Below are 72089 nucleotides of genomic sequence, written 5' to 3' on the forward strand. Positions count from 1 at the left end.
CACAGGCCTCACTCCAGGATGTCAGTGTCTCTGTTGTACTGGGAAACGCAGAACTCCAGGAGCCTCTCACCAGGGCTGAGGGGAAGGATCCCCTCACCTAGCTTGCTGGCAATGCTCTTCCTGATGCAGCCCAGTTGGACTTTTTTGCTGGCTCATCACCAGCTTGCACCACAACACTCAGATCCTTCTGTACAAAGCTGCTTTCCAGCCAGCCAGTCCCCAGCCTGTAATGGTGCATTGCATTATTTCCGTTTACAAACTGAATGATACACAACACCAAGTTCCATAGGCCTACATAGCACTGGCAGGTTCCTCTCCCTTCTCCACAAGCCCATTAAGAAAACAATGAGGCAGTCTGAGGCTCTATGCTAAAGTCCAACCATTTGCACACTACACAGACAAGAAGTGAGGAAGAAGGGCGCCTTCAGCTTGGTGGATCACCCTTCGTTGGATTTTAAGTAGCCATCTGCTCTAACAAGGAATCTTTTGCCACATCAAGGTAGTCACAGCACCCCAGCCAGTACCAAGTGCGCAAACAGAAAGTGTTCCTGGCTTTCCTGTGGTTTCTGTTGCTGTCACAGCTGCAAGCACAGCTATTACTGCTACGCCAAGAGCTGCAGCAGCTGCTATTGTTGCTGTTCACATAGCTATTTCAGCAGAGTTCCAAGATCCATTCCTGTATTCTGAAGTGTCAGCTGCCCACATACTCAACCCCATGAAAACCTGGCCCACACAAGTGCAGATGATGTCAAGTTCTTCCATCACAGGATCAATCTGCACAAACAAAAACCTCACAGCAGAGAAACAAAGATAGACAGTGCCAAGAATATCTTTCTCTTTGACCTTTTTTTACTGCTCACAGGAAACGGATCTATACCAATCCAAGCCTTACTTTGACAGATGCAACCCACAATTTTTCCAGGCTATTCCAGTTTGCCATAGACTACAGCAGACAGTAAATGGGGTGCTGTCCTGGACTCTGGGTGCAGCAGGACACCCAGGAGAAGGCTGCAGACTAGGTTTCTTAAAATATGAGGAACTCAAGAGAGGCACCACTCCTCAGTGTGAAATATATTATAAAGGAGATATGCCAGGATTTAGCTGTCACATGCTCTGGTTTTCCACATACAAGAAGAAAAGGTAAAAAAAGGATTCTCCTATCCTACTCCACAATTAGGAGAGCAGGAGGGAGGTCAGGCTCTGGCTACATCCATTGAAGTCAACCAAGTAAGCCTGGGGTACTGACCTACAGCCAGCCTTGCTGCTTAATCATTAGCATGCTCTTTTATATAATTATGGCCTATACCATTTAAAGTTTCTCGGACTAATACCTGCACACAGCATGGGGAACAGCACAGCCACTCCAAGCAGGCAGCATGTAAATAGGATTTAAAGGGCAGAAGACGACTTAATCACCTGGATGAAAGCTGTACTGTGCCCTTTGCTCTAGAGGCCAGACCTCCTTACGCACCCTAGCCTACTTTATTTACCAGTAAAAAAAACATAGCCTCTGGGACCAATTAGTATCTCCTTTACTCACTAATTTTCTCTACCTCAATGTAGAAACTGAGAAATTCAGATAGGATAGCTTTTCTAACCTATTCCTCTAAGAAAACACAAAACCCCTAACCTGCACAAGTAAAGCAAGCAGGTACAGTAATGTTCCACACTTGACTGCCTCCTGCCGCAAAGTTAGACAACAATAGGGACAAAGAAATTAAGTACACACAGACTGAAATTAAAAGGAAGGAAATACCATTCCCCAGCAGCATTTATTTGTACTGTACGAGTGTGAAGGCATGGAGATGTAACAAGACATGAAGGCAGTACACTGAACGATGAGCTTTCTTCAAGTATTTGCACAGTATCACATTTTGTAAATCCATAACCATGGCTGTGAGCTCCTGTTTGTGAACCCACTATTTTATCTGTGCATATCAGGTATTAATAGAATTCCAGAACATGAAACAACCCAATATATATGAGATTTGTCACAAAGAAAACATCACAGCTGGTACAACAGATCACAAGTTTACAATAGCCTTGTTCTCTCAGTGGGACAAGAAACTTTTTTAAAATATGAAAGAAGCAGAGCAGACACTAACATGAAATACTCTGCATTTGTCATGCAAGGGGAGATTCATGATTACATCAGCCTCCACAGAGACTAGCTGGAAGCTGCCCGAGAGTGATGACTAAACAGAAGCTGATCTGTTGTTTGCAGATTGGCACAGACTCGTATTGCCAGGACTAGGAATGCAGAAAGCAGGAACAAATGGTAGTAACCCCGTCACTTCTACATATGCATTACAACACCATCAACAGGCAACATTTCCTGGAAAGAGCAGGAAACTAACAGAACAATTGTTTGAGGGTGGGGGTAGTCAATGCTGTTACATCACCCTAGCCATTCAAAAAGCAACACTAAGGATGGTTCTGCAACTAACAGAATTCTTCTCTTAACTTGCCATCATAATCCACTTCAGAGATCGTTCCATTTCCCATACAAGCTGAACTCCCTAAGCCCCTGAAAAAGATTCTGTGCCCCATCGCGCCAAGCACTGCAGTATTCACATACTAAAAGGATGGACAAGATTCCTTGAAGGCTCTACAGTACAATTTAGTGTCATTTTAAGCCTCAAACCAACTTCTCTAACCAGTATAGGCAAAACAACCCTTAATCATAAGATGTACAACTACTTTATATCACAAAACAATGAAAGAGTACACTGGCAATCAGAGGTGCATTGGATACTCTGCTGCCTCTTGCTATTTGAAACATTAACCATAGGACTCCAACTGCAGGGCGGAACTATAAGCTACATGCTTGCTCTTCACCATTCAATATAGCCCCTTTAACGAGATGCTGACACACTTTGGAAAGACTGAATCTGTGAAGGAACTACATTTACTCTGAAGAGCTCTCAGAATTTCAGGTTCTTGACCAAAAAATTCTCATTGAAAACAGAAAATAATTTCTGACACAAAATAGCTACTGACTTCTTGAAAGTACAAGCAAAAGGGCTAAGAACAGCCAAGCAGAAACTATGCAAACTCCTCTTATCTTGACCTGCTTTTCCTGTTGCTCACTGTTTTCACTCACCATGTCCATTCACTTCATATCCACAGCATCAGCTGAACAACAGTTTTCCACTACGGAAGCATGCAGAAACAGTCATTGTGGAGGTAGGACATCAGTAGGATACAAACACATAACTGGTGGAAAATTCCCAGTCCTGAGCCTTCATTCCATGTTTGACTTGCTCTGCTGCTCCATTATCATACAGGCAGTGTGCCTGGGGCTATCGTTAAAATAGCAAATGTGGTTCAACAGCAACTGCTTTTTCCTCATGAACTGTTCTGGGCTGCCAAAGACCAGTTCTGAGAATCGAAGCTGCATTCTGATGGGTCCCTGCTCACACTACAGTCTCTGAAGTATACGCTAGCATAACATAGAGCAACCTCGACAAGCCTGGTTTGGCACTTAAAGACATCTTTCATCATATTGTACTCAGATGGGTTCAGAAATTTGTTACTGTGTTTGTAACAAAAACACTACAGTCTCAGTTTTTACCAAGTCTCTTCCTAAGCCAGGCCACTGCCCCCAACCTCCAATAATTTTCAGAGCCACTTTATTACAGACTGTTCATCAAGTTTCAAATTGTGACTTACTAAAATGTAAGATAATTTTCAGATATGACAGTAACAAGAATTTCCAGGTTTGCTTTCTTGTATCGATTTTCAGTATACATTTTTCTTCTTTCTGTTGATCCGTTTCCACCTACATCTATTTTCACTTTTAATACTAGGTATTGATAGAATAGCAGTCATACTAAAGTAGTTCTTGTTTCCCTAGTTGATTGATTATTTGGAATTAATTTACCACAGAACTATTTTCATGTAAATGCACTGGTATATAAAATACTCTTAAGAAGTGTTTAAGAACTCCAGCTGCAGTAATGCAGCACTGGGAAAGTTGAGCTTTGTGAAACCTCTGCTAGCCAGTATTTTTGGGGGTTTTTTTTTCAAAATTTCTTTATACACAAATGCCAAATAGAATATCCCTATAATATTTGACAATGTCAAGTTAACTGATATCAAAAATGCTGTGTCCTTTTCCGTGTTGTTTTTTGCCCTGCTAACATCTTCTCTGGGTTCAAAGAAAAGTATTCTATTTGATTGAGCCCAATAAGCTCAACAAGCTTATCTTGATGAGAAAAATTCATTAAAACAATCATTATAATGCCTGTATGATTATATAGCACTGACAGCGCTTAAATCTTTAGGTATCAAGTGCTTTCCTCTTCTTTTTCCACTAAGAAAAGCTGGGTTAGGCAACTTAAGTTTCCCATTCTGAAAAAGAAAATACTTGTTCTCTTCTACTGTGAGACCCAAATTTGTTGACCTTTCAGAATGGAGTGATGGTTAGCTTTAAGAAGGGTCTGCAATTTATCACTTTCACCACCTCAAAAAAGAACCATTATATGAGTTTGGATCTGTCACAGGATATCAGCTTCGTGGCAACAGATGAGAAAGTAGTCCCCGCTGCCTCAGTCCTCTCAACTTGGATTTCTTCCAAGTCACTTCCAGCATCCAAGAATCGGGAGTCAGGTACAAGAGGTAGCAAGGACTCACCATTGAACTTCCACATTGTCTCTTCACTGGTTTGCAGGCAGGACATGACCAACTGTTGGAGAAAAATTGTTGTAATACTGCTACTCATCTTTTGTTGTCATACTTTCAAATTGCTTTGCTTCTGGGTGACCTACAATGAAATATTTAAAACGTCTGCAAGAGATCAGCAAGGGTAGATACACTGAAAAAAAGACTTCTCCAGAAGTAAGAGTAGGTCCTCTTGAGAAGAAACAACGTTCTCAAACTAAGAGAAACTGGGTATTACTGCTGTAGTACGCCCATCACTGTCTAGAAGAGCGGAGAAGCAAAGAACATGTATGTTTTCCTTTCTCATACAAGGGGATCTCCAGCAAAGAAAATTTCCTGTAGTTTTCATTAACACCATTAACAAGGATCAGTGCAGCCAACAAGCGGAAACGGGGACAGAAGCTCTTTTTCACACTCACTCTGCAGCTGCATCAGGTCATGCTGCTTTGCCCAAGTGAGCAAAGCAGTGGAAATAGATGGAAACAATTATTTCTGCATTTGTCTTTAAACATCCTGGTATTGAATACAATACCGTCCAGTGGAATATGAATGAGTACACAGCTCCTCCCTACAGTCATAAACATTATTTTAGGGCTGTAGAACATGTCAATCAATTGAAGTTTTACTAAACTTAGCCAAAACCTTAAGTCTTGGAAAAAACCCAAGGATCAAAAGAGATCAGCTGGAAATGTTTTCATCTTGGAAGTAGAGCAATTTATCATTTTGAATGGATTACAGTACAACTTTCTCCAAGCCAAAATATTTTCTGTTATCTTGGACAGAATATCACCTTTGTCACAGTGGTGGCTGTTTCATAGATTCTCACTTTTCAACCCATCTGAAGACAACAAACATTCCAGATCTTCCACAACTTCTCCATCTCATACTGCTCAATACAGTAGCCAATGACAGCTCCAAAAATGCAAGAGAGAAAAGTAAACACTTTTATTATTTGATAGAAAAGCCTAAATTCAACAGACTGCTGCATCAGAGAGGCACAGGTTTGTCCTGAAGGGAAGAAAAAGCCTGGTGTTGAGCAGAATCCCCTGAAGAGTAGCATAAGCAACAGCGTCTAGCACAGTTAGAGAACACCAATCAGTTTTGGGGCTGTCTGTTGAACCTGTGCAGCAGCTAGTGCCAGGGATCTGTCTTCACCTGCAACTCCTTGACTCTACTTCCAAAATGAAAATTTATTTCAAGCTGATCTCTTTTGATTCTGCAGGTAACTGCTGTAGGAGTTATCCTCACTGCAAGATATATTACCAGACTTGTCAGGAAAAAAAATTCCTAAGCTTTAATACAAACTAAGATTAACAGAGTCAGTTAACTGTAAGATAATTCATCAATTAGGATATTCTATTCAAATCTTAAATAGGTTAGTATTGTGTCTGAAAGCCTGTTCAAAGTTAGTTGTAGACTCTTAAGCGAGGCAAAAAATGGTATTTCACAGAAGGAAAAACAGCCTAAGAAGTAATCATAGAAAAGTCTTGAATTAGGCAACTACCACTGCTGAGAAGACATGCTAGCCACTCCACCAAGAAACTGTTAACTCCACACCTCACAACCAGCACCTTCATCTTTTCCTACTTGCCGCCTTCTTTCTACTTCTCCTTTTCCTTCCACAAAAAGCAGAAAACTAAGAGAGGTGGCTGGCTCCAACTCCTATTCCCATACTCCATCATTCGTACCACCTAATAGCTTTCAGCTTGTGGAGATTCCTGACCTCCATTTGTCCTCAAGCAGTACTCCCACTCCTCTTACCTTCTTCAAACAGTGTTTTTTTTCTGAGAGCATCCAGCATTTTCAGGGAACTCCATTTGAGCTCCAACCACCTTCCATGACCTTTTGAAAAAGCTTTTTTCACCTGGCTTGGAAACTAGAGGTTTATCTAGAGGTTTAATTACTAGGTTCTTCAAGAGCAGTAGTCAGAGATAGAAGTTGAACCCTAGAACAATAAAAGTGGCAGGGATACCGTTTGATGTGGTAGCACACAAAAATGCCTGTCCACGATGTGTGAACATTGAAGAACAGCATGCAGCCAAGGCAACACTCCTGCTACCCGACTGCTTCAAGAGACCAGCCAACACAGTTCATCTGGACACTGGATGTCCTCGTCTCAGAGCCACATGTGAGATCACTGCAAACCAGATGAAGTCATCACTCCCACTATTTACAGCTTGTTACACCCCTCTAAGTACTACACATCTGAATTTATTAGTGTCCTTGTCTGAACCAGTCTGCCTGGTCTTTCATAAATTCTGAACTGTAGTCTAAGTAGCATAAGACACTGTCCATAAATAATTCTTAACAGAGATACTGCTGCATTGAAGTGTTTGGACTGTGGTTTGTTAGATTTTATTTCAGGAAGTGATAAAGTTTCATAGGTAGCTCAAGTATTCATAGCAACAAGACCAAGGAAGTACTTAGAAGTTGTTTTAGGAAGGTATTTGTAGTAAGTTAGGCCTTCTTTGTTACAGTAAATGGGTGATTTTTTCAAGATTTACTCTAAGGAAGCATGTTCAACCTTGACTTACATGCTGTAGCAGGTGTCTGGCTGGTTCTATCCATCCCAGAATAGAGGTACTTTCTAAAGACAGATGTAGATGTTTTCTTGCCCTCTTCTGAGAAGAATGAATAGCTTACTTATTTTCAGCAACAGGAAAAGGGTTTTCTTTAAAACACACAAACCAGGCCATCTATCTAGATTCCAGCAGATACGAGACTCCTGAAAATCAAGCTACACAGTAGCAATACCAGGTTACTTAAGTAAGATCCTGCTTAAATACAGAAAATAAAGCTATCTATGCTTTCCTATATGTTTAATGCAAAGAACACTCTAGGTATCTTCAATAAAGATGTTTTTTCCTGGAACCATTGTATTTCCTCTGCTGAAGTTGTGTGTTAATCAGCCTAAACAATCCAATAATGTTTTTACTTGTGTCTTGAAAACCAACTTCCGTGACTTCATGAAGCTGTAACTGCTTTTGAAAGGCAATACAGTGATACATTGCTAAGCACCAGTTTAAAGTTCCATAAATAAAATCCAACGAAACTGCAGCTTGGACAGAAAGGTTTCCAGACAGCATTTTTCATGCTGTAGCTTAAGTAAAAAAAGTAACTTCTAAGAATTTATAGAAATAAAAATATTTTGCTTGCTTATAGCAACCAGAACCTTTTTAATCATACAAAATTGTAAGTTTCCATACCCTCACTTAAGTTTTCAGTAGTAATAGTTTTAGTTTTGTAAGAGACTTAAAAGTTAGTATCAGCATGGCTTTGTTAGTTTTGTAATTGACAAACATCTCATAGAATGCCCCTACCACAGCACACACCAAAGAAAAACTCTTTAGTTGCTGGCAGAAAGATATATTCTACACACTGCTTCCACTTCAAAGTAGTCAAACGTAACATTCTATTGGGTAAACAGCTAGTATTAATTTCCAGACCAGAACTCCATTCGTCAACTTCAACAAAGCGGGGAAGGATTTGCTCTGGAGAGAACACATACCCTGTGGTGTAGGTAATCCCTCATTCATCTGCTTATCAAGTCTAGTTGAAGTTGAGTTGTTCAGTTTTTCCCCCTCCATCTCTGCCAAAAATGACATTTGGATCAAAAGACCTGGAACTTTTTATGAGGAGATTCCAGTTTTGAACAGAGTCTTGCCAATTTCACTCATATCAATACTGTATCACTTACAGGACTAACTTTCATCTGTTTGCATTTGACAGTACTGTTTTAAGATCAAACTGACCTGTTTTTCAACTTTGGCAAGGCTCACTTAAATTAGACTAATTTGAGAATGTGAACTCAATGGCATTGCTACATATACACACATAAAATCACAAATTTTAGATTCACACCAGAAGTCTGTGCAGTCAAGAAACTTATCTTCACTGGCATGACGAGATCACCTTTGTCCATCATGCATGCAATCATGTCAGAAGAGCAGAACAATGGTGGCTTAGGAGAAAGTATCTACACCACAGTTTAAGCAGAAAGGGAAAAAATGCACAAGGGCCAGTCTGTATCAAAGCCATCTATTATTTCAGAGAAAATAAAAACGGGATTGAAGACAGCAGACTTCTCTTTACACGTCAGAGTGATTAGTTACTACTACTCCTTTTGTGAACTGGAACATACCCACACCATTCAATACATCCATATTCATCTACCCTTCAGAAAAAGGAAGGCCAAGGAATATTCTATTTTGTCATAGACATCACCTTTACTTTTTTTCCAAGCATGACAACTTAAGTAAAAAAAAAAAAAAAGTCAGAGCACAAAACATTTTGAAGTTTCAGCTACCACCATTTTTGTTCTTTTGTGATAGTAGTTTATACATATTTTGCTGAAAACCCTCCTCCCAAAACTTAAGTGGGCTTCAAAATACTTTACAAGAGAAAGAGCAAGTCAGGAGTAAGTTCAGTTCTGTCTAGTATCCCCAAAGTTACATCTGGCAAGTTTCATAACTTCAATTTAATCACTCCAAATCAGTACCAGTTCTAGTTAATGCCAATTCCTTTGTTTACTCAAGCCCTGCAATACAGGGGGAAAAAATATGCTCATCAATACTTTATAATGCTGTCTTGGGACACAAATGTGTTAACGCAGCTTAAGAGTTTCCCATGCATCTGGTTTACTGGCTACCAGATAGATGAGGGCTAAAGTTGAGTTGACATTCTGGGGATATTCTGAGAGGCCAAAATAACTGCAGAGGCAAGATATACGCATGCACCAGCTGTTTTAGCTGGGAGTCAAACACCTCAATGTTAAACAGCAGTCTAAGGAAGCATTCTCTTCCCACTGAGGGGATACTCTAAATACCGCTGCTTGCCGGAAAAGGCTTTAAAAAAAATGCTGCAGCTATGAATGTACCAAAAAAGCTGGTTTTAGGTAGGGGGAATAGAATGAGCAATTCAACAGTACACATGAAAAGCCTGCATCTTTCACTGACTTATTCACTTCACAATCACTGACAAGACTGATGTACATATTTCTGCACCTGCAATTGTAAAAGCAGATAAAATATTTAATATGTAATTTACAATGTATTTTACCAGCTTGGCATACAGGATGAACAGAATATATCAAAGTAGTTGACAGTTACAGGCTTGTGAAGGCCCTGCAAAAATATTACTCCAGATATCTGCTAATTTAAAAAAAAAAAATCAATTTGCATTTTAGAAGTGATACAATTCAATCTACCACAAAATACAAAGAGCTGCAAAAAACGTATACCATTCCAACAACAATGTATATAAGTTATTAAATAATGATCTGATTTAAAAGAATATAAATGAAGCCTTTAAGTAGGTCTTTTCTACATGCATATTATTCCTCATTAAAGAAAAATATGTAAAAAGGCCATTGGTAATTGCTTTGTTAACCACTGTAGAAAATGCCAATTCTCTGGTCACAGACGCCACTAGTTTAGCACTTAAGGTCTCTGCAGTGTTACATGTGATTATTTTTAAATACTGTTAATTCTATTACTCCATTGGTAAAGAATGTGTGACTTGGAATATGGCAGTCTTCATATTGAGAGGGCAGTGATGCACAGTTTTATAGTTATCCAGAAGAACAGCACCCTCCACTGCTCTGTACTTGTGGCTCATCATCAATAATCTGTACACCTCGCCTTGCTATTCCTGACTGACTGGAACCATTGCCTCTTGCTCTTTCATCCACTTGAGCAGTTTCTATCATTCCTGTAAAGGAAGAAATGTATTAGATGACATTCCACTGCATATTTACACAAGACTTCTGAGATCTTTATCTATATATTTGAGTTAACATGCACAGAGACAAAATTCAGCAAGACTGGTTCTCCTGTTTACTATGCAGAAGTACTCTGGTGTCACATGGCATAGCTGTAAGAACATACTTAAATTTTCTTCCTACAGCACCAAACACCCAGCAGTTCCTGTTGACTAAGGGAGACCTTAGATGCTCAGATGTTCTGGAGTTAGTGACTTCAAAAGCTAGATTTACCCACCCATGTCAAAAATATTATGTTAAAGAAAACAAGCAGGAAACTCCACACCCATACCACACACACACAAACACCCAACCTACTCTTCAGACAAGCAGATGACATTTTGCTTAAATTCTTGTATTGTAAGAACACAACAAAGAGAACAACTTCCCCACATGACAACATTTTTATCCTACATCCCATGGTCTTTACCATTTGTTTAGAACACCGTGTAAAATTCACATAATTACTTTTCAAGTTTACGATTTGTAGTTGACATGATTTGGTAAGATTTTTGAAAAAGGTTGAAACAGGGGGCTTGAAGCACGCAGTAGTGAAACCAGGCACATGAAGTTTGATTTGAGGTTACTATTTACATGTGCCAAGTGAAACAGTCAATGCTCTGATAAACGAACAAGACAACATTGTTGGAGTACAGCATGAATTTGCAGTATTGTAAGCATCCATATATCAAGCTTCCATAGCTGTTACAGTACACAAGTGGCTTGAAGTAGACTCAGATGAAGTCAGCATTTAGTAATAGTTTAAATGAAGGCTTTTCTATATGGTTTTAAGCATTGTGAAGCCTTGAGCATTTTGCAAATGAGCTCTTTACCAACAAACTAGGTAATACCTACTTTTACAAAGGTCAAGAAACAGTTCTTCAATTCCTTTGTTCTGTTTAGCTGAAGTGTGATAATGTTTTGCTCCAACCGATTCAGCATACCTGTAGGAATGCATATACAGAACTTCATTTTACTAAAAAAGATGACTGCAGGTTTTATTCCCAGTTGAGAGTTAAATCAGCATGTGTAGACTAAAAAGGGAATTATGTAGTTAAAACTGCCACGACTGATTAAAAACACTAGCTGAAACAAAATTTCATGTCCAGAAATGCATTTAAACTGCAAATGTCGACTTTGATCACATACAACTCTCAAGTTACTAGTCAGTAATGACATTCTGGGACTCAGATACTAACAGAACACTTAACACAGCACCCAGCTAGGCACTGCTGGTTTATGCCTGCCAGCTGTTAACAGCATCACAAGTTTATTACTCCAGCACAATTCTGCCATAGCTGTTTCTATTAATAATTGGTGTGACTTACGTTTCTGCTTCTTGCACTGAAACATGTCTCTCTTTCTCCAAGTCTATTTTGTTACCTGTTGGAAACAAGTTAATCTTTCAAGTCTTTTCACTCCAAAATTACCCAAAATCATGTAATCATTGTACCACTTTATTTTCTCACAAGCTGTCCCAGTGAAGACCAACTCCTACATATGTCTCAATCTGGAGCACAATGATACAATTTAAAAAACCCCTTTCACTCAAGCATTTACAGGCAATGAACTACTACTGTAGAGCGATCAGGACAGCCAAGTACCTCCATACAAGCCACCGACTCGCCCTCTGCTTTTCTTTTGTGATTTATTAGCAGCTTATCTGTGCTGCAGAGGTAGTTTTTATAGAATATCCACACATCTATCCTCCTGAAAGTGTTTTAATCATTAGATCCAATTTTAAATCTAAACCCGTTATTTCTGTTGCATTCTGTTTGCATTGAAATATTCAAGCTTTAAGACTTGCTCTACCCCCCAAGCACTTGATTACGAAAACAGGCAGGAATCTAGTCTATGCCACTAAGAACAGTAAAAAAAATGAGTACTTGCAAGAAGGACCATACATATTTGAGGTTTATGTTTCTCTTTGTTAAAACTACAGCCTGCAGGTGTCTGTACTACGCATTTCTGACATGGTGTATCACTAAACAGCTTGTTTTCCAAAACTCTTATTTTCTTTAATGTGATCTACTGAAACCTCTAGCTCCAACTGAATTTTAAATATCAAACTAACATGTACACATGTTACATGCACAAGCTGCCAAAGCAGTGTTTGGAAGATCCTGTTAATCAAAGGAAGCATTTCTGATTCAGTCATGTGAATCACATGCTAAAATAAAGACTTACCTACTATACATAAACAGATTTCATTTCCCAACATTTTTCTTAATTCCTTAACCCAGTTTTTTACCTGCAAAAAGAACAGAGGTAAGTTTATTTTCACTTGATATACTACGAGCATAGGCACTGAGGAACTGACCCTTTATTTACTCTAAACTTGAAACAAACATGTTTAGAGCAAAATAAATGGATAAAGTATTATTTAGATAGCTAAACATGGCTCTTGTTTTGCAGGTTTTAGCTCACAGTTGAAATTAAGAGCAAGTTACTTCAATAAATTGTTCAATTACTCCAGAAATATAACTCACCACACTTGTGTTAGCCCCACTCCAAAGAACAAGTTCACTGCATTGGCCACTTTAGGTCAGGCATGAGATCTTTTATCAACAGGCACTTACTGACAGATCACAAATGGTACTTTAAAGGTAGAGGGACCTAAACTGAGTTGTTCAGGTTAGATTGTAACAGGTGTTTGTTTCCTGAGAGAACAGATGGGACAAGAGCATCGAGTCAGCTGATGGCGAGGTATCTTATCAATTATGTTGTCATGCTTTGAAGTTATATGATCACTGCATTGGCTTAGGGACTACTAGTTTAAGGGAATTTAAGTTGTGAAGAGAGGCAATCACTTCAGGAACCTAAAAATAGTTAGGATACATGATACAGATGTAGTTATGGAATAGCATCTGCAAATTAACCTTAACTCTTTTTCTCTGAGAATTTGGTTTGGTATTACAGAATTTGACTATGTAGGTCTCAGCATGAAAAGGCCAAGTTAAAGTAGTACTCACAAGTCATCACAATTCTGCAGGGGCAAGGGGGCAAGAGTTTAACTGCTAGCACAAGTGTTCTACTTGCCCTACATCAGATGATTTAAATTACTTAAGCTGTTGTGGAACTATACCCTTATACTATTTCTATCACTGCTAAACCAATCCCTGCCCATATAGCTACAATTTCTTACTCCTCTACACAGAAGTCCTACTGGTTTTGCCACAAGCTTATCTGAGACCAACTCACTTTTAGCATAGTGTCACCAGTCCTCAGCTGGAAAGTCCTAAAAAGTGACAGCACTGATTTGCCACAGAGTTGGAAAAAGCTCACCTGATCAGACTGATCAACTAATACTGCTAGAAAATAATTAAGCCTTCAAATGTCAAGCTTTGATGAGGATTTGAAGTCCAAAAATCTATTACTACCAAGAATTAATGTTTCCACTATCATGTATTGCAATTTCAGAGTTATCAGATCTGTAAAAGGTCACATCAGTTCATATTTTTTAGTAATTTGGTTTCTATAGTAGAAATCAGTATTGCATACTATCACACCAGTACTGGCTTATGTTTACAGCATGTCACAGATAAATCACACATCTAAATCCCTGGTGTTTTTTGAATAATCCTGCTAGAACTTTAGAAGATTGAAAGAGTCAGCCTTCAAAAGAAGGCTAATAAGACATATACTTCCATTATATGGTCAAAATTTGCAGATGTAATGTACATTGCTATTGCTGAAAACAGAAGATTCCCATTTACACATTTGTATAACAGATTATCTTCGAACGAGTTTACATCTCACAGAGGTAAAAATATGTCCAGTACCTTTTGAAAGGAGTCTTCATCTGTTATATCATATACTAGAATAGCGCCATTAGAATCCCTGTAGTATATTGGCCCCAATGCGTGAAATCTTTCTTGACCAGCTGTATCCTACATTTAAAATACACTTGTTAGCCTTTAAGACAAAGCAAACAATACTTCAAGAAACTACAAATACTTTGAAATTCTACTTTATAAAGAAATGTGTAACATTTGAGTTCTAGTAAGCCTAAGTAGCTTTTCAGGAAAATATTCCATTTAGCTAAGGAAGGGAAAATAGGAAAATAAACATACCCATATTGCAAGGTTTACTCTTTTCCCACCGATATTTAGCTTCTTTGTAAGAAAAGATGCCTGGAAAGCAAAACAGATTAGAGTTAAGTTCTAGACACAAATGTCTCATTTGACTTCAGATTAATTAAACTAATAAAAACATCTGAATCAAAATACTCTAAACCAGAAGTCTGAGTCAATAGTAAGCCAGTTAGTAATTTCCCTACGCTCTGCCAGGAGCCTCTTCTAAATAAATTTGGCTTAAGCCAATCATTACTACATCTTTTTGCTGTTGCTTTGAATGATTTGGGAAGGATAAGAGTTGTGCGGAAAGAGTTTGAATTCACAGCACTGAAAAGTCTAAGTCAAACTCAAAGCATTTCACAAGAGTACATGAAATTTGGGTAGGAACCTGCCTAACAGGATTTTTAATCTGCAGGAATTTGGCAAAGTAGTTCAGTATTAGTCAGTTAATGAAACTCAAAGTATTTTGTTCATCACCAAGTCTCAGAACACTAGTCTTCTACAAGCTTCCTTATCTGTATCTTTTCCCTTTTTTTACTAAGTGAGTCCACAACTCTCCCCATCTGTTCTATGGAGCTTTTGTGTGCCAGTGGTGTGGTTTGTTGGAGCGGGGCGGGAAACTGTCGGGGTTTTTTTCCCAGACACTGCTCCTCAAAACCTTAGTGATATGCTTCTCAACTAACACACAAAAGAAAAGCAAATGTCAGGACAATAAAAGCCTCAGAATACGCATATAAGCTGCTCTAAGCATTCTACTACATTATCTTCTGACATTTTACAGGACCAGAGCATACTGCAAGATTAGTCTGATTTCAGTAACTCAGAGTATGCCTGTTCTTCACCAAGCCTGCATGATGTGTATTTTCAAACACCACCTCAATTACCAAGTGTATAATTCAGTGGCTAAAAAGGGCTACAATTTAATAAAAGTTTAATAGGCTAGAACAGTGTGCGAAGGAGTTTATCTTTAGGCACCTACTCCCCCCATTCCAAAGACTAGCAGTAACAGGTTAACATCAGACAATTCAGTTGTCAAGGTTTAACTTTTGTCTTTTGCCTTTAATTATACTGTTTTCCTTTCAGCTTCACCACAATTTGCATTTGGATACAAACAAGTACTTGGGGGTATTTTATGATACATTCATCCCTGATTATTTTAGACTGGACTGCAGCAGGTCAGCACAAGCTGTCTGTATGAGCACTGGCCAGACACTGAACTAAGCAAAACTAAAAAAAAAGATGGGCCAGATCAGCTGCTTGAATCAGCTTGCTGCTTAACTACACAAGCAACCAGAACACACACAGAAGACCATGGTAGTTCAATTTACATCAGCCTAAACTGCTGTGAAAGTGCCTCTCTGGATATTGATGTGACCATATTACAGTCCTACAACACTCAGCTGCTAGAGCAGCTCCTGCTCTTCAGCTACTTCCCTATCACCAACTCTGTCTGACATCTGTATGACCTAAGGTGAGATGAATCAAGAAAATTTACTTCTGATTTTTTTTTGAAGTAAATTGGGGAAACCTTTTTTTTTGGGGGGGGGAGGTACAAAGTCTTATAAACAGAACAGGGAGATGACAGACCAGAGGGAACAAAAACACTCAAACTTTCCAAAAGCAGATAGCAAAGAACTAATCATTATCACCATTGTATTCAACATCATTAAAGCATTAATGCTACCCCTTTAGTCTACAGTTAGAGGTCGTAAGTCGACTTCAGAAGAAGTTCCACACAGCATGTTAAAAATATTTAACACTAGCCAACTTGTAACAAACAGCTTAACAGCAGAGTAGCGGATCTTAAATATCAGGAAAGCTTTAGTTCTTAAATCAAAAACTGTGGATAACTGGCTAGCTGAAAAGGGTCACATAGACATAGTCCAGCTGGCTGGACAAAAATGCACATTGCTCTCAGCTTATCTGAAGTAAAGCAAAATACACTGTCTTTGGCTGTCCTTGTTATACAGTAACAGGAAGATTTCGGTGGGAAAAGAATGTTGCAGGTGGGAACAGAAAACTACAGAAGAGAAACTAGCAGCGGGCTTGGTATTTAGGCAACTAACCAATAATGAGCTTAACTTTTGTAATATGTATGAGCTAATTATAACAAGGCATAAAAGGTGACTGTAAGGGACAATAAACGAAGTCTGCTGATCACTCATATTGAGGGACTGTGTCTTCTTTCCGTCGCAACTAATGGCGCCCGAACAGGGACCCTAGAGAGGGCTGAACCTGCGAGCCACAGTTCGAAGGAGTTTCGGGTACCGGTCCTGAAAGCAGCGCAGGAGGCGGAAGGGCACAGTCCCCGCGCCCGGGAGCACCTACAGAGGGTCCCGCCGGCCACGCGTCGCCGAAGTCTCGCAAAGGCTGCAACAGCGCGGACGAAGGTATGGAGAGACAAGCGACGTATGATTCGCTCATATGCTTTTTAGAAAAGCGGAGCGTTCGGGACATAGATTGTAAAAAGGAATTCCTCGGGTTATTAGCGTATGGGATAGCATCCGGGACCCCCGCGGCAGCGGCGAGCGGCGGCGCAGCCCGGCAGGCCCCGTCCCGGCCGCGGTTTCTCTCCGAGGCTGCACCCCCCCCTCCACCCACCCCCCTCCGATCGGCGCCATGGCGATGCAAGCGGCCAAGCGAGCTGACATCTGGCTGCCCCCAGAGGTCGATCGGATCCTTTATATTCGGAACCTGCCGTATGAAATCACAGCGGAGGAAATGTATGATATTTTTGGGAAATACGGACCTATTCGACAAATCAGAGTTGGAAACACTCCTGAAACAAGAGGAACAGCTTAAGCTCCTCAATGAAAAACACGGACTTGAATACAAACCCACAAAAAAAAAAAAAAAAAAAGTGCTTCCGATGTCCCCTACAAGAAATGGGTTTCTGCTTTGAACTAGCAAACATCTCTGTGTTTAACGAGAAGCCTTTTTGCCTTGATGGAGATAATTTATTCTGTATTCTGTATTTATGCTGTATTCTGAATGTGGAAATTGGTTGGGACTAGGAGGCTGGCTTAAAGGCATTTTGCAAACGGGATTATTATTTTTGATCATTATTGTAATAATAGTTTTTTGATCAAAACCAGCCAAAATTATTTGTGAGCATTAGGCATATCTGAAGAGAATGCCTTTATTTGAATCAGCAGTTAAGGTGTAGTTTAGTCTGATGCTGTGGTTTTATCTGCTTCTGGTGAATTTTTGAAGTGATGAAATCAGAGATACAAGGTATACTAAGAGTTATGAGGTAATAAGGTAATAATCTAAGTAAGGGTGCTGTCTTTTATATCTGCAAGTGCAATATGCTTTTATGTAGCAGAGAGAAACTTTGACAACAATGTTGCTTGAGCGAGATGTGCATGTGACAACTTGGGAAAAGGGATATCACAACTGGAGAGCAACAGTGTTTCTATGTCTGGCAGAGTGAAATCTTTCAAGACCTGAGTTTAGACAGTCTAAAATAAATTGTTAGTATTCAGAACACCCATCTTAAGCCTCTTTTGCTTACATAGTGTTATGGAAGTCAACTGCTATTGTAGAGAATTAATGATTTTTCGATACATATTAACAAATACTACTATTTTACCTTGAGGCAGTTGAGTGAGAAATACTCACGTGTAGCATTTGAGGGAATGTCAGCATAAATCACACTTACAGTAAGACTGCATTTTCAATTACTGTACTCGTTAAGATTCGATGATAACATAAGGCTAAGGCCTTTTATCACAGATTGGTTCTGAACTAAAAGGTGTGTGCACATGTAGATATGCACATTTGTGTTATTTTCCTTAATTGGCTACAAAATAATATAATTAGGTTGGGGACTAGATCTTGGGAATTTGTCTATTATACTTCTGTTTGTTAAGGAACGTGCATAACATACAGCACCCATGTAGGCTTGGCTTGTGGCATAGTTGTTAAATTTAGCATAGACATTCAGACAGATAAGCAACGTACTCTTCTTGTGTGTATCACCTACAAGCCATTATGGCTTAGTGTGTAAATCTGTATGTAACTATTGAAAAATCCACTTATGAATGTATATAGCTTAGAACTAATTTTTTCCCTCTGTTAATTCTTTGATATCAATGAGGTATTCTTCAGAAAATGTATGGACTGGTTGGTTGCATAAGGGCAGTTGTTATTTGGACAGAAAATTGTTAATGGCCAGGGATTTTCCACTAAAATATTTGCAAATATTCCTAGTCAAACATCAGTTTGGTTTCTTTTTGGGTTTTGAGCTTGCATTAGTCCATGTTCAGAACTTTAAAATTACCTTTGAATTTTTTTAAACTTTTTATATCACTGGAACAGAAAGAGCATCTAAATTAAAGCTTCAAGCTAACTTTATTTTCAAATATTTCAGGAATTATACTTCTGAACTGAGATTTTATAAGTTGGCTGTGTATTTTCCTGTGTTAAAACGCTGTTATTGAAAATGGTCAACCAAGCCTATGTCACCCAAAATAAAAACGGGGGAATTGTGGATAACTGGCTAGCTGAAAAGGGTCACATAGACATAGTCCAGCTGGCTGGACAAAAATGCACATCGCTCTCAGCTTATCTGAAGTAAAGCAAAATACACTGTCTTTGGCTGTCCTTGTTACACAGTAACAGGAAGATTTCGGTGGGAAAAGAATGTTGCAGGTGGGAACAGAAAACTACAGAAGAGAAACTAGCAGCGGGCTTGGTATTTAGGCAACTAACCAATAATGAGCTTAACTTTTGTAATATGTATGAGCTAATTATAACAAGGCATAAAAGGTGACTGTAAGGGACAATAAACGAAGTCTGCTGATCACTCATATTGAGGGACTGTGTCTTCCCTCCGTCGCGACAAAAAACTCCCCACAGAAAGTCATTTATGGCTTTCAGCTAGCTGTCCCTAAGAATTATGTGATCAGTTTCTAGTCTTCATACCATCATTTGCTCTACTGCACCAGAGTTTAGAAACCAAAAGCTTACATGTAACTTTAGAAGTTTCAATTCACCAACACTTGGGCCATAATAAGAGAAGGTATGGTTAGGCACGATGAATCAAGCTTACCTGATAATATTTCATAGATCTGCTGTACTACAGTACTTGATATTCTGTTTTAAGTCTCAAAGGAAAAGCTCTTCTGAGCACTGCTTTTGTCACAACACTGACAATCTGCTCAGTTGATATAAATTTCATAGAACTGTTTGAGAAGAAAAATTCCAGACCAAAAGGCAGAGAAATCCTTCACAGAAACAGGAGGTATATTTAAAAAACACAGAACTCAATATCCACAAAGTGGCATTACCATGGCTGTAGACGTTAGCCTACTAACACAGATACCTTTACTATCTGACTGAGCAAATATTAAAGTAGGCTTATCCATAAGGTAAGTTTTGCTTAAGCATATACCAGGTCTTCAGGTCACTACAGCTTTTGACAGCAATACTGTCTTCTAGTACTAAGAGTATTTTCTTTCCTATATACCCAGGTATTAAAAGACCCATACATTCAAGTAGGACTTTTTAGCATCTCCTGGAAAAAAAAAAAAAAAATCTCACAGGAGACTGTGGCAAGGGTATTTAGCATTGGGCTAATGTACTTGCTCTCTGTATTAGAACTTGATGAATTTGTACTAATTAAATTTTAGTCTACCTGAAGTCTTAGGTCCCTATCCAAAAAAGACAATATCCTGTATCTGATATTCTGATTACAAGCAAGTTTGCCTAAAAAGCTTGCCCAATAACAAGGCTGGAACCTGATATTTGAAGTAGTCATGGGTAGCAATGAGCAGAAGGTTTTGTGAACATGCTGCAAGAAAGTCAATAATATATTACAGATTAAATTCTTTGCTCCTCATTGTGTTCATATACTGGAAGAATACTGCTAGCAGGCTCTGTTCTTGAATTAATAGGTATGAGCAAGTTTGAAATAGTTACCATCAGTAAAGTGCACGTTACAGCCACAGTGGCGAACATGCCAAAGACAAACCACACAGTATCTACCTTCTAACACATATACACCCTTCAAGTTCCATTTGTCTCATGGAAGAGCAAGGTCACTATTCACTCATTCTGAGGTTAGAGAGCAAAAAAAATAATCAGGTGTACAGCAAGACTATGCAGTTCCTAGAAATTCTGGGGGGAACCCACCATGGAAGGAAGAGCCTTAACTACCGTTTTGAGATAGTTTAGGAGCCTAGTTCAGGAAAAAAAAAGTCAGCTGCCAAGAATGTCACAGCCTTTGAAATCAGTATAGTCTAGACAGCACTAGATAATTACATATAGAAGAGGATTCAACATTTTTTCTAATCTCCCAAGAATATATCAAACTGAGTACTACAGACTTAAGTCTGAGTTGTGACTCTACTTAATCAGTAACTTCTTTCCAAATTATTTTCATTACTATAAGAATTTGGGTTTTGCTAGAATTCAAAAAAACCACAAGTACATAGGACCACAGTTACTTCAAAGATAAGTAATCTTAAGCAGCTCTTTGAAGTAAGCTACTAATTTTGGTATTTTGATTCCAGTGTCTTCTGACTGGTCTGAAGAATACTTACACACTTAGAAAAGGATAATACAATTAAAAGAGCTAAAATTCCATTCTCCATGTGCCTGTAGAAGAAAAAAATAAGTATTTTCTAAGAGCTCAGTTTCACATGTTCATCAGGTCCTGATAGGAGCTGATAAAGGGGACCGAGTAGAACACAAGGAAGACATAGCTGGAAAAGATTCTCTTGAAAGTCACTTAATAAAAAGCATGTGTATGTCACCTGCCCCTTCACTGCCTCGTCTTCAACAGAGGAAAGGCAGGCATACGAACACTGCATATAGCACGGAACCTCCCTGCAGAGTCTTCCCCACCTTGCTCCCCAGCTATGGTAGAGAGCCAAGACAGCTTTTCCAGGTTATGCAAGTCCAGCAAAGCAATCAGGATCTGTATAGTATGATGAGCACGACATCAGCAGCTCTCTTACATCGGATATTTTGCAGTCCTCCACACATCTGAGAGATTAGTACACAAAAGTTGTATTTTTTTTTTATATTTTGACAGTAGGTTTACTATTGGAGTATACCAGCACAGTTCACTTTGCTACCAATCTATCACTTAATTATTTTATCAAGAGAAAAGCACTGATCTCAATATTTCAATCATTGGAAATAAACTCTGTCCCATCAGGTTTGACAACAGGTTCTGCACTGAAATCATTGCCTGCAAACCCCCCCACCTTTCCTGCTTTTTCACATTATTCTAAATAGGTGTTTTCTTAAGTGAATCAGTAGCTACCTTAATTTTAATTTGCAGGTCATCAATATCTTAACTACATGACTTGACACTAACATCACTACAGCAACATATCCCAGCAGTCTCCTAACCTCAAATGAAGTTCCAGCTCAGCATTTCCCTCTAAGCTGCCTGTCATGGTTTAACCCCAGCTGGCAACTATGCATCACCGAGCTGCTTGCTCCCTCCCCCTTCCCCTGCTGGGCTGGGGAGGAAGGGGAAAAAGGTAAAATTCATGGGTTGAGAGAAGAACAATTTAATAATAGAAATAAAATATAACAACAGCAGCTGTAATGAAAAGGAGAGAGAGGAATAAAATCCAAAAGGAAAAAAAACAAACAAGTGATCCACAACAAAATCGCTCACCACCTGGTGACCGATGTCCAACCAGTCCCTAAGGAGTAATCAGCAGGCCCCAGCCAACCCCGCCTCAGCTCACATACGCAGCATAACGTTTTATGGTATGGAATATCCCTCTGGCTAGTACAGGTCAGCCTGTCCTGGCTGTGTCCCCTCCTAATCTCTTGTGCCCCTCCAGACCTCTAGCTGGCAGGGCCTGACAAACTGAGAAGTCCTTGACTTAGTGTAAACATTACTTAGCAACAACTAAAAACACCAGTGTTATCAATATCATTCTCATACTAAATCCAAAACACAGCATTGTACCAGCTACTAAGAAGAAAATTAACACTGTCACAGCCAAAACTAGGGCACTAGCATTCAGGGAAGTGGGGCATGAAGAGAAGGGAAGCAGCTCCCTTTTACTAAAAGCCTTCTGTTGCTAGGACGAAAGAAATTACTCTGTCTGGGTGTACACAGGTTAACTTCACAATAGAATACTACAGTGTTAGAATTCAGATAGGAAAGCACAGATAGACATTACAAAAAAGACTCACACTGACCAATTTAAAAGCTTCTTGCACTTTCCCCCATTGCTAGGCTCACGCTGCAGGAAGCGCGAGTCAACATTACTAGTTTCCAGAAGGCTACAATCTCACCTTTTTTGTTGCAATCATATTGGAGTAAAGCGCTACGCAGTATTTTTATCCCCCCAAAATCAGAAATTACTGTGGATAGAGAGCCTCTTGTCTCAGTATCTCGTCATCTTTTCATATGATTCATCACTGTGGCCCTCTGCTGAATCAGGAGCTAAGTATTTCTCTAATTTTGGCTTAATTGGCACAAAAGTAATTTGGTGCAGTACTTTGAATTGGTGCCATGAAACAAGGCCACCTTATCATATTAAGCCTTTAATCTTAAAAAAAAGTATGTTTTACAAAAATGTCACTTCATTGCTTAATCAGATATCCTAGTTTCTCATTTTATTTAAGGGATATTTTAATTTGCTAGTGGAAGAGCTTACTGTAACTTCCATCTAGAATTGTAAGATGTAGGAAAACAAGAATAAAGATAACACTTTAGAAGTGCACATGATGTCCAGTAAGATTCAACAGCAACTGACATTGCATTTTACAATCGATAAGACATGTGGCTAAGGAGGCTCAGAACACAAAAGCAAATGAGTTAAGAAAGACAGTGCAGTCAGTTAAAAGATACTGGTAGGAACCAGAAACCTAATCACAGTGGAGAAACAAAATCTCAGTATCAAGTGTGAGCAAGAGCTTCCACTCTTCTACAAGCACATACACCCTGCCTCCAGGCAGACAAAACCGAAAGCTCTCAAGCCACAGGATCTAGAGACATTTCCCTATCAACATTTACATGTCCGCCTTATGACAGTTGTGACCTAAATCTGTATTCCAACTCACTTTTTGCTTCTATTTTTGTCTTCCACTACAGATTTAAAGAACATGACTAACAAAAAGAAAAACCAAACATGAGCCTGCATCACATGACAAACTTAGAGCTCTACTCTTTCTACATGGGATGTGAGAATTCAGCTATACACGATCATTCTGATGCACTATAAATGACCGTGTGCTCAATGCTACGCTTCAGCTGCAGCTCTGACACCTACAAACTACTGATCATTTCTGTAGCATAGCTATTATCCATTACCTCTATAGCAATCAGAGCTACAATCAGCTTGCCATAAATACATCACCCCACGTAAACCTACCAATAGATTCATCCAACAGCAGAGTATGAACATAGGGTAATGTAAACATGTTATTTTTAGGTCTTTATAGCAAAAATAGAGTAACAGTAACCGTTTATGAAACATTCACTGTATTGTTTCCAGTGCATCACCAATGTTTCTTTGATTTTAAGAAAAAGATCCATTATTAAATACTTCTGAAATACACAACCCACAAGATTTTTTTCCCCTAAATTTGGAGGAATAGCGCACAACTACCCTAAGGCTCTTTTTCTAGCATCACCTACTATTTATTCTGTACTTCACGGAACCTCAAAAGTAGCTAAAAACCCACTACTGGCCCACATGGTGGCAGGGTTTGTTTGTTAATTTAAAAAAAAACACAAATGTTAAAAACGCTACAGTGCTAAACCCACACTTTCATATACATGCTCACAACTACTAAGAAAGATGCAGTTCAAGTGGTGTAACTGCAAATAAAAAAGGTTAAGTAGAGACATCCCAAAAGACTTAGCATACAACCTACATCAGTAAGTTTAAAACATGTATTCTGAGATCAGGTACAGTACAAGCGTTTTATTTTGTACCACAGCATACACACCATTCAGCGCTAGTAGGCAACAAAAAACCATGACTTTCAATTCAAGCAGATACCCTGTCACATTTCTCAATCAGAACACCACTTTTTGTTCTTTATATGTAAGCAGACAGTACTACTGAAAAGAACCAGGCGAGAATTCAGGGAGGTACGTGACAAAACAAGTATGCCTTAAGAATGTTTTCTGTTAAGTCTTAATCTCATAAACCATTTTGTGAAATCTGTTTTCTTTAAACAATAGTAGTTTGGCAGTTCAAGTGTTAGGATCCGAGAACACGAGGAAGACTATAATTAACAGAAATGCAGCACGTATGAAACACTTAGTCATCAGCCCATTACCCGCGATTACAATGACAACATTACTTTCAAATCATACTGTATAGGATTCAAACGAAGACATTCATATACGCAACTAGAGAAAACGCGCAGTTAGCGTTCAGAATACACGCGAGGCCTTTAAGCACTGGAAGCTTAAGCCTGAGGCACGAAAAGAACCATAAATCAGCTTCCAGCTAACCCGGCAGGGGAACAGCCACCATTTAAAGAGCGGCAGCGGTCGCTCCGGCCACCGTTGAGCGGTGAGCAAGGCAGCAAGCGCCAGAGCCCTGCCGCGGGCTGACGGAGCCACACAGCCAGCCCCAGGGCGGCAGGGCAGGCCGGCCAGCGCCACAGGGCGACGCAGGGGCGGGCTGGCACCGGCCAGCAACCCCAGAAGGTGCGCAGGGAGAGACACGCAGCTGGGCCCCCCGCCCCCCGAGCCCCGGCAGCGGCGGGCAGGGGCTCCCCGCCCGCCCCCGGCCCGGCCCGCACCTGCAGGGTGGTGATGTGCTTGTCGTTGAACTTGTTCTCGCAGTAGCGCAGCACCAGGGAGGTTTTCCCCACGCAGCCCTCCCCGAGCAGCACCACCTTGAAGGAGAAACTGCGGCCCCCGGCCGCCGCGCCTGCCCCCGCCGCCATCCGCGCCCCGCCGAGACCAGCCGGGCCGCTGCCGCCTCACATCAACGGTCCGCGCCGCGGCGCGCCGCCGCCACCACCACCCGCGCCGCCGCCCTCAGGGATGGGACGCGCGGGGGAGCGGAAGGGGCAGTCGTCGGGCGGAAGCGAGGAGCAGGCGGGACGGTACCGCTAAGGCCCGGGGACGGCAGAGAGACGCCCAGAGCCACAACGCTCCCCGCTGCCGTTGGCCCCGCTCCTCCTAATGGCGTCTTCTTCCTCCTACGTCACGCGGCGCTCGGTCACGCGCACCCCCCCGCCGCCAATGGGAGGGGCGGACGAGGCCGTGGCGACAGGCCCCGCCCAAGAGCCGCGGAGGGGAGGGGGGCGGCGAGCGGGGGGTGGGGCCTGCAGCGGCGGCCCGCCGCTGCAGGCCCCACCCCCCGCTCGCCGCCCCCCTCCCCTCCGCGGCGGGGCCTGCGCCACAGTGGGGTCGGGCGGTGGCCCGTGCGGGGAACCGGCCCCTGGGCCTTCGTCCCCGGACCGCCCCGACGCGCCTGGCGTGGCGGTGGGCTACGCCGGGAGGGCTGGGCTCAGCTGGCGCCTGCCTCCCCCAGTGCCTGCGCGGGGGCGGGAGCGGCGGTGCGAGTAAGTGGATGTGCCTAACGATGTGCCTGCGGACGGCCCTACGGGCGGCGGCCTCCTCACTCGGGGGCGGGGTGGGTGAGCCGCCTCCCCGCAGCGGCTGGGTCGTTCCTGTGGCCGTAAAGGGCAGCCGGCGCGGCGGCTGGGGCGAAGGCAGCTGCTGGGGGGGGGGGGCTCCGCCTCAGGCCTGGCCCCGCGCAACTGCTAAAAATACCAGCGTGCCCCACCGGGGTCGGGGGGCCGGGGGGCGAGGCGCCGGGCCCGAGCGCAGCAAACAGCTTTACCGTATCCTGAAATGAACCGTAGGTAGAGATAGAAACCCATGCAAGATTTATACATGCACATGAATTTGCTTTTAAACGGCACGTTAAGGCTTTCTGATGCAGCAAATGTATCGACCAAGTGTCTCTTTGTGGGCGGGAGGCCAAAGCCTCTAACAAACAGATTATAAACACCAAAGCACGGGTTTTGTGCCAACTTCAGCAGCCCTATTCATGTGAACTAAGTTACATGGTCTCTAAATGTTTGCAAGAAAACCAGCGTATAATAAAGTGCTTCCAAACGGATGTGGGAGCAGGTGATTAAAAAGGCACAACAAAAGCGTTCTATCAAATTCCTTCATTGCAGGGGTCTGGTAGTGTTTCATACGCTCAAGAGCTAGGAAACTGCCTTGCAAAACTGGATATCATTGCTTAATTGAAAGCAATCCTCACAAACCAATCCAAACTACTGCTGCATAACTTCTCTCTAGTGATCGTTTAGCGGTGAGAAAATCCATTGCGGTGCAATTTCCTTTTTCTCTGACAGTATCAATGCTCTGTTGTGTGAGAAAGAATAGAGGAAAGAACAAAGAGTGCATCCAGGAGAGCAAAGATCAGATTTCCCAAAGCAAGAAGCCTCACTACAGAACAGCATTACATTCACATACAAAATAGATTGGTTTTATTTTCTGCAGATGTAAATAAAGTAAATCTTTTTACTTGATCCAAATGTAAATAAAGGAAATGGGACAAGGTAAAAAATCAATGCAGATGCAATCTTCAGGAGTATCTTTTCTTTAAATAAATTCCCAGTTTTATTAGCACGTAAGTGGTTTCAGCAAGTTGCTATAAAAATCCTGTCTTGCTGGAAAGCAATGCTGGCTTCTGTCAGTCATGCCTTCTGTGTACAGGTGGGTAAGACGGGCTGGCATGTTAGTTATTCTTCTTTCAGGCTGAATAGAAGAAGGAGGTTAACACCAGGTTCAGATTAAGGTTGCCAGAGACAGTGGAAGCCAATGCTTATGAGTGCAAGCTGATTGCAGGGCCCAGCAGGTTGAAGCCTTCCTGGTAACTATGTGGAAGGAAGGCTGTCTTGAAAACTATTAGCAAAAAACCTTCCTGTTCTTGTAGCTTTTTACTTTTTTCAACAAAAGCAGGTTCTATCTACGTTCTTTATAAATACACAGGATTATACTGAAGAATACACCTGATTTGTACTTTTCTGTTCTTTTTTGAACAGAAAAGGTCCAGATACCAGTTACATACAATCAGAATCACTGAATGGTTTGTGTTAGAAGGGACCTTAAAGATCACCCAGTTCCAACCCCCCTGCCACGGGTAGGGAAATACATCTTACTAGTTAAAAGAGTACTTTCTGCGTGGGTGATTCTTCATCAATCTTAACTCAAGTGTATTATTGTACTGAACAGTGTGATGGAAATACAGGCTGTGTTCCAGTAAGAAAGAGAGCTGAAGGTTTGAAAAGGGTTACGAGAGAGGCATCCTGTGTGAAGTCCATGTGCTGAATGCACCTGACAGCGTAACTGTGAGCATTGTTTTTCTAACAGAGCACAGCAAAGTGTAAGACACAAACTGAAGCTTAATTCTAGCAGACCATTTCTCCAAGAATTGTCTGCCGTGGTTCAGGGTCAGAAGATGTATCTTCCCAGTGACAGTAGGTTGTTGTGAGTAACTACCGTATTCCATCATTTTTGTTTTCCTTTCTCTTATCTGGAACCTGTAATTACTGATTTTGTTGTATAAGAAGTCCTGTACCTCCTGAAACTTCAGCCATCAGTACTATATGAAATTAAAAGACTGATCTGGCTGAGAACAGGAAACTTTGTCAGAACTACCTGAGCTGTCACATTTCACTGTAATCTTACTAAAATCTGTCAAATTTCACCATAATCTTATTAAATTCTGCAGGTTTAACTATCTGTGATAGTTACCGAGTTATTTTGTTTTAATAGTGTTAAATGGGATTTTATTTCAGCATATTTCAGAAGAGAATGCCTCTTTTTCATGTAATTTGGTGTGCTTCCCCTTTTTAATAGCTTCCTAAAAATACTTTCACAGACTTTCTGTTGTAACTATGCTGCTAATTGCATCTGCATGAAAAATGCCTTTTGATACATATTTTCTATTTCACAAATAAACAACAATACCATGTATGTTATTATACCAAAATAAATTGCACCATTGTATCCATTGCTATTGCCTTTTATCATCCTTGGTAAGACTTTAAGCCTTTTACTTCACAGGTAGTGTCATCTCTGAAAGTGAAAATCATACGCTTCTTTGAGCTTCATTATTGAATGTCCTTATAAAAATGTTAGCTGTCTCAATTCCAGTGTAAACTTAAGTGCATGTAGTAGCTGTACAGAGGAGATACCGTAGTTGGTGAAACCTACAACAGCATGAACACCTCCCATGCCATTAACAACATGCAACTGATTTCTGGGATAATTATGAGTTTCCTGTAAATTACAAAGGTGGCAGTTGTTTTGCAGATAATGTTAGCCTTACATTTGCATTTGTTTTCCCTTGGGTGGTATTTCTGACCATTTGTAATACTTATGGTAAAATACTCTGATTTTATCAGAATCACTTGGAAAAGAAAAAGAGTACAAAATCTCATCTAAATAGTGTACAGTTGTGTAAGATCAAATGACTCCTTGAAACTGTATAGATGTCCATAAAACCAGGAAATCAGAACAGAGGAAAACAACAACAACAGAAAACCCAACACTTAAAATGAAGTTACTAATACTGTCTCAGTCAGGAAAGAGAGGTTCTCCAAATGAAATGTACATGTGCTTCTAATGCAACTGGTGCAAACATCCAGTCTAGATGGAGAGACAGTGAACACTGTTCTACTAAATGGCAATCACAGGTAACATCAACCTATCCATCAAAAATACAGTAGGTATATTTATCTAGGGTAAGATTAGTACCTTGGGTTGCTTAAATCATGATAATTCAGTAAAAACATTTAGAAATGTCAGTGTAATAAAAAGGCACGGTCTGCTCCAAAAGGAAAGGTGACTGTTCAGGTTCTGAAGATGAAGAATAATGATGAAGAGCAAAGCATGTGAACCTGAAGAGAGAAGAACAAATAATTCAGAAAGAACCTTGACCCAGAGGGACTTTTCTGAACTTGTTTTACCTGCTCACTCACTGCTGAGAGCCTCCATGTACCCATGGGTATGTACTTGACAGGTTCAGCAATGTCCTGGGAGGTTCTGTGCAGCGTGACATTTGTTTCTAATTTGTAGAAATAAGTAAAACATAGACTATGATTTTTAGCTGAGAAACAATGCCAGCAAGGGACAACTGTTATTTTTTTCTTGTAAAGAAAAATATTTTTATTTTTTACAAGTTAAGTTCTCCTTGTTTAAAAGGAATTGTCTGTAAATGTCATTCCCCCTCAGGGTAAGCACTTCTGAATCCTTTGCAACTTTGCATTATCTTTTTCATACATATTGCAATGCCGAATACCATTCCCATGTGATTCTGACAGATTCCCTCGCTGACAGGCAGCATCCTGGACGCATGCTGAGAACAGCAAGCAGCATGCTGCTCCACCATTCATTCAACCCCTACTCTTGGCACTTTCACTTGCAGAAGCAGAGGCTCTGTTCTGGCTCTAAATATTCTGTTCGGTGTTTCTTTTTCTCCAGCTCTCCCTGGAATGAACATCCCTAAAAGTTAAAGGAAAGTAAAGGAAAACTGGGATGAAAGCAAGAGGGAAACTTGAAGGCAAGGTGGACTGATCAGCATGCCTATAGCAAGCTCAGAGAGATATGCTGGAAATGTAAAAAAAAAAAAAAAAAAAAAAAAAAAAAGAATAAAGGAAGGACTCAAGAAGTTGGGTAAATGCTTTATTAATTTATTGCTATTCTGCCATTCCCTGGTAAAAGAAGAAAAGGAGAGAGAATAATGATCTGGGATAAGAATGAGGAGGAAGTTCAAGTTTTCCTTGTTTTCTCCCTGCTATTTAAGTTCTTGCTCTCATTTTCATGCCTAAAATTTTTCCCCAGGTGCCTCAGTTTTGGAAAATTTGCCCATTATCTTGATACACTTGACAGATTAGTGTATGTTTTTAAAGCCACCCATCTAAGTCACTGCAGTTCTTGCTGTATTAATAATTAAGCTATAATAATAATAATTATAGTAATCATAATTCTTGTGTTCTCTGACAATGTTACTCAAAATGATGTGTGGATGTGCCATATGTGTTATAGAAAATAAAACACTTAAGATGTAAAATACTTAAATGAGGCACGTGTCATCCACAAGGATGTCTTTTCTCAGAATGGCATAGCTTCAGTCCAGGTATTCCCAAGTTTGACTAACTAACTGTTCTTACACACCATTTCACTTTCCACAGGCCTTCAACGTGAATTTTAGTTAATTAGGACTTGCAGCAAAGACCATGAAGACAGAATGCATTGCACTACTTATTTTGGGGCAGAATGCAGCATATAACAGGGATGGAAGATAGGGAGATTTCATTGACGCATTAGAACAAATTGGTATTCTGGGGAAACTACACAGAATCTCAAAGTAATGAAGGACAGACAGAGGCTGTTGTAACTCCTTTCAGTGTTAATCCATGATCCTACTCTTCAGCCCTATGTGGGGGCCCTGAGAGCGACCCTGCTCCGGGAAGTTTGGCTACTGGGTCTCAGGGCCAGCATAGAGCACCTCGGTGACAATCCCTTTCTTCTGGGAAAAGCCCCCAGAAGAAACACAATATGAATTGTTGGGCCCTCAGGTGCTGCAAATGCGAGGTGAGGGTTTTGTGGAGCATTTGTCAGTATTCCAGCAGGTGGTCTGAAGGTTTCATTTACGAGGATTAGTCCTCCTAGTTGGCAACCAAGGTGAAATCAGAAGAGGGTACTGAGAATAAATGCATTACAAGGGCATCTATATTGTTTTGTATTTATATTAACAGCAAGAAGTGAGCAAGAGGAATAAAAAAAAATCACTAATGAGAAGAAATGTACTATAAATAGCATTTCTGAAGCCTGCATAGACAATTTGAAAGGCTGAAATATAAAAATAATATTCTAGATTCTATTTAATAATCATAAATATAGTGTAAAAGTACACATGGGGCCCTATAACTTGTTTTGAAGATACTGTAACCTGTATAAAAATTATTAACAACTTGGACGCAGAGAACCTTGAATGCATCATTTTAACTGGTAAAACTCAAGAAAGGGACTTTGCTGGGTATCAATGAAAGACTAGCAAACAAACCAGAAAATTAGTTTTAATTCCTCCATAGAAACTTGTCTGTATTTTCTGTACAGTTGAGAAGGAGAGGAAATGGTGTGACGGTCCATTGAGAAAGTCTCTATTGGAGGACCTGGAGGCTGGCTATGAACTATCAGCTGAATTTCAGGGATGCCTCATCTTACATTTCTTAAAACAAATGGTAGTGCTCACAGCATGAGGCAGTTTGGGTGTGAACTTAATGCTTGAATGAATCATGGCATTGGAGATGGTTTCCTAGGCATCAGGGTCATAAATATGGGCAGAAAAAACACATTTCCCGTTACTAGAATCATAGCATCATACCATAGATTGGGTTGGAAGCGGCCTTTAAAGGTCACCTAGTCCTGATTTGAGGAATCAGTCACCAATATTCGAGTGAGCGGAGATTGTCTTTATCCGGCAGCGCTGGGTGCCTGGGGGATCGCTCCACCAAAGTCATGCACACTGAAGGGACTTTTCAGTCCCTCCTTTATACAAGCTACTCATACCTATTCATTAGTTTTCCAGGAAATCGTTTACATATTCATTACAATTCTGAGAATTCATTTACATACCTTGTGCCTGCGCAATGTCCTTGAGGAGTTGTCTCTGCGCAGACTCTATTCCTTAGCAGCCATGTTTAAAGTCTTCCTCTTCACCACGTTGCATGTACAACAGGAATCTAAGACCAAATGTCCCTTCCAAAGATAACCAACCCAAGGACTTAACAGTCTGTACATCCGTCATGTTGACAATAAGGGTCCTTGGACATTTCCCGACTTTTAACTAAACATAGGTGCGTCATCCTTCAGGTAAGTGGTACAGCATTCACTATTCAGTCCAACCCCCTGGCAATGAGCAGGGACATCTGCAACTAGATTGTGTTGCTCAGAGCCCCTGACCTTGAATGTTTCCAGGGATGGGGCATTTACCCACCCCTCTGGGCAACCTGTTCCAGTGTTTTAACGCCCTCATCATAAAAAATGTCTTCCTTCTATCTAACCTGAATCTACCTTCTTTTAGTTTAAACCCGTTACCCCTTGTCCTATCACAACAGGTTCTGCTGAAAAGTCTGTCCCCATCTTTCATATAAACCTTCTTTAAGTATTGGAAAGCAGCAATAAGGTGTCCCCAGAGCCTTCTCTTCTCCAGGCTGAGCGACCCCAACTTTCTCAGCCTGTCCTAATAGGAGAGGTGCTCCAGCCCTCTGGTCATAGTACTAGTGAATGAGCCGATTTCACAAAGGAAGAAAACTTTTTTCTTACAAGGAAAAGTGGAAATCATTATTTGGATACCTCCAATAAGAGCTTGTAAGGCTAGAAAAATCACAACTTCATTATTTAGAAAAGAAAGATAAAGAAGTAACTTGTGCTAAATGCCCTACCTTGATGAGTAGGAGCAGAAATTAAGTTTAAAAAAAGAGAGGGAAGACAAGGGAAGTAGAAAGCAATTAGCAGTCATTTAAGATAATGACAGGCATGATATGATCAGGGCAGCCAAACAGTAGAGGGTAAACCCACTGCTTATGAAGTTTATAGACTATTAAGTGTTGCAGTTACAAAGGCCAATACCTCCCTCCCCCAAAAGTCTGTTTACTAGACACATGCTATAACAATGTTAAGAATGAAAACATTAAAAAAGCAGAAGTGCTCATTTTAGACACATACTGGCAGACCAGGGAAATTCCAGAGGAAGGCAGAACTGGTAATCTTACACCAAACCTAAAAAAGTAAAAACGGGGCCCCATGCAAACACAAACTACCCAGACTAGTATCAGTCCTTGGCAAACATTGTTTAAACGATCATGCCAATGTTTTCAAACACAAAAGACAGATTGAGGTACAGACCCAGCAAGTCTGTGTTTACTTCCTAGGGTGTATAAAGGATGAAACTTTCCACCAGAGTAACTTGCTGCAGTGCGGTGGAGCAGAAGATGGGGAAGTCAGTGGGACCATAGGTTCCTGCAGACTCTGCTCCGGGTGAGAGTGATCCCCAGTGAGATCTTGCAGGGTGCTGACTGCCAGTCAGCTACAGCAGCAATGATGAAGGAAAGGTTCTGTACTTACTGGCTGATCAGCCAATAAATTTTCCAAGAGGTCCTATAGTGGAATGGGAACGTGGAAGGCAAGCGTGGGTGCTAACAGAGTTCCTCATGGACATCCTGAAGCCTATCTGTTCCAGTGCTGCTGAGCTGCAGTTAAGCAGTGATAATCATGTGGGTGAGGAAAGGAATGAGCTTCTCTGAGCAAAACTAGTCTGCTTTGGATCATGGTAAGCTTACTTAATCAACTATGTATCTTCATCCAAATCATCATCAACCAGCCTGTTCACAGACCAACTCTTCGTTAATGATAATTGCCTGTTGCACATAGGCTATTACAGCCTCCACGCGCACAAGCCTTGATACACCCATCCTCACCGTGGCACTCATACCTTCAGCTGTGGGGAGGAGCAGATGATGACACAGAGAAAAGTAATGACACAAAAGAACAGCTAACAATTAAATGAAGAATGTGAATGTTATGTATGCCAGTCAACAAAGTCTAATGGAAAAACAGGTCTCATCAGAGAAAACTGAGATGACATTACAGGCTTGGCTCTTAGAAGGTAACGTCATAGCTGTACTAATTTTTTAAGGTGCTTGACTTAGCATCACATGTCAATGATCAGAAAAAATGATGAAGAACTGGATGAGCTGTATAAAGTAGCTGTTGGTGAGACAATCACCTTTGAAAACCGATGTTTCCTTTGGGGCTTCTTGTGTTTCCTAAATGGCCTGGAAAGTAAATGTGAAATCAGTGCTAATCAAACCTGATGTTCCACTCTCAGTGTGATAAACACTGATAAGAATAAGGCAGCCAGAAAGAACTGTGTGAAAAGCTATGTCCTGAAAAGTTGGAACATTGTAAAGGATTTAAAAGTGATAACATTTAGGCAATGTAAGGGATACAAGAGTCAAAACCTAACAAATATCTCAGTATATGGCTGCAGCACAAGGGCTGAGGTAAATTCCTATATACGAAATAAGAAATTAACAAAGGGATTATTTTATTTCATTGTATAGCCATGATAAAACTGATATTGGAATTTGGCACACGGTTTAAAAATAGGGCAAAGAGCAAGAAAGGGCTCGCTTCGGTCAGCTCATCAATGCTTTGGCAGGGACAGGCACAAGGAAAGAACTAATAGCAGGAATCCAAAGCCAGGCATGTTCAGATTGAAAATGAAACACAATTTTTAAAACCAGGATAAACTACCAAGTGAAGCAAATGATTCCTCATCTTCTGGCAGCTTTGCGTGAGGGTTGATGGGGAGCCTGATGGCATGGCTTTGGCCAGACACAGATTGTATTTCAGGCAGTCACCAGGCCCAGTTCACAGGAGACTGACCATCTCTGTCAGCTCTGAAACTTAATAATAATATTCAAACAATTTAATTTATTTTTTCAATATTGTATTTATCATGTTTATTGCTGAAAAAAAGCCATTCAGAATTATTAATGGCCCAAATGAGAATCAGGTCTCACAGAAGTGTAATGTATTCATCTAAGACTTTTAAAATGTGGAGGAAAACTTGCATTCTAAACATATACTTCCTAGGATATTAGTTTTGCATTCTAAACATATACTTCCTGGGAATGAGTGGAGCAATCCTAGGACTACATTGTATGGTTTAAATTGAAGCAGTTTATCCTAAATCAGCCTTCAAAACAAGGACAAAAACCAATAAGCCATTTTTAATAGTATCATTCAATTCCTACCACTGATATAAAACTTAGTTCTGCATTGTTAAGACACATAAATTTTATAGGTTTTTTTTTTTTCCTTTGTAAAGTGTTTAAGTGCTTTGCAGTATAGATACTGGCAATGAGCAAGTAAACAAATAAGCAACAACAATTACATACTCAGTTATCTCTCCTGTTCAGTCCTGCATTCAAAATATTGTACAAAGGGCAAGTGACTGGACACCAGGATTATCATGTTAACTCTTAAAGCAAGTGCTTTCATTTCTACTGACTGAAGAAATAAAATAGAATCAGCCAGTCTATTCCTTCCCCTTGTCATATCTTCCCTTAGAAATTTCTCATTTACAACCAGCTCTTCTTTTAATTATACTAAGTAACGCAGTTTCAACAGAGTCATGTGGACACAACGGGAAAAAGAGTATAGTTTATTAAGGGCAATTGCATATTACTGTCAGAAGAGCCCATCCCATAAAAACAATCATCATCTTGCTGCTTTGACCAATGAAGTATTTTCTTTCAAAATGCAAAACCTCTTGTTGCTAGAAGTGGAAAGCTGTAGTGATAGAAGTATTGGTCTCATTTTCTGTCTAGAAAAATGCTTAAGTATGACTCTGGCCCCCAGGCCTGAGGTGGCTGATGCTCCAGGGCAGTATGAAGGGCTGGCAGGGTTACACCAGTCACTTCAGTTCTGCAAGAACCAAGAAACCTCCTGTGCTAAGTGAGAAGATGCTTAACATGAGCGGTCCTGTTGGGTTCCAGGTTGCTCGATTAGATTAGGAATATGTTTTTGAGAACCACTTTGTTACAAGTGACAGCAGTGATGAGTTTCTGGCCCAAATCCTCCACCTGCTGTGAGTGAGAGCACTACACCAAGTTGCTGTTGCACTGTACGGCAGAGGAGGCTGCCTGCCTCTTGAGGTGGCAGTTAGCCATCATTAAACATTTAATCATTAGCATCACTAAACAGTTGAAAGCTTCCTTGTTATATTGTTTAATCTTGTACTTTTAAACCCACCCCCCCCCCCCAGTTATTTTTCTGAACATTAGACTTCTGTGTGAGTACAATTCTTCAAGTCTGCAATGGACACAAGTTTAAAAAGACAGACAAATATATTGAGGTTATATGCAAATACCCCGTGAGGAATTGTGGCACTGAAAATCTTGGGTTGAAAAGGGAGGACTCATCTTAATTTGAGGTTATTGGGTGACCTGTGAGGTGCCAGGAAACATGCTGACCCAGTGACTGCTGTAGGGCTGTGGACAGGGCTGGCACGGAGACGGTGTAGCCACAACCAACACCCTGCGCTTAGCAAGGGGGTTTTACCTCTAAGATCTTTTTTTATAAAGTGAGAATTGGAGACTGCTTATAATTGGCTTACTTGGAATAAATTCTGAAAGAATAATTACATTCCCCCCAACTTGGCGAGTGTTTCAGTAAGCCCTGATAATGCTCCCAAAGCTTGCTGGGCCAGGCAGACTGCGCTACTTTTCCAGCAGATGAGGGGAAAGAAGGAGCTTGCATTTTATCTGAAAAACATGATCCTCTCATTTCCTTCATCTGAAGCTCTACCTGAATCTACCTGAATCTAATGTAAAACAGTTTATGTGTGATGTTAGTTGAATGTACTTCAGAAAAAGCGACTAGTAACACCATCAACAGCAGTTCTCCTAGGACCTCAATTTTTTTAAATTAGTGGATCCATGGTTAGGGATTCTCTGGAGTATTTTGGTAGATTTGTTTTTCCCTTGTGGAAACACTGATGGCCACAAGACATATCGCTGTGTTCGTTAACATACCAATACAAATTTAGCTTTGATTCAAAATACCATTGCATTCTTGGTTAATACATTCTTTCCGTGAATACAGGGGTGGGAGCTTGGTAAGGTTTAATAAACAGTACTTACTACAAACAGAAACATGAAGAAGGGAAATAAGCTGTGTGTGTGTTTATAACTCCAATTATTAGTTGTGAATTGACCAAAAGGACTTTTTCTTTACTGCCAGTGTCTGTTCCCCACGATGAAAGAAGCCCCTGCTCAGGCAGGAGGAGGAGGCGGCAAGGTGAGTGAGCCAGCTTTTCTGCTCCCCAACCCACCATGCTCAGTGCCAGTCCTGTTTGCTCAGCTCAAGAAATATTGCAGACAGGGAAGGAGGGTTTGCTGCAAGCCAGAGGGACATGGTCATGTGTTATTCTCTTTGAACTATATGCTGCTCTTCAGAATGAAAGTTCATATCAGGATCAGATTGTAATCCTGAATTTTCTCACAGAGTAGCCTTTGCTGACTGAACAGAACTAGCTGCTTGCCTCACCTGGCAAGGCACAGAAATCATGGCTAGTGTGAGTAATACTAATAAAACTTTATTTTATTCTTGATGTTTTGTAATCAAGCTGGTTTCAACTTGTTCATTCACATAAAATATGCATGCCATTTCAAACAAAAGGTGGAAAGAGCCTTTAACAACCAACAATGTCTGAGCTTGGTTTTATGTCGGCTGTTCTGCACCTTCTTGTCTCATGTAACAGTAAACATTAATTTAAGTGGTGGCACTTTCTCATCTGTCTTGTCCTTACCACATGAGGACGACTGCAAGGGGAATGCTGTGAATCTCCAAGAGCGACAGGCACAAGGCTAGGTTCGGTCATCTTTACCTTTCAGGTGGTGAAAGTATGATAGGAGTCTTAAAATGCTGATAATAGGAGGCACTTCTGAGCTCCCAGCTCTGTCAAGCCTTACTTCTTGACTCCTGAGCTCCCTAGGTGAACAGCAGTGATTGAAGTAATGATATGAACTCTGAAGCCTCAGGAAATTCAGTCTCTAACTAAGGTGAGTTAAGAAACGTCCACTACGTGCAGGTCAGCTCCTGAATGTCCAGGCCAATTCTTTTACTTCAGGTTGATTCTTCTTTCAAGGCATCTAGTGCTGGCCAGTTTCCAGGAGGGATGCTGAGACTTCTGCTCTGATTCGATGGTGTATTTGATGGTTCCTAGAAAAGCTGGTGTCTCTACATGTGTTTGACAAAGAAACAATGCAAGAACCATGAACACAGAGAAGGGGAACAGTGTACTTTTGCATGGCTGGGAGATGGGAATCGCAGGCAACAAGTTAGTGCCTTGAAGCCTCAGGGTCCAGTTTGGTGGCTTCCTGCTTCACTTTTGTACAGGACAGCTCTTGCTGCTGTTAAAGGAAGAGATGAGAGGAGTTGGAGAATAATCCTATTTCAATGGAGGCATTCTAGAAAAAGATCTGAAGTTACATGTGATGATGAGTTTTCCATTTCTCTTCCCATTGAGCTGTGATTGTGAATTCTCCAAGGAAATATGAACGATTTTTCGACTTTTGTTTTTCCCCACAGTCTGTCAACATCATTAAGGAAGATGTGAAGGAGATCCTCTATCAGTATAAACCGCTTGTTTAAAAGGTGAAGGCTGAAATTACCTGTGTATCTGAACTGACTCGTTCCATGGGGAGACATAAAACAATTGGTGATGTTCTTCAACACAATGACATGGTCTCTCTGATGCTACAAGTATGCTGTGATGTCACTTACTCTCCACACTTTTCCATGCATTGTGTGACAGTTTTCACTGACCAAAGGTAGAACAGACCTTCCTGTCTTCAAGGCAGCAATGCCTGTACCTACAGTGTGAGAGCTTTGGAGAGCAGCACTGCAGAGGAGGTGCTGCTGGTGGAGGTCATGGGTCCAAGCAGATCAGGAATGGGAGCAGTAAAATAGGGTTCACACAACTGGATGGTTTGTGATTTTGGCTTAGCTACAAAGGGAAAAAATGGCTTCATTGAGCTTTTTAGGAAATGGTCTTTATTTTGTCAAAATGAAGTTAACTGGTCTGTAAAAGTTAACACTGAAAAGAGGACAACTCATTAGGTAACATGTTCCATTAAGCATTCCCCAGCTTTCTTCTTTGACCTATGCTTCTGTACAAAGTATGGGAACTTCACCGACAGATAAAACAAGCAGACACCACTGAAGCATGGTGAGAGGAAGCTACAGCACCTCCAGTGCAGAGAAGATAACGCTGTAAAATTTAACCCACCAGAACACTTATGAGTGAGACAGACTGTAGTAACCCAGCACGCAAGTCATCTACAGGATAGTGCCCACCCCTACTCTTTTCACTGAGCTCCACAAGATCTTTCAGTGCAACAACCCATATATGTCTTCAGTATCAGACACATCTCTATAAACAGCAGAATGAATTCAGCACTGAGGAACGTGGCTATCAAGTAACCAGCCGGAATCTCTTGGGTTTCTATCATGCTTACCTCGGTCCTCACATCAGTACAGCCAAATTGACCCAGGTGACACCAGTCTGCCAGGTTACCACCCTCTGCCGCCTCCCTTTGTGTAAATTATTACACAAGGGTCCTCGGTTACGGGAGGCTATTCCATGTAAGAGAAGACAGTGCTCATCTGCACAAATATGGGTGTATTCAGGTAGCCAACAGGCCTCTCTGCAAGCAGAGTTAAATGGCAACTCCCTCAGGACACAAAGCACACAGACCTGGAGCAATAATGGAATATGGCTTAAATTCTTCTAATGACAAATTCAAGGCAAACAAGTGCTTCCTTCAGTAAGCTGTGCTGCTGTCAACGGGCACCAGCTGACAACTCTGTGCTTTGTAAAAGAAAAATATTTTGCTTTTTATCATGTAAAACAGAGGACGGGATGAGCTAAGGGAGCAAGACAGAGTACATTTGCATAGCTGTAGGAAAATAACAAGCTGATTGAAAAACCATGCAAGATCTGTGCAATGTTAAGGGTAGGTCTTAGATTGCTACTTATCATTAAATTTACTTTGCTGCAGCCTGGTGGTGTGATACCACATGGTGGAAGTGGGTGAACATAAGTAAGCCGTTCCACGGAGCTCTCCCACCACCAAGCAAATCCCAGTGCTTCAGGAAGAAACACTGCAGAGACAACAGATTTCTTGCTAAAGTAGCATAACATGAAAGGCACTTTCTGGTGTCTGGGGATGCCAGTGTTTTCAGTGGGATATATATAAAACTGAAATATAGATCACCTTCATCGTTTAATTGATGAGATATTTTATAAGACTGCATAGTCTTGTCACTTGTCTGCCACGTGATTCATGTATGGTTAAATGGCTGTTATGCATCAATAAACCTCACCAATACTCACAATGGGAATATTGTCACTCACAAATTAGACACACCATTTTGAGAGTCGCTCCTTGTTCAGATATATTTCTAGGCTCATGTAACTGGCCAGGTCACGAAGTTCCCAAAGCCAAAACATACTGTTGCCATCAAGTAGTCTGACCTCCTCTCTAATTTAATTTTGATGTGTTCCCTGACCAATTCTCATATGAATTACAGCTTATCTTTTAGACATATATTCAATCATGCTTTCAGCTTTTTATCTGTGTAATTATAGTCACTCTCTAAATGTCCACTTCACTGGGAGGACTTAGTTTCTTTTCAGTCTGGATTGCTTTAGTACTACGTAATTTAAAGCAGTTTTACTACACCCAGGTTTTGAGTGCAGCAATTTTAAATAGCCCACTCACATTCATGTCTATAAAACCTTACACTACTGAAATGCTTTTTCTGAGCCTGAAAATAGGCATCAGGGTTGGGAAGACCTGAGCCGATGGGAGTAATAATGCAACCATTTTGAATTAGTTACATCATCTTTGAAGGTAAAGCACAGTTTATCGAAGATAAAACGGATTACCTCAATCCTGCAACCGTGCATGCACTTACTGAACTTTACTCACATGAGCAGGGCCCACATGCAGAGGAGGTGACGCAGAGGAGCACGCTGCCCGCAGCTCGCAAGGGTGTTCAGCGTCTGCTTGACTTTAAACAACAGCAGCCCACCCCTTGGTTACTAGTACTTCAGTGGGACTACTCTTGAGTTTAAAAGTATTGTGTGCTTAAATGTTTTGCTGGCTAGTATCTTGCTGCTTTTCACTTAGCGGGGTCAAACAGCGATGAAGTAGGGCTGTGCTGGAATTGCCTGATGCTGCTAGCCTTGGCAAACTACAACAGCGTTATTGACTGTGCAAAGACTTGTACAAACACTGTGCTGGGAACCAGGTGCAGGAAAATAACCCTGCTGAAAACTTTGATCAATCTGTGACACTTCAAATGCGGCTTTAGCATAGTAGAGATAAAACTGCTCTCGTTGTCACAAGGACTGTCTACAAAAATACAAAAATACTAAGCAGACTATTTCTTACTAAAGACAGAACAATTTAAGTGCAGATGGTTTGGCAAAGTTAATTTATTTTTCTGCCTTTCAGCTTTCCCATCTGGGAAAAAAAAAAGAAAAAAAAAAAAAAAGGAAGCAGCCTATTCTAGGTGCTCTTGGGTAGGGAAATAAAATAATCCTGGTGCAGATGTGTCTCTGTTGTGTCCTGATATGGTCTCACACAGGACTGATGCTTTGATTCTGCAGAAGATGCCGAGCTGATTTTTTTAGGATTGCCTTCAAATCTAAAGGTATCTCTTTACATTAAACTCTTGTCAGACAAGGGTACCTTAGCACTCCTCAGCATCCTTAATGCAGAAGTGGAGCTCAGCTTTCTGGAACTTTCAGCCCTAGCTGTCAGCTTTTGTTGGTTTACATGTCACTTTTCCCTAAACCTGGATGGGAAAGGAGGCATCATAGGCCCCAGAGGACATAAAAAAGTATTTTTATACCGCTACTTGCTCCAGCAAAGAGAAAATAATTGCACGGAACAGATCAGTCTGTGCCATGCACAGAAGAGTGGACACCAACTTTGTATCTGCTGCTATGAAAAGAGTCACTGTTCTGCAGTTCCCCTTAATTCACATTCACGAGGATCGGAGAGTAGCTGCGGACTCCAGTCCAGGAGCTAGGGCAGGGAAACAGGGAAAGAGAGAGAGGAAACTGGAATGAAAGAAACTGGATTCTTCAGAAAATGGCAGAAAATAAACAGGAGAGGATATTTAACAATTTAAAAAATCCTTTAATGATTACAATTGCAAAGAACTAGGGACAACAACCCCAAAATTGCATACGTGCAGGCATTATTTTTGGACTTGCAAATTCCGTGAAGACATACGTGGGCATAGACTGATACCTATACATCACTATCACAATCGTTTTCCTCTTACCTTCTAGCTTAAATACCAAAGTAGAGCTGCTGTAAGCAAGTGCATAAAGACATTATTTAAGGGTATTTAAGCGGTATCACAGATTTAACAGTAATTTTCAATAACTTTAACTCCATCTAAATTTTTAAAACTTCTTTTGGGATTGAATTTTTAATGTTTGATGTTTGGACAAAGAGTATGAGTAACCTTTGAAAAAAATGTTATCCTGGTAATGATGTGAAGAAAATCACTAATGTAAAATGTCCTATTCCTTTCTTAAAAAATAAGTTATTAAAAAAAAGTGTTTAAAAAAGCTGAATTTTAACTTCAGCAAATGGCTAGTTCTCAAAGAGAACACTCCTGACAGTTTTAATTTTTGAAAATTAGGGTTTTGCTGTCACAGTATGTACAAATGTCAGCAACAGCTAAATGTTAACATGTTTCGTTCTTCAGAACAATTCTTAAATGCTGAATATCAACATTAACATGTGCCTGCTGGAATTCAGGCTGCCATTAAATGATATGCTCATTTGTGTTCCTTAATGTGAAATAAGATGTTGCATTAAATAATTTCTTCTTTTCAGTTTGGCTATTTACTTACAAAATTCTTAAGCCCTTGCTTTTCTCTTAAGGCAGAAAATGGTTTGGCAGCAGCAGGTTTTAGCTTGTTAAGTGATAACGTGCAATGTTTACTTCTTTCAGTAAAAGCAGTATTCTCAAAAATCTCAAGAAAACAGAGGGTAGCAACACTGGTCTGTTAAAATGAAAATAACCAATAATTCAGGGGAAAAATATGACATAGAACATCTCTTTCACTTCAAATGTGCCAAACAGCAGGAGTGAAATGTAATCTCTTGGCTATGAAAATACTGACATTCTCTAACAACAAGAAATTTGTGGCAAAAGTCACTAGATGAGGCTGGAGAACATTTTGGGTTGGAGAATATTTAAATCAAGCCCTTATGTATTTTGTGAATTAGGACTTTATTCTCCTTCTAAAAATGGATTACAAGCTCACACAAGCCATGCAGTGCACGGGGCCTGCATTCCTGGGATTGCATGGAGGGCTGGAGGCAGGAGAACAGTTCGCCTAAGTACACTTTAAGAGTACAAGTCTATAAAGTGGAGCATGTTGTAATCGAGTGAGAGCTTGCATTCCAGTACAAAAACATTGGCAGGGAAGAACCACGCAAGGCGGTTTCAAAACTACACATGGGTTTATCATTGCCTCTGTCCTCTTGATTTTTTTATATCTTAAGAACAAAAATACTTTCTCACATAGAACAGCAAGTGAAGACAGATGACTAGAAGTTTTTCATTGTCAAAAAAGCCCAAAATATATAGTAAAAACCTGGCTTCATTAGAGATAAAATAGGAAAAGGAAAGGCATCTAAGCTTAACATCTAGATTACAACCTTATTTCAGGTGAATTCTGAACTCAAGTGAAGTATATATTAATCCACTCTAAACCAAACCCATGTGAATCTAAGTGGTGTATTACTTATAAATCTACAGGCAACTAGTGTGAGGACATTTTTGTTAATTTGACTTCAAACTCTAAAATAAATTAACTTATGCTTCTATTTTGTCTTGTAATAATGGCTTTGGGAACTTTTAGGGTTTGGTTGGTGTTTTGTTGTTTTGGTTTTTTTCTGGCACAGCTTCGCACGGGATAAATCAACTATAGAGCCTTTTGGGCAGACACCACTGAGTGCAATGTCAGATGCTGACACCCTTGTCTTTATTTTCTTATGGCACCTACCAGAAGACATAGGGATTCCAGAATTCCAGAGGTGAATTACACTCATGCTTCTTACCCCAATGCATCATGAATCAGCTCCTTTCACTTTTTCATTTTAAGTTATATTAGGACGAGACACTTAATGCAACGAGATATGCACGTATACTGGGAGGACCTTAATCAGAGGCATTTAGCAGTTTAAGGCAGATTGAAAGTACTGTTGCTTTGGGGGAGCATTTGATTGCAGCAGCTTTCAACAGTGGAATGATTTCAGGACTTAGGAAGTCAACAGATGGAATAACGAAACATCAGGATAACAACTAGTGGTAACAAAACAATTGGTATGAGAGAAGCCATTGCTTTTCTAGTACTGGGCTGATCTCTGTGGAAGTCACTGCTGCAAGAGCCCTTCAGCAAGAAACAAGAGTGTGGTCACTACTGTTGCCCCCATGATTGACACCAGCCAAGTATTCATAAGAAGTGGTGATCTGGGCTGTTTCATGGGGATTTTAATGCTTTTACAAATGTATAGCTGTGCTGGGTTGTAAGGGCAGAGGTTAATCGATGCATTTATCCAAACAAACATGTTGGGAACCCAAGAGATTGTATGAAGCCTGTAACTGGGTTAATTGAAGGAGATAATTAAAACCACTGTATTCTCCAGTTGCAGAACCACAAGGCTGAGGTGCAGAGCTTGGCCTTTGCAACAAGAGGTTTGTGCACAGGTGTTTACTTCTGCATTATGTGCATGATGCCATTTCCTAGGGCCAACATGATTTTTTTACAATGTCCTTCTACATTCATAAGTTTGCAGCTAGGACTGCAGTTGCAAAATCTTTACAAAAGTAGTTACTGAATGGATATCAACAAATGAGTACCACAAGACTTTTCTTAGTGCTTTCTACTGACGTTTCCTCTAATTGCAGAATGCATTCCTATTTTTTGAAACCACTGTCATCCTTGCTAGTGGCATGGATTTGAACCCCCAAAGACCAATCTGCATGGTGACCCCATTGCAGTGTTTAATTCTGCTTTCTGCTTGTTTGAACAAAGACACAAAGAAGCAGCCACCAGGCCAGAGAGGTGCAAACAAGTTATACAGGGCTTCACCGGCAGCTCTGCAAATCCAGCCAGGTAGCTCCCCTCAAACTGGCTGTTGTTTCCATATTGATGGTATTCCCGTGTCCAAAACTCCTTCCCTCAACAGACTGGTTCTTCTACATTTCAGCTAAACCTAGTCTTCTTTTCGTCAGTCAACCACCTGGGTTAGGAACCAGCACTTGCTGCTGCTTTATTACATTATATTACCAGTCAGTCAGGTGCAAGGCTTCCTGGTCTGAACTCACATAATGGTGGTCTTCTGCTTTCCTGTGCATCCACTTTAATGTGTTTCAAGCAAAACTGACATTTAGGGATGTGATAAGAGTCTACATCACGAGAGGTTTCCAGGATGCAACTGGACAGGTGCTAGATAATCTTCTCTAGGCTCCTTTCTCACAAAGGTTTGGACCTGATGATATGTCAGGGTCGTTTCCAACCTGGGCTGTTCTATGATTTAGTTAGTGGTTGCAATGGCAAGATACTAAAATTGATCCATTTTCTCCCAGAGGATTACAGTTGTGGAAAAGCTACTGAATAAATGCTTTCCTGGTGGAATTTCTTTACTTGGACTCAAGTTTTACAGACTCAGGAGTATCCAAGTACAAGCTGCCATTTGCCCGGCGGGTTTATTTCCATGTTCCCGTATTTCACATTTGGGACTTGTATTAATATTTACTGAAGGTTGCTGCAGGCTTGGGAGAACTGCAGGGATCTGTATAGTCAGAGTGAATTCACATACCTGCTCCGATTGACGCATTACAAGCAGCCCATAATTGTGAGAGCTGTACCCCACCCCCTGACAGCAGCAGTATTTAAATTGAAAGTTATTATCCAGTTATGGCAATAGCCAGGAGCAGAGATTGTACCTACAAAGCTTTAAGTGAATAAACTTTCTGTAAAACAGGTTAACTCCTGCTCAGAGAAGAGGGACTTACTGCAATTTAAAATGCTGGATAATGAAATGTTAAAAAATGCTGAGTGGGGACTAGAGCACTGTTGGGAGAAACACAGGGGAAATAAATCCTACTTACACATCTGAGATGTCTGAAACTGATTTTAATGTACCAATCTATTGCCACATTTATCCAGTGCCCAAATCAGGTTCTGTAAAATTCCAACAGTATTTCAAGATTTTTCAGCCCTTTATTATCAGGAAGAAGTAATCTTCTGAATGTCAGGTAGTCCTTAATACCCAAGAGAGCATAAAAAACCAAAGGGGATATACCACCTACTTTATTCTGTTGTCCCAGGGAACTGTGGTTTACATCTCCCATGATAGACCCCTCAGCAGCAGCGTGCACAGACCCAAGACAACCTATAGCTCTAACAACAGAATAGAAATATAAAAAATAGCTGAATATTGGAGACACTGATACCCGTGTACTTCACCACTCAGGATCAAGACACCAAGCCTAAGTGAAACCTTTCTAAAGACTTCCCATATGCAATGACGTCATCATCATACTCTTACTTGAACTTCTAATGCACCTAGAAATCAGACCAAGAATGAGGACCAATGCTTCACAATTGTAACCTCTTCAATTATGAAAAATACTGAGTGTATCCTCTTGGTGCTGTGGGAATACTGCTGCCGCTTCAATATGAAAGAAAAATCGCTGAGTTATATAATAAGGGTACCGGTGGCTCTGAAGCAAAATAAATATTCGAGTGTTTAAAGAATGGAAGTAAACTTGCTTACTGCAGTGACTTAATTTGCACCTTCAAATCTATCAGATTTCCTTCGTTTTCTCTTACCTCCTCGACTTTTTTTATCTTTCCTTTTTACTTCCTGCATTTTCTGTCTCTCCAAGTAGTGCCGGTCCAAGCAGACGGGTAGTATTGCTGTCTGCTCCTTCCTGAGGAGGAACTGCTTAGTGACACACACCACTTACAGGCAGTTTGTTATATTCTGTAACTTCTTCCCTGTTATCCTCTGCTTCCCCTGCCCCGTCCCAGCTACCAGTTGTACAGCTACTAGTTAAATGTAACAATATTTGTATAAGCTATACTTCGCTCAATATAATACACCCAGACTTAACACTGTCCTTTAAGAGTTCAAGAGTGCTCAGACCTTTCTAAATACTGGAGATTTGTGAGTGGGAATTTCAAAACCAACTCAGTGTCATCACTAAGACATGACAAATAAGAAGTTCTGAATAATTGCCTCTGAAGGTCCTACCTGCAAGAGCTCATTCAGATCACATTCATTCATATGATAGCAGATCAAAGCATTTCATGCTGCTATGAGTTTAAAATGGTAGATGTCCTCTCACTATGGCAAGCTGTTCTTTCAAATGAGACCCATATTCAACAGGAAAAAGCTGACCCTGTCCACTTCAGTGTTTAAGGTATATTGTTTTCTGAAACAAAGTATAATACAAAAATAAGGCGTTTAAACTATTTTACAAAAACTGTGTCTTTCTTAATTGTAGAAATCACAACAGTATTAATAAAATATGTAAAGACAACTAATACAGGGTTTATTTAGAAGCAGCATAAATCCAAACAATGCGTATAAATCTCACGTGTTTATTGTTACAGTTCAAGTACATATATTCCTTTCGTAATATCTTGTGCCTTTCCACAGGAACAGACATACAGCTGCTACACAAACAGTTCTTTTCAGAAAGCTTTTACTAGTTTGAAATCTCATCTTTATAATTGGATAATACACTGAACTGTTGCCAGTGATAAATTCCAGATTATATAGGCTACATTTCAAGAGTAAACTCAACACAGAAGGTGTTAAAATTTTTGACCATTGCCATAAAAGGTGACAAAACACACAATTCAAGTGAATTAAGACAGCCACATACACTAGACATTCGTAAAAAAAAATCAGATGTTTAATATAAAATACTCACCTATCTTTAAAGATGAAAAGCTTGTTAAAAGTTAACAGTATGGGCTCTAGCTTCTGAATGTCGACAGTGACAGGTTATTGTGAAGGTACCTCTAAAGTTTAAGTACAATCTGTGCTGGCTATATTACTTACACCTCTTTCATAAATTAATAATGGAAGATGGAATCACCTAACGTAGGAGCCTGAGCACCAAAAATTAAATAAACCACTTCAAAATGGGAATAAGTAAGACTTTCCCCATTCACTGTGAGGATAACCTCTGTAGCTTGTTTGGCTGAGGCCATCATCTGTGAATAGCAACCCCAAACAAAATGGGAAACACTTCCACTGCTGAGAAGGAACCAAAGACTACAGCTTGGTCAGAACGCTAAGCGTTACGGAACAATTGTGTGCTTATGGAAAAAATGTTCTATTTCTAAAGAGATGAATGTGAATTCATAACTGTAAACTTTAACTTTAGATAATTTAATGAGTACCACAGTACTGACAATCTTCGTAAGTATCATTAGTATTGAAATAAAGATGTTAAGAAAGCACAGAGAAATTTATTATTCTTACTGGAAGAAGTAGCGAGTTTTAATCTTTTGCTTCAAACATTATGCAGTGGCACCACTTTTACGAACCCTGTTCTCAAGGAAGTGGAGATAGTATCAGGATACAGAATAGGCAATAAGGCTTACTTCTCTGTTTGCCCCCCCTCACAAAAAAACCCAACCAACCAAACAAAAAAAATCCCATAAACCCTTACGTACTGTAGATTATGGGAAATAACCAGAATTCACCCATTTCACCAGTGCTACCATTGCCTACACAAAGTTGCAGTGTACTTTGTGTCTAGCCTGGATAATAGCCACACTGCTCCATCACGCCGACTGATGTAGATCAGACTTCTATTTCCGGGTTCTTGCCCTTCCAGCTGCAGGGGACTGGAGAGAACATAGATGCCAGTGCTTCAGCTCCATGAGGATAAATGAAGTGCTTCACCTCACTTGGCAATGATCTACATCCATCTGAAGAGCGGCAAGAGCATATTGACAAAATGCCTTCCTTGCACTGAGACATGCCAAGTGCCACATGAAGCTTACAGCCTTAGTAAGTTGAGATAGAAAGTTCTTTCACTTTCTGAAAATTTCAGATCTCTCTCTTCAAAAGAGTTCGAAGAGAACTCTTCTGTCTTTGAGTAAGACTGAACATAAACGAATCACATGCAGAAAACAAACTATTTCAGCCCCTGGGCCAGAAACACCATGCCATGCCTGGAAGCACCAAAGCAATGATTATAGAAGAAAAAAGATTTACTGCATTGTTGTCTAATATAGGTTTGCCAGATATGTGTTTAGAGTCTTTTGTTGGGTGGTTGACAACCATGCCAATATTCTGGTCGAAACCTGGGAAAAGAGAAAAAATTAATTTTACAAAGCCAAACAAACCGTAACCAAGCGCATGCAACTTCCTAAATTTAGTTTACCATTATGGTGTGAAACCTCTGTAAGAAGAGAGGCCAACAGACTAAACTAAGTTACAGTTAGTTTAACCTGGTAGCTTCAAAGAATGCGCTATCAATGGAATATTTTATGTTAGAAGTTACTTCTCTTGAAAAGTTACACTTTTGTCAGGTCTACTTCTCTCTTTATGCAGGAATGAAAGAACCTAAATCAGAAGATGAGAAAGTGGTTCCAAGAGCCACTCCAAGGCAAAGAATGCTGTTTTGAACAGAACCGAAACAACTGATTAGCAACACATATTTCCTGTCAAGATTTGTTTTCAAAGGAAAATTATGGAAATAAAATTTTTACTTGATCTGACAGAAAACAAGTTCCTTACAGAGGCTGAATTTATCATACCTATTCACACAGCAGTTTTATACTACCAGCAGCTGGATTTTTGTCCTAGTACTTAAGCCATTTCTTGCTCTACCTGTTTTATCAGTACTCTAGTATTGTGTTTCATTAGCTGGTATTGTACACACACAGTTATCCTATGTTTTGTCCAGCTGCATTATTTTATATGCTGATAAAAGCATAAAATTCTAGCACATTCGATTTTAATGCCAACTCACACTGTAGCAAAGTATAACTGGGTACATATATGTGCACACATTTAAGGTTGACATGAAGAAACATTCCAGAACAAATCAGTATATTTTATATTAATGCTATTTTTCTCTGTAGATTTGAATATCTGCTAATACCTAGAACATGGAAATTTCCTTTTGACCTGCTGATTTATTATAAGAAAGTCTGCAGCACTTCAGGCAAAACTTTAAAAAACCCCACACCACAAACTTGTTTGACAGGTATAGTGCTGGTATTACTGTTACCTTTGAATCATTCATTTAAACATAGCTCTGGATAATGCAAAAGAACTACAGGAAAAAAAAAAATAAATCAAACTTCAAAGCCTGACAGTTTAACTTCTTAACACTGGCTATGTTTTAGGAAGTTTTAAGATTTCTTGAAAGAAAAACTGGGAATAATTTTTTATAAATATATACTCAAATGCACATAAATCATAGATTCAAAGCATAAACAAGTAGGAAAGGTAACAGTAAGTCCTTCCATTAGCTTTGTTATTTATGGAATAGGTACAGCTTCAGACTAATAACATGGGAAAATTTGAATCTAATTCTGTGCAACTACTCAGACAAAGTTTTACATAGTAAATGTGTGGGCAGGGAAAGATGTTCTATTAAAAACAGTGGGTATCACAGACTATTACGTAAACTAAGTCTAGGAAGCCTACCAACAGGAAAAACACTGACAGAAGGGATTAGCAGTGGTAGCATAAAGTTTTCAAAAAAAGACAATTCTTTATTACTACTGCCACGTTTATTTATTGTTTTTCAAGATACTGTAGAGAGATTGGAGTATTTCTTATGTGACCATCTTAAATAGGGATTGGAGAAGTGGGCTAAAGTAAGGAGGGACACAAAACCTAACAGGGTGCACCACACGAGCAGCACTATTTCATCTGTATCAGCATATATATGCCATAGCCCATATTTGTATGTAGTATACATACTACAGCAGTGCTTATGAATTTGTAAAAGAAACCGTGGGACTTGCATACTGTCCCTGCTGCAACTAGCAAAGTAAGTTGCTCAGCATGGAAAAATATCTGAACTAAAGAAGAAACAGATGCTGATCAATGCAGGCACACATTAGCTAGCTTTACCACATTCTCTTAATGCATCTGCCTCATTAGGAGCACGAAACATAGTCTGAGTGCTTAAGTGTTTCCTCTTTAGTACAGACACATCTAAAAATTTCTCAAACGGTTAAACGCTCCATTATATTTTGGACTTTTCCTAGAACCACAAGGAACAGAGCAAAAGAACAAAGCCTACCCAAAATACTGTACACATTTTCCTGGAGCTTTTCTTATTTAATTCTTAAAGCTGAGACTATTGCTAAATCTTCAGAGTCAGAAATGGACTTCTGCAGTATCAATTTAATCTAAGTAAATGGATAAAATTAAGCTGACGTTTTCTCTTGTAAAATGTTACCTTAATTAGATATATGGAAAAGGAGAGGGCAGCAATTGCGTCTTCCAAGGTAACATGTTGGAAGATCTCCAGTCTCTTTCAGTCATCAATTAGACAGTAACACAAGATAAACAAACCAAAACATGGAAAAGGACCAACTGCCCCTGCTCTTGTTTTCATTATCATGTCCATCACTTTGTCTCCCTTTGTCCTTTGTGTTGCTATTTCTGTATTTTTTCCATTTAGAAATCATGTCCTCAGCCTTTCTTGAAATTCAAGTCCATTTTTAGGTTACATTAGGAGAAGGGGGCGAAGAGAAAAATCTTACCGCTGTATTGCATTGTAGCTCCCAAATATGAATCAACAAGTGATCCCAGTAAGCCAGCTGCTGCACCAAACACAATAATGGGCCATTGCGGAGCAGATATTTCCAGATCAGTCACAAAAACGAGTTGTGTTATAAAGTAGGCTATACCTACTGCCATGCCCCCAATCAAACTTGAGATCAGGCCCACTAAAGTAATTGCTCCGTTAGTACCTAAATCAAACAAAACCAAGCTGATTGACAAACTTTTTCATAAAGACTTGTATTTGTTCAAATGGTTTATAGGAAATCAAACCTGTGTTCATAGTGATCTTTCCCCCTTATATCCACAAGGCTCTGCTACCACAGCTTTTATTTACAATTCCCATTACGCTGCTGAAAAGCTTAACCTGTACTGTTACAGCCTATTACTACTACTTTTTCTGTCTCTAAGGCCAGTTATCTAGAAATATTCACTAGCATTAAATGTAATAAAACCAGATAGCACATCTCTCAATATCACCTGGTATTTGTCTGCTGTAAGGTATGGGAGGCAGGATAAGAAAAAGAGAGTTGCTCCAAAAAATACAGAGCTTGAGATGTGCACGTTATTAAAGCAATGCCTCTTTCAGAAGAAGTACATACCAAGACACATTTCACCAACACTTCTAAAAGAAATAACAATATCCACAGACAGGAAGATGTTTGACAGCTCACTGAATAAAAATCTGAAGAATGCTTATAAAGACACAAGAAAAAGATGCCCATGCATTTACATTCCATCCCACAAGATCTAAAATTCACATCAACATGCCAGCAAGACTCAAAAAAGACACACTGCTTTAAGGTAGCAATGTCATCCACTGTGGAGACAAAGTTTGACAGACAGAAGGTTCACCTTACCCACCCTTGGTAAGATATAAAAGGAAACGAGCAATTCGGTTTAGAAGTGACTTTTCTGTAGTGTCTGTATTGAACGTATGTATTCTTCTACTGATTAGAATTTTAATGTCTGAAAAATTCAGCTGGTAACTTATATTCTTTGTATTACTGGAAATAAAAACACTTTTAATAGTGACAGAAATGAGAAGTGACCGCCTTCACTAAGAATGATTTTAGCTCCCTGGATGGTGCATCTCACCAACAAGATGCAACAGAAACACAGCTGAGTATATTCCATTTCAGAGAATGCATTCCTGCTAATCCCAGATTTTTCTCATTTTCTAATCCCAGATTTCTGATACTTGTTTTTCTGGGTCTTTCTTTTAACTTTTCAGGTTGGATGCATAATTCAAAACAGATGAGCAAAATATTAAGAACACACAGAACAGATAACACCTTACCTACTGGCACCTTTTCCCAGGTTGTTATCAGTCTTGGCTTGCTTTTACTCAACACACAACCAATCTCTGAAGCCCATGTATCACCAGCAGAGCATGCCAAGGCTCCCAAAAGGGATAAGCACATCCATGATGCTGTGTATTGCTTTGAAAAGTCAATAGGAATTTCACCTGGTCCATTTTCTATCATATATAAGACAGCCAGCTCAGTAGGAACACCACCGTTACAGAATACTTGCACCCAATTCCTCTGTCCACCTAAAGTGACAGAAACTAAATTTTAGCATTTTTAGGCAAAATAGACAGGCAACAGCATGAGACAAAAGCAAAATACACATATACAAAGACACACTTTCAAAACAGAAACTAGATAGCAACTTATTAAATAGAACACAAGCAAAAGCAAAGTCACTTGCTAATGTTCATAGGGATGCAGGTGAAGGGGAGACATGACAACAGTGTTCCCTACTCCTGACATAACATCTCATCTGACCCTTTGAAAGCAACAGGACTATGCAGTATTTATTTTCCACAAGGGATCTGAAAGAATGAAAATGTTATAGCTTACCTTCTTTGTATTCTGAATCTATTTGCTTCTTCACATCTTTTTTCCATTTAGTAAGTTTTGAAGAAGTAACAAAAAATACAAGCAAAGAAGTGAAGAAACTGTAATTTGCAACTGTAAGGATAAATCCAACCACCAATCCTATGGAAAAAAAAGATATAAAGTTCTTTCATGTCATAATGCCTGCTTTGCACAGCAATTAAGTATCTTAAATCTCTTGAATATGAAAAGTATCTTCATGATAAACCTAAGGCAATCATGCAACAAGAGAATACTGAAATGCCTAATACCTGTATGACAATTCCAAACATCTTGACTGAAAAAAGAAAGGCATCTTTATCATTTTCTCTTAGATTTTATTGCTAAATTGATGATTTTACTGCTATTGCTGAAGTGTGAGATTTTTAAGACCTTCTCTTGCCACAAATCAGTAATACTGTGCAAAATTAAAGATCTATTTTAAAAAAACGCAACAAAGGATATATAATAGAATTTTAAATACTCTGCCTGAAGAATATAATTATTTGTTTAAGAAGCATACATACAGCTGTGTCTGTGTCTCTACCAATAAGTTTATCTTCAGTTTAGGAATCAAATCCCTCCCACGAGGTCCCTAGGACAACCTGGATAACTCCATACATCTTAATAGATACTACTTCTCCCTTCTTAATTTTCTGTTTCTGTTTTTTTATGCCATCTTCTTCTTTCTGTAATTTTCTTCAGTATTTGAGCTTCTGGATGTACTTTTTTTTTTTGTCTCCTTCACAGCAGAGGTCTAATTCTCACTGCCCACATGAGATTACAATTCTTCACAACTGAAAGAAAATTGGCTGCACTTAAAGCAAATGCCAATATAAACTGGCTAGCAGAACTCGCATATTATGAAGTGAAAACATGGCAGAAGAGAAAAGATATTTTTTTTTTTAATTTAGAAAATGCTCCCCTTAACTCACACACAGAACAAGACTTGCAAAACGGGTGACACGGGAGGAAAGGATTTGAGGTCCTGTTTCTTTCCATTGACCATCAGCTCAGACAAGGCCACAAGACAAGGGTGAATCACCTCACCCAGAAATCCTGCATCAGATTTCAACAAACATATTGTACACTACATTGGGGCTTTTCTCACATGGTCAAGAAAAACTTTGTTGAAATGGTTACTTGTTTGAAGTGAAGTGCAGATTTAATTTTATTTTTATTTTTGGGAAGCCATAAAAATGCCTAGAACTGCTCATATTACAGAAAGGAGAACGATGTTATCTTTCCGGGTTTCTAGTTTATCTTTACAGGTTACCCGGCAGGCAGGCAGGCTGCTGACATGGCTCAGTTTTATGTTACCTCTTTACCGCTGTCTCTGCCATTTCTTTACCTCTATGTGAATCCATCTATATGTTAAATCAAAATATGCAATCTAACTGCATACTATACTGAAGTTTAAAATAATCTTTATGTAGAACAAGAATCTTTATATAGAAAAAGAATCTTTATATAAACCTTAATTATAGTATTAATCAAATTATTACAAACAGCAGCAAAATTGGACATGACTATTTAAACAGGCATGAGAAAAAAAACAGTATGAATTCAAGATACGTATGCTTACATTTATACTTTTATTAGAACTAGGTAATAAAGTCTTAAAAGAATATTACATACAATGAAAAAGACCTTTATTTAGTTTACTGAACTTTTAACTTAGTAGTCTCAGAAAACATACCTCCCAATACACCACTATGATCAAGACTCTTCTTCTTATAACCCTGCGTAGCAATCACTAGTGGAACCGAGAATGAAAAAAGCCAGCGCCACGGAGAAATGGGTCGTAAAGTACCTGATAAATACATGAATATATTTAAGATTTGACCTTAACAGAGATTAAAACTTTTTACCCTTCAGAAGAAAAACATTCATAGGAACAGAAGACCAAAATATCTGCAGTTACCTACTCAATTTTTCTTTTCAGCTTTCACAGAAAAAAGCAAATACATCTCATGAAATAAAATTACAAAAAAAAAATCATCTGTGATAAGAAATAAAAGTGGTGATATTTTCCATTCTAAAAGGGATTTATAAAACCCCCAAATTAACATTCAAAATGTTAAGACCATCTGAAACTTGATTTGGATACAGCAGGTAAGCTCAAATTTTAGAAAAAAACAAGCCACTCATACAGCCACAGTAAGGTACACAGATTTCAGCTTCAAATGTGAATAAACACCAAACTAAAATTCCAGTTAACAAAACATTTGCATTCTTCTCATCTAAAGAGACTGCAAAGCAACTTTAAGTAAATAAACTCGTGCAAGAGTTTGCCTTATAGATTGTTACGACTAATTATCTGGTAAGTATAGGAACAAATCTGAATTTTTTACTATTATGATTCTTTTTTTGATGAAGTTCAGAAAAGATGGCAACAACAAAGGGAATGAACAACACTGTCCATGATCACTAATGTTTTTTAGCTTTGTAATAGAAGAAAAAATACTACAATATATTGGAAGCTTTACCTTGTTTTTCAAGCCATCTCAAAATGCCTGTGTTTTTAGGAAAAGTAACTCTTGTTCATCAAAAGCTTTAGCTTGATTGCTAGCTCTTGGCTATGAAAAGGAAGCAACTTTTTTCATCCCCTTTTTCATCATCTATGTATTCCAAATTATTCCTAGGATGTGCCTAATATTGTCACTGTTGTCTACACCATCAATTTTTACACTATGTTAATAGAAGGGCTGATGCTACCTGGCTAACAGAAGACTTCAGAAGTTGTTTCATTTCTATGTGGAGAGAAGACATTAGCATGCATATAAACTGGGTAATAGCTGTGTTTCTATAGCTTTAATATTACTACCATATCCTCTTTATCCTGGTTTGGAAAACTTATATATTCTGTAATATATGTAAGTGCATGGTTGAGCTACAGTGATACTTGATGCCATCTAATAAAACTAGCAGAAAGTCCTGCAGTTCATATTTATTTATTTATTTTATGCACTGATTCTATCCTTCTGCTTGTCTGTGAACAAATCAGTTTAATCACAGCATTAGTGATAATTTACACTGATTCAAGAAAGGAAGTTGCTTGTTTTCATATGAAAGGAATTGTACATAAGCAAAGCTCCTGTATTTGGAAAGTATACTGCTTTTTGGGAGCTGAAGAGAAAGAAATTATTTCAGGTCTAGTACTAACATCTACACAGAAATGGCTCACCTGTTAATTCTCCTTGTTATACAGAAAATAAAGCCAATTTAGAATGTTTTGAAGTATTTAACTGGAAATTAGTCAAACCCCAAACTTTTTACAAGGACTGCTTTCAATGATATTCTTCACTAATAACTTTTAAATTTGAATGCTTAAACCACCGAGACAGCTGAAGAACTCCCAAGCAAAAGGATCCTGGTTTTCAAAACTACAAACCGTTTACTTTTACAAACAAAACTAACTAAATAAAAAAATTAATCAAGTTAGTTTCTCATCAAAATATCTACAGTGCCTTCTAAAAAAACTTTCTCCTGAATTTCCAGTTTGTTCCTTTTGCTCATACATTCAAGTTACTATGATCTGAATTAAAACAAGTTTGCAGAACAGGAAAACAATATCCCACTCAGCTGTCATAATTCCACACCATTTGATAAAGCACTAGTGACCATAGCAACTTATATTCTAAGGAGACAATTCATCATCGATGCCCTAAACATATTTGTTTCCTTCTAAAATTCCAGAACACTCACTAAAATAGTTAAACAAGTTATTATTGTCCAGTTAAAAGATGTTACTTCAATCATTACACTGACTCAGTAAATTACTGCCTTAGCAGTAAGAGTCTTACAACCTTTATATTCTAACACCTCATGTTGACTTTAAATTGGAAGATGTAATTTTCATTGCAAAAGACACCAAAAGTATGTTACAGAATACTGAAATTTAAAAGTCTGAGAAGAAATCCTTAATACTACAGTTTCAAAGTCTGACATCCAGAGGCAAGATAGCTATTGATTATATCCTGAACTATACCACTTACTCTGACAGAATTTCACTACCAGAAAAATTACAGGAAAGCCAGTCTACTAGGTGAAAATGGTGTGACTGCTTTCTAAAACATCAGCCCTTTCCGTTCTTTTGAACTTGGTGTAAGGCTCTCAAAAATATCCTTTAAGCTGGTAACTGTCTCATCAAGATTTCAAGCAACAGTTTCGGTTTAAAATACCCACACACTTAAAAAGTTAAGCTAATAGTGAATGTAGGTTTTAAGCTGAAAAAATACAAAATCATGACAAGTTATTTATCATATCTACTAAACAAATGTAAGACATCACAAGTCTAGCATTAAAGTAGGTCTCAATCTCATAGAAGAAAGATTTCACACAACCCCAGAAGCTTCTCTTGATGGAAAGCTAAACATGATGGTTTTCAACAAGTTGTGGTGTTGTGTCAGCAGTACCTAGCACTTGGCAGATACGCGGGCTCCCTGGTGTAAGAGAACAGTAAAACACTTGCCATTGCAAGTACAATGATTCCCAAGACGAAAACTTCTCTTCTGTGTACTGAAAAGCCCCAATGCCACAGGGAGGCAAGCAAGGGAGTCTTGCAGTCAAGGGCTGACTCAAAAATTCAAAAGGCAAGTACACTGGCTGCATATCAGAACTCCAGCGCTGTAGTCTGGTATTGCTTATCACCAACTAAGAAGGCTTTTGGTATTAACTTGAGTGTGAGCAGTACCAGAATACAATAGGGTTCTTTTTGGTTGAGTTAACAAACAGAATTCTGCATTATTTTTTTTTTTTTTGGGGGGGGGGGAGGGATCACAAAGTATTGGTACTAAATTACTACTACATGTAAACAGTTAAAACTAAGTACACATTCATTGATCTATTATGGATTCTTCAACATTCCCATTTTATCAACATTTTGGTCCCTGTTTGATGCTTAAGCAATTACTATGAACTACACACTGTAAAGTAATAAAATTATGCTTGTAGTATTTTTATATTTATTGTTGTTAAGGACCGTTTTATGGGCTAAACTTATTTAAGCTCTCTCTCCCACTTCATTAAGCTCAATCCTACTATACACTTCATTCACCTCAAGCCAAGGTCTTTCCACATTCTCAGGCAAACGGACAACAGAAGTTTTATGTCCTTCTTGTTCCACAATAATTCTCTACAAAAAGGAGGATTTGTCTGCAGTCTCCTCCTTTGTATCAGTTCTTATCCTGATTCACCTGATACCAAGGCCTCTCTACTCCACACTGTCAATGCTCAATCACATTAGATAGCAAGGGCTAGAATATCCTAAATAGCAGAAAACCTCAAAACTATACCTATAGAGAGCAGACACGCACAAATAAATTTGTGTGTTTAAATCCAACTTGGCTAGCTCTAAATGACACAAAACCTGGTTGTGAAGCCTGCTTCTGCATACCTGCTATGTGTCTGACACCCCTCTATGAGCCAAAGTAGAAGTGTACAGGTAATACAGATTTATTGCTGTACCAGGACTAACATCCCATCCTAAAACCTGAAGCACTGAAAAACACCACGTGGAGACATTCAACTGCTGCTGCAGAAGGCAGCTTATACTGGTGGGCTATTTGTTCTACCTCTTCTGGATCCAGGGTGACACTAGGCAGTTGAGGGTGTTCATACTGCATCCTCAGACCTCGCAGCAACATTGCACTGACAACAGAGCTCTTTCTGCATGAAATTGGCTAAGGTCTTAAAGACAGGTCTTCATCTGTCCTGCAAAAGCAGTTAAACTCTTCTAGGCTTGAGTACTGCTGCTTTTGCACACTGCTGTAAAAATGGTCCCAGAACCAAAAAGATAGACCCCAGAAACTACTAGTGCCCCTGCAAATACACACAACTGAGCCACGGCTTACTCGAGTTGCCTGAGCAGAACACTGAGCTGATCACACACTCCCATTCCAGAGACTCCGTGCAGACATCCCTCTCTTCTTGCACCATTTCCCATGTTTCTCTGTTCCTTGACCAAAGAATTCTTCTTGCATGCCCTATTCAAAGGTTGCATGTATGTTCCTAAAACTGTCTTGAAGGCTGGTGTGCTCCTCCCCCTGCTGTCACTACTTCCCCTAATACAGAAAGGCCTCTACCAGCGCACTTTTCACTTTTTCATTTTTATCTTATTTGCATTCTTTCAGGGAGACAAATCCCAAACGATGCCAACGTTCACGGGACCCCTGGGCAGAGCTGCAAAGGGCACAGCAGCCGTTAACACCTAAACCATTATCAGCTACTGTCAGGTCTGAGGCTACCAGCTCTACCGGGGATGGAAGGGGCTGTGCACAACCGCCTCCCCAGTTCCCTGTCCGCAGCCTGCGGGGGCTGGAGGGGCGGGCGGCTCAGCCGGCCCCTGGCCGCGCCAGGCCGGCCCCTGCGGACTCACCGTAGTACGTACTTGCGGTCATGGACACGATCCAGAACACCAGAGAGATACAAATGAGCAAGTTCAGGACGACGATATTTGCCATCATCTTGAGGTACGCTGCGAAGAAATCCTCCTGGTCACAGGACATAGGAAGCCAGAGGGAGAACACCTGGCGGGAAAGCACAGGGCGCAGCGCATCAGCGACACCGCTACCTCCTCCTCCTCCTCGGCCTCCTCTTCGGCCTTGGCCTCGGCCTCCTCCTCCTCCTCCTCGGCCTCCTCCCGCCCGGCCTAAGCCGCGGCCCGGCCCGGCCCGCACCGCCCCCGATGCCGCCTCTCGCGCCCGGCACCTCGGGGCGCTGCTAGGCGACACCGAAGCGTTCATGGGGGCGCGGCTGCGGCCGCCCCCCGCCCGCTCGGGGCTGGGCTGCCCGGTGCTTGGCGGCTGGAGGCCCCCGCCCTGCCTCCCGCCCCTCGCGCCGCACCGACCTGCTCCCCCGGCCCGCCCGCGCCGCCACCATCCCGCCCCGCCGCCGCTCCGCGCATGCGCCACCCGCCTCTCCGGCGGCGGGGAGGGGGGGAGGGAGGAGGGGCCCTGCGCTCCGGCGCGGTTCCGTCCTGCCCTGCCCTGCCCGCCCCGCCCTGCTTTGTCCACCCCACCCCACCCCACCGTAGGGACGCTCCTGCCCCGTGCGGCCAGGTGCCCGCGCTGCTTGCCCTCAGTGCAGACACTTCCCCTCTCTGATGGCGGGGGCGGGGCCGCGTCCCTCCGCCCGACGCTGCCGCCTTACTGCCAGCGGCCGTCGCCACAGCACGGGCGGCCCCGTCCCCTGCGCCTCCGCAGCCAGGCGGCTGCTTCGTTGCCGTGGGCGGCTTCTGCAGCTGAAGGGTGCCAGCCGGCCTGCCCAGCCCAGCAGGCGGGCCGGGGCGCGCCGCGGCGCGGGGCAGCCCGGTCTCCCGGCTGGCCGCCCGCAGACGCGCGGGGCTGCGGCCCGTCCACCGGCCGCGGGACGGGGCTGGGGCTGCGCCCCGCCACCCAGAGGCCTTCCCAGCCGCGGGTGGGCTCCCGGGTAGCGGTCCTCAGCGGGACCGGGCTCTGCCTTTGGCAAAACGCCGAGCTGTGAGCGTGCTCGGCCGTCCCTGCGGCAGCTGCCCCGGGCCGGTGGCTCAGGCCCCACGCGGCGTTTGGGGCCTTGCAGTGGTGGGCTCGGGTGACAGCATACATGGCAAAGCAGCAGCACTGGTTAAATATAAATCCAGCTTGCGAAATAATGTTTGTGAAATAACAACAGTAGTGTCACCACTGTGAAAAGGACAAAACCAGCTGATAATTAGTGATACCAGTGAATTATCTGGATGAGGTTTGAAACTGGTTGGAACACTGCAAAGTTCATTAACACTAGAAAAGACACTCGAAAAGTTTCCTAATGTTAACTTGGGATGAAAACAAGCCCAACCTGCCTGATCGCATGCCAGAATACTTGCAAAACAAGGGCTGTGGATAAAGCAGCAGGCAGGGGTCATCAGGGCCCCAGGCCGCTTCCACCTGTCCCAGGTTTTGCTGACAAAGCACAAAATGACATGAAACTCCACAACTTTTCAAAAGCTCTCCCTTCATTTTGAGGCAGCTGCTTATGAAATAAAAAAGAAATAATTTTAAAGTAGCATTTATGTGTTTGACATTTGACATTGGAACATAGGCCAAAACCCTTCAAGCTGACAAACACTGATGAGTCACCTCATAAACATCAACAACCTCAGGCGCTTCTTTTCATGGGCTTGAAGCAGCGGCAGAGCAGAATATTTATGTAACTTTTCAGTGAGAGGCATAGTAATAGAAAAAATTAAATTAAAAGATCTTTTACATACAACAGGAGTAGTTAAGCTCAAAAATCGAAGTGAATAGTCTTGGTGTAAAAGTTGGTAATTTCCCTACTGAATTTAAGACTAATTCTGGCTCATTGGCACTTGTTCATCTTTGAATCAAGTTTTATTATTTTTCATTCAGCATCTGGAGGAAGTTTGTAACAGGATGTGAACACTGTCCAGGTTCTAGATTCTTTTGCAACAGAAACTTAGCTATATTTTTCTTTGGGAATATTGAGAAATAATCAATTATCACTCAGAGCTGCTTCTTCAGATAATGTCTAAACTAGGGACCATATTCTGCAAAGATTTACAGATACTTCGTTTTAGCTGAAGACAGCAGGCCTATTCCAGAGGTTAAAGTTAACACCTGGATGTTTACGATGTATTAGTGCCAGGCAAGTAGAGCCAAAATTTGGACCAGGTGCCTTAGAAAAGGATATACAGTCTTTATCTTATTTTCTGCTATATTTATTGATAATAAAAACTGAGAAGACCCAAATTTTCTCTGAACTAGAGATCCCCAAAACACTAACACTAATGTAGTAGGACTGACTTTTGTATATCTGGTCTTCCTTCTCACTTCCCAAATTTGTGTTAAACCTCCATCTGAGATCTGGATTTGAAATCTAAAAATCAGGAGCTCTGTAGTTGGGTTGCTTTGTAAGAACAGGAAACCTTTTGAAGGATTACACTGATACGACATTGCTTATGTGCTCTGCCAAAATCTAAGTAACCCAGTTTTTCAACCAGCACAAGCTCAGCTCAGACTGGTGGCTTAACAGGTAGCTGCTTGTTTAGGTGTAACCAACTCCCATAAATTCATTCAAACAAATACACCCTTAGCTGTAATAAATTGCTTTATTTAATTTATTGCTTTTTGTTTTCTAAACTGTAACAGACTGATACTGGAACTCCCGTGGGAGTCATATAGCCCTGGCTAATACCTGTGGGACTGTACAACCGTGGGACCATGATTAACACACAAGCTGGTGTGAAGAGGGGGCAGGTCTGCAGAGCTCTACAAGGCCTGACCCTTCAGCTTCCTTCATAGATCCCATACCTGTGTTAAGTAGGACTTGGTGCTGATTTAGAAAGACATGCCAGATTATAGAACTATCTGATCGACAGACCCTTGCATCTTCGCTTAAAGCCCCAGCTTCTGCTGCTGCTAGAATTTATGTGAACAAGAAAAGTAAGAGAGAGTACTACTGTCAACATCTGGCATCTTCTTCCAGTGTTTTCGATTGTATGAAACCAACAAATTTTCCTGCAGTTCCTTGGTACACGTTCAATGTTACAAGTAGATTAGAAAATTAAAAAGAAAGGAACCTGAAGTCAGACTTCTTTCTACATTTAGAAAGGGAAAGAAGTAGCCACATTTTTGGAAGTAATGTCTACAGCAGTTACTGTCATTGCCCCAAATACAATGTTTAAAATCTTCTTTTCTAGATGTTGCCCTTTGTTCTTACTAGGTCCTGCAATAGTAATACAAAAAATCATAGCACTTTTAAAGGTCAAAAGTATTTTTTTTAACTTAAATGTCCACCTAGATGTTTACAGTATTATGAATTTATAATTCATATACTTAAAATGCCATCTTGAATTAGTAAGAAGAGTATCATGCATATTTTATACATGCAATAGATACATTTCAGAAACAATTTTTACTTACAAAAAAACACATTCTTCATTCACACCTAATAATATTGATAAGCTTGATAATTAAAAACTGGCAAGTAACAGTTGCTTGAGACAAATAGACCTGAAAGTTTTTCCCCACACTTTCCTGTACAGCTACATACTTGAAATAAGAAAAATCTGAGAAGTTTAAATAAAATAATGTTAGAATTATAAGCTGCCCAATATTTAGAAGAAGGGTTTCTTCTTAGCTTTTACCTAGATCTGTAGGATGCAAAGTACAACCAGCACAGAGTCTAGAAGTAAAAATAAATATGATTTAATAGGAGACAGGAATATGAGATGATTAAAGGCAGCATGACAAACTGAATATAATAGCATGTTACTGTACATAGCACACTAATCACTCTTTTACATTCATTCTTTTCCTAGGAATACATTGGAATGAAGTAATTTCCCATAATTATAGCATTACATTTGCAAATTATTATGAAGATTTTAGAAGTAGGCTTTATGTTCTGTTTTGCTTTTCTGCCTCATTTTTTTGCATCTCTGTGACAGTACTCTTAATTCCTCTTCACTGCTTATGTAGTGTTTTGACCCTGGCTGAATACCAGATGCCCACCAAAAATGCTCTATCACTCCCCTCTTCAACCAGACAGGGGAGAGAAAAGTAACAAAAGGCTCATGGGTCAGGGTAAGGACAGAGAGATCACTCAGGAATTACCATCACAGGCAAAACAGGGGAAGATTAGTTTATTTCATTACTATGCAAATCAGAAAAAACACCTTCCCCCAACCCCTTCCTTCTTCCTGGGCTTAACTTAATTTCTGATCTCTCCACCTACACCACCCCACCCCCCCCTGCCCCCAGCAGTGCATGGGCACAGGAAATGGGGGTTGTGGTCAGTTCATCACACCTTGTCTCTGCTGATCCTTCCTCCTTACACTCTTCCCCTGCTCCAGTGTGGGGTCCCTCCCACAGAGACAGTTCTCCACGAACTTCTCCAACATAAGCCCTTCCCACAGGCTACAGTTCTTCATGAACTGCTCCAGCCTGGGTCCCCTGCAGGGTCACAAGCCTGGCCAGCTAACCTGCCCCAGCCTGGGCTCCTCTCTCCATGTGGCGGCAGGTCCTGCTCCAGCAAGCACTTCCCGTGGGGTCAAACCCTCCTTTGGGCATATGCCTGCTCCAGTGTGGGGTCCTCCATGGGCTGAGGGGCACAGCCTTCCCCACCGTGGCCTTCACCACAGGCTGCAGGGGAATCTGCTCCGGCACCTGGAGCCCCTCCTGCCTCCTGCCCTGACCTGGGTGTCTGCAGGGCTGTTGCTCTCACATAGCCTCACTCTTCTCTCCCAGTCACACAGATTGTTGGGTTTTTTTCCTTCTTAATACACTATCCCAGAGGCACTACCACCATCACTGATGGTCTTGGCCTTGGCTACCTTGTCCATCTTGGAGCTGGTCGGCATTGGCTCCACTGGACATGGGGGAAGCTTCTGGCATCTTCTCACAAAGCCACCCCTGTAGCCCACCCAACTACCAAAACCTGGCCATGCAAACCCACTACAGCATAAAACACTATTCATATTCGTGAGAGCTCTAGTTTTGTTATGCTATTCTTCTTTCTTAGCGCTATTAAATTAATAGGAAATGCTGATGTGACCATGGAATAATCCAGTACCTAAACGGGGCCTACAAGAAAGCTGGAGAACTGCTGGCTGAATGGCAGAGCTCAGGGGGTTGGGATCAGCGGCACAGAGTCTAGCTGGGGGCCTGTAGCCAGCGGTGTGCCCCTGGGGTCAGTACTGGGTCCAGTCCTGTTCAACTTACTCATCAGTGACCTGGATGAAGGGATGGAGTGTACCCCCAGCAAGTTTGCTGATGACACAGAACTGGGAGGAGCAGCTGATACACCCGAAGGCTGCGCTGCCATTCAGCGAGACCTGGGCAGGCTGGAGAGCTGGGCGGAGGGGAACCTGATAAAGTTCAACAAAGGCAAGTGTAGGGTCCTGCACCTGGGGAGGGACAGCCCCAGGCACCAGCACAGGCTGGGGGCTGACCTGCTGGGAGGCAGCTCTGCGGAGAAGGCCCTGGGAGCCCTGGTGGACGGCAAGCCGCCCACGAGCCAGCAGTGTGCCCGTGTGGCCACGAAGGCCAGCGGGATCCTGGGGGGCATTAGGGGGAGCGTGGCCGGCAGGTGGAGGGAGGTGATCCTGCCCCTCTGCTCTGCCCTGGTGAGGCCATGTCTGGAGTGCTGGGTCCAGTTCAAGAGAGACAGGGAACTACTGGAGAGGGTCCAGCAGAAGGCTATGAAGATCATGAGGAGACTGGAGCATCTCCTTTATGAGGAAAGCCTGAGAGAGCTGGGCCTGTGTAGCCTGGAGAAGAGAATACTGAGAGGGGATCTTATCAATGTCTAAAAATATCTTAATGCTGAATGTCAAGAGGATGGGCCATGCTCTTTTCAGTAGTACCTAGTGACAGGACAAGGGACAATGGGCACAAATGGCAACACAAGAAGTTCCATCTGAATATGAGGGAGACTGATGGTGACAGAGCACTGGAACAGGCTGTCCAGAGAGACTGTGGAGTCTCCTTCTCTGGAGATACTCAAGCCCGCCTGGATGTGATCCTGTGCAACCTGCTGTAGCAGAGGATTGGCCTAGATGTTCTCCAGAGGTCCCTTCCAACCCTGACCACTTTGTGATGTGGTGTCTTTTTACAAGGGCATGCAGTGATAGGACAAGTGATAATGGCTTTGAACTGAAAGAGGGTAGATTTAGATTAGATCAAGGAAGAAATTCTTTCCTGTGAGGATGGTGAGACTCTGGAACAGGTTGCCCAGAGAAATTGTGGCTGCCCCATCCCTGGAAGTGTTCAAGGCCAGGTTGGATGGGGCCTAATGGAAGGTGGCCCTGCATGTAGCAGGGTGGTTAGAAATAGATGATCTTTAAGGTCCTTTCCAACCCAAACCATTCTATGGTTCTATAATTCTGTGACTGAGGAAGGATCAGCAGAGTGTCCAGAAAGAGTTGAGAGCTGGCAGCTGAGGCAGATGCTCCTGTGGCATTTAGCTCTCTAGAGTATCAGATGGATCCACAGTGTTAGAGACCTCCACCCTGCTTGAGAACTTCTTATTGGCATTTGTTAGGTACATGCTGCAGGACTTTGCAATGGCATGGTTCACGTGTGGGGTCAGACCCCCTTCAAGATTTTGAACACATCTGGAGGGAAACTGGGAGGTTAGGCTCCTCCAAGAGGAATCTAGCTCATGTACACCAAAACTGCTTTGAGAAATGAATGCTGACATATGGTGGATGAGAACAACCGTGGGACTGGCGTCAAAGCTGCGTCGTTGTTCTGTATCACTGTACTAAGTAAAACATAGCCTATGTTGACAGAATAATAGATATGCAAGGGAACAGGATTGGCTGGCTTTTGGCTTTAGGTAACTTCTAAATGATTCAGATTAAGTTACATAATCTAAATTATTAAATTACATACATTTTTAGCCTGTGAAAACACATATCCTTCCGCGTCTGCCTCAACACAAGTGGGTATAACTTGTCATACATAATGATTCAAACCAGCAATTTGACCTGTTTAGGCAGACTGAGCAGAAGTGGTGGAACTATGCGCATGTGTATTTTTTCTACATAGCTCACAGTTAGATTTTAAGATTTTCAGCAACAGAACTACATCAACTTCCCTTTAGGTTATTTATCAGAATTCGACAATTCTAATAAATACAGCTAAAGATTTAAGATTACTAGCTTTTTACTGTGTTTAAAATAATTTGATAGGCATACTGGGGGGGTGGGCAGGGGGGAGGGTATGAACCAAAGCTAAATCTAGATATGAAATAAAGTCTTAATATAAAATATTGTCCTGCAGCTTATTAGTGACTAGGCCTGGATTCTTACAGGTTTGCCAAGCTCCTTTTGATTTTAGTTGGAAATGGGTGTCCAAATATCTGTGAAGATATAAGCTGTAGTTCTTTAAAAGGAAAATACTTGAAAATACAGTCCAGAGGAAGGGCAGATGGGAGCTATGAAATTGTTGAGTTTCATGTAAAACAAGATTGGTGGCTTCAGGTAAAAAAAAAAAAAAAAAAAAAAAAAAGGATTGCAAAGAAAAGAGGGGCAGACAGAATGCCTGGGAAACACTAGTGGAGATAAGCTAGAACATGGCAAGAACCCTCAAGCAGAGTAAGAGGTAGAAAAAGCTTTGCTGAATGACACCAGCAAGAAGAAACACATAGGTAGGAGGGTGGAGGTGGTAACATAATGAGTGGGTGTACACGTGCAAAGTGGATGCTCCAACACACCTCAACACCAATTTTCAGACTTAAATTCAAACAGAGGAAAATCCTTTATTCTGTTTTCTTGTCAGTAAGATAAATGAACTGAGCTCAGAAAGAAAAGAGATTTTTGGCTGCAGACATGACAGTTTTGTCCAAAAAATTAAATTGAGTGCATTCACCTTCAAACGATTAAATGGCTTGGAAATTACTGGGCATGTAGAAGACCAGTGTTTACTGGTCTTCAGTTGTCTTCACAGAACTAAGCAGAATAAGGATTTAAATTTGGTTTACTGTTTTTAACTGACAACTTCAACCATCAGACTACTGGCTTTTTCCAAGGGATGTCCTTATTGTAAGAGTTTTGTCCACATTTTCTCCTGACTTTAGGAGCTTCCCAACAAAAAAATTAGTTGAAACTGGTATGTTTTGATTTTAGCAGAACAGCACTTCTCAAAAGGAATAAAAAAGTTGGTAAAATTCCTAAACATCTCTTCCTGATAGAGAAACCACACCAGCAGCCTATCAAGTCCAACTATTTGTTGAATTTATGTTTCCTTGTAGAGGTTCAAAAAGTAGAGCATTCTATAAGCCATTGGAATATTAAGAGCAACAGGGAAATATGTGACTCACATTTCAAAAATAATCTCCTAAATAGGATGGTACACTATGCTTTCCTTAGCAGTGGCTCAAGTATCGAAATGCTGTGTCTATATGAATAGCATTTAACTAAGACTTCTGCAAGCAGTTGCTCATCATGCCTATCTGCATCTGAAATAAACCAGCACCGTACCACACAGCGGTTGTCTGCAGGGGTAGTTCTGTCAGTGTAATCAATGGGTGGGTGGTAGTGTTTCACCTGCCAGGTCTCCAGCCACGGCATGACTTTTTATCTTCTTCTACTTCCTTTCCAACATTTTTTCAATTGCTTTAAGCTACAGTGACTCCAGTTCTCTCCCTTCGCATATGATGCTTTTGTAACAAACCAGACGTACATAAATCACATAAATCGGGGATGAAACCTTTGTGGCTGTACAATGCTGCAATGCCACACAAGTCAGTGAAGATGGGGTGATACAATGTGCAGATCTGACCCAAAAACTCAAAGTAGATGAGGTTAACACTATTAAATGGATGTATTTTCTCACTATTATTTTAAAAGGAGATATACAGTGAGAATTGCTTATTATTAAAGGAGAGAATAGTTCTCGAACAGCACTTAAATGCATATTTTTTTTGTTGTTGTTCATTATTAAATTTCCATTTGACTTTTTTTTTCTTCCCAGTTGTCCATGAGAAGTCAATATTTTTTTGTGGTATTTTCTATTAGTGACAGATGTTTTCAGAGTGGTAAATCACAAAATGCCTGGGGTTTAGTTTACCTATCTATCTTGTAGATAGAACTCCTTTAAACCAGCAGAAGAATTATGCTTAGGAAGACAGCAAAGCTATGGGCCACAAAGCCAGCCTTTGCTGAGCTGATAAAGACAACAGTGAAGAACAGATGACGGTGGCACTGTCCCTACTAGTGTATTTTGCTTTAGTTGCCTAAGCCATTACAGTTTTGACTGTTATTAGATGCATGGATGAAAGTGCTACAATTCATATTTCCAGTGATAAGTGTGTTCATTTTGGTTGAATCACATGATGAATACTGATAGTTCTGATAGAAGAAATAAGTAGTTATCACTTCATCCATTACTGAATGTAGTCTTCATTTCTATTTGCTTCAGTTGATTAAAACTAGAGGTACCATAGAGGTTACTGCGTATGTACTAAACTCGGGTCTGAATAGGGAAGTATAGAAAAATAGCTTTCACAACTCTTTTCTGCAGTTAGATAGTCTTAGCTTAGATTTATAATCCATTATATAAAATCTAGTGAGGCATGTAAAATGCCTCTTAAATCAACTTCTAAGCAACTTTATTTCACTTTTTTACGTTACTAAAAGGATGGGATAGTGGAAAATGAAGTATCAAATCAATGTGAATTTTAACCTGCATGAATTATATTATGAAGGCACTATTAGTGTAACAGTATGGCTGGATGTTATATGCAACTGAGGGGCAGGAGCATCAATTATGAAGACACAACTTAAGTACTGAAGGTATTCTGTCTCTTTGAATTAGTAACACATACTTTGCATTTCTATAGCAGTTCAATTGTAAGAGGTTAAAAAACTTCACAGACATTACATTTTGGGGAAGTTTAAGGAAGGGAAATAATATTGGTAAATGTCTTGTTCCAAACCACATGGGAAACTTAATCAAGAACAACATAAAACCAGATGATCCACCAGTTCTTTCATACAAAACAAAACATTATATTGAACATTTTATTAAACATTTGTAAAAGATGCTGTGAGCCCTAAGCAGAGTCTCTGGATCCTGTAATAAAATAAATGATAAAATCACCCTTCAATGCTTACCTGTATAACTAAAGTTTATGAGGGAATTATCCTTCTGAAGGCTACACATGAATTCAAATCCACAGCCCAAAGGGACCTTCCACACATTTCATACATTGTACAAGCTTTGTATTGATTTGGTTTCAGGACACAGAAGACCCTACATGTTAGTAGTAGGCTATTAAAAACTACTATAAACAGCAGTGACGTCTCGTGTGTTTTTGAGGAGGACTATTTTTCTTAACTACATTGCAGCATTATTATAAAGAGATAAAGTTTATAATATAAATTAAACTCCATTATTCTTAGATTTACAGTAGATTGTACATAGGTACTTGTAAGGTTATATCTGAAAAAAAATTATCTTGCGTAGTACCTGGACAGATGTCCAGGTTTCTGTTAAATCAGATAGATATTATTTCCTTGGAGATATATATATTAGAGAATAACACACTACAGATTTAGCTACATTTTGCAGACAGATGGAAGCAGCAAGTTCTCTGTGGCCAACAAACTGGATTTCATGAGATTTTTGTATCATTAAATACTTTACTTATGCAAGTACGATACTTCTGATTTTGGCAATACAGAATTTTAGTCCTGGTTCACTCAGGACAAACACCTGCAAATCTAACTTTAAACATTGCTAAAGAGCTTAAGACTTTTTCACTTTAGAAACTGTATAATTAAGTACAAAATGTGAGGACACCCTGGAAAACTAAAACTACAGAGTAAGAAAGGAAAGTTTTACCTAAAAGAAGTGTCTATAACAAGGTGCACTCAAAAGTTAAGCAGAAATATCCCTTACCTCTCAAGACCTCTGTTCAGTCCAGATTTAGTTAAACTGGCGTAGAAAAAGTATTGCAAAAGCAAGATGAGTTTAAGTCCAATGACAAAGAATTGCAGATTCCCAATGTTTTCAGCAACAGAAATTTCTCATGAGAAATATGCCTATTCTGCTGCTTTGCTGTGGTATTTTATTCCCATTTTTTCACAAACAGTAAAGTGATGCCACAGCAAATCACAGTCACAAAGCAAATGAAAAATGGAGAAATCAAGACGCTAACAAACAGGGTGGAGCCCAATCCACTCTTCTCATGCCAAGAAAGCGTCAAAGATTTGTTTTCTTATTCTCCTGACTTCAGAGATCCACCCAGTGTCATAAATTGGTATTAAAGTTGCAGAGCACCCTATCACTGTACACAACATTCTGAGGTACCACTGTGTTAGTCTCAGAAAAGATTGTATTTTTGACTAGCTGTGAAAAAAAACAAAAGATGCATTCTTAATCTGTGAAAGGAGTCTGTATTTATTCCCTAGCATGGTCATAACAAAAATAAACAAAATTTGTTTCTCTGCTTTTCCACATAAATCCAAGATACTGCAGTTTTGGGAAGTCTAGGACATCACTATAACAGCAAGAAGTTATCTCATGGCTGCCAAGTCTTACTACATTTGGTATTTTTTTCTTGATGACGTAGATGTTAGGTAATACAAAGGCAGAAGAGAGAATGACTGGGATTCAAACAAAATCTTCTCAGGATAAATCTGAAGACATAAATAAAAAAAATAATATTTTTAACATTCACGACCATTTTAGTAGAAAGGATTGTTATTTTTTTTGGTACACTTTGCATTCTTCTGTCTTGAGACTTCACCCGGCCTGCTTTTATATTAATTGTTTGAGCCTGCCACCTGTAAGTCTGTTCAGCTATCTG

The 72089-nt window shown here is 40.4% G+C and overlaps 2 protein-coding genes across 5 annotated transcripts; both read right to left on the reverse strand.

Moving 5' to 3' along the window:
• Window positions 1–1738: 1738 nt before the first annotated feature.
• Window positions 1739–25653, reverse strand: RAB21 (RAB21, member RAS oncogene family). The gene is made up of 7 exons (XM_037388299.1): window positions 25234–25653; window positions 14494–14553; window positions 14203–14310; window positions 12608–12671; window positions 11749–11803; window positions 11276–11364; window positions 1739–10371 (listed from the first exon to the last, which is right to left on the reverse strand). The coding sequence occupies exons 1-7, from the start codon at window positions 25378–25380 to the stop codon at window positions 10232–10234; spliced, it is 663 nt and encodes a 220-aa protein (XP_037244196.1). The 5' UTR covers window positions 25381–25653; the 3' UTR covers window positions 1739–10231.
• A 22017-nt stretch (window positions 25654–47670) lies between these two features.
• Window positions 47671–60714, reverse strand: TMEM19 (transmembrane protein 19). 4 transcript variants are annotated; one of them, XM_037389440.1, is made up of 7 exons: window positions 60643–60714; window positions 60184–60322; window positions 55492–55605; window positions 53778–53915; window positions 53213–53467; window positions 51894–52103; window positions 47671–49469 (listed from the first exon to the last, which is right to left on the reverse strand). In XM_037389440.1, exons 1-7 carry the CDS (start codon window positions 60697–60699, stop codon window positions 49306–49308), a joined length of 1077 nt encoding a protein of 358 aa, XP_037245337.1. In that variant the 5' UTR covers window positions 60700–60714; the 3' UTR covers window positions 47671–49305. The 4 variants fall into 4 exon arrangements, with proteins under 4 accessions (XP_037245337.1, XP_037245336.1, XP_037245338.1 ...); XM_037389439.1 differs by having other exon boundaries at window positions 60172–60322; XM_037389441.1 differs by lacking the exon at window positions 60643–60714 and adding an exon at window positions 60504–60602 and having other exon boundaries at window positions 60172–60322.
• Window positions 60715–72089: the final 11375 nt, after the last annotated feature.

The sequence above is a fragment of the Falco rusticolus genome, chromosome 5, assembly GCF_015220075.1.
Source record: "Falco rusticolus isolate bFalRus1 chromosome 5, bFalRus1.pri, whole genome shotgun sequence".
NCBI classification, from domain to species: Eukaryota; Metazoa; Chordata; class Aves; order Falconiformes; family Falconidae; genus Falco; species Falco rusticolus.

What these genes read in the sequence shown, in the direction of transcription:
- RAB21 (XM_037388299.1), bottom strand. Translation starts at nt 25,380, where the DNA reads ATGGCGGCGGGGGCAGGCGCGGCGGCCGGGGGCCGCAGTTTCTCCTTC. An exon ending in AGCACATCACCACCCTGCAG is followed by an intron (nt 14,554 to 25,233) that starts GTGCGGGCCGGG and finishes TTTGCTTTCCAG; the next exon opens with GCATCTTTTCTTACAAAGAA. An exon ending in TCAGTGCAAGAAGCAGAAAC is followed by an intron (nt 11,365 to 11,748) that starts GTAAGTCACACC and finishes GCATTCCTACAG; the next exon opens with GTATGCTGAATCGGTTGGAG.
- TMEM19 (XM_037389439.1), bottom strand. Translation starts at nt 60,699, where the DNA reads ATGCGCGGAGCGGCGGCGGGGCGGGATGGTGGCGGCGCGGGCGGGCCG. An exon ending in CGGGCGGGCCGGGGGAGCAG is followed by an intron (nt 60,323 to 60,642) that starts GTCGGTGCGGCG and finishes CTTTCCCGCCAG; the next exon opens with GTGTTCTCCCTCTGGCTTCC. An exon ending in AGCTACAATGCAATACAGCG is followed by an intron (nt 49,470 to 51,893) that starts GTAAGATTTTTC and finishes CTCTTTTCCCAG; the next exon opens with GTTTCGACCAGAATATTGGC.